Source organism: Haliotis rufescens, unplaced genomic scaffold (genome assembly GCF_023055435.1).
Source record: "Haliotis rufescens isolate VD_foot unplaced genomic scaffold, xgHalRufe1.0.p SCAF_12, whole genome shotgun sequence".
Taxonomy (NCBI): Eukaryota; Metazoa; Mollusca; class Gastropoda; order Lepetellida; family Haliotidae; genus Haliotis; species Haliotis rufescens.
In genome coordinates this window covers 2,857,684-2,929,772 of record NW_025963802.1, presented here as the reverse complement: position 1 = coordinate 2,929,772, position 72,089 = coordinate 2,857,684, and the positions used below count along the sequence as shown (strand labels likewise).

Genomic DNA, 72,089 nt, shown 5'->3' with positions numbered 1-72,089 from the left:
GCATTGATCTCCAGGACACTTCAGAACTCTTCACATGGTGCAGTAAATATTTACAGATGCTGTCGGACATCTTTCTTCATCCGATCCACATAGCAAACATGACTGAACGTCTTCTCCTCGTTGCCATGGTACCACATCGACGATGCCGACAGAGGACAGTGAACTGTATGTCAGTGTGTCAGCTACATGCTTATGTCATCTGAGATTATTGGCGTAATCCGTTAATCTTTGTTTGTTTAATCACCACCTCACATCGAATAAGCCATAAATACACTGTGAGATACTTAGTTTGTTCTCGAGGAGGATCTATTTTCGTCTTGCAAAGAACAACAGTGCCATGAAGGGGATGATGATAGTGACTGCCCTACTGTCTGAAAACGTCATGTCATTGCCTAGAAGGACATGTATACGATCGGCAGTCAAGGAATGGAAAAGTTGCTCTTGACCAGACGCAAAGACGACTTGGAAACTAACTAGGCTTTGAGTGAGTGAGTGAGTGAGTGATGGTCGCATTCATCAACAGTCCAGCTTATCACGGAGGCCTGTAAAAATAATCAAGTCTGGACGAGAAACACCAATGTTTATAGTATGTGCAACTTCGTACAGTGACACGAAATTAATAAAGTCAACGAGTCGTGCCACCAGATCCAGGTTAATCGCCTCTTACGACAAGCCTTGGTTCCTGGTAATCTGTATATCCGGTACTCACTCACTCACTCACTCAGGTTTTGAAGTTGTAACAGGACTTGTCTTCAGGAATCAAATACCAAATGAAATCGGTTCATAAGTACTACAAGTCTACGACGTGAAAACGCCGTGATATAACTGGAATACTGTTAAAAACGGCGTTAAACCCAACTCACTCACTCACTCTATGACATTTACAAGTCTACTTGTAACTACGGAACCTTCTCCCACAGTTCGCCATAACTCACACGAACCATGCATGGACATTGCTAAGGAAATATTGATCCTTCGTGATTCTTAGAACACCTGATAATTTAATATATTAAATATGTGTGCCAACCCATCCTCCGCTGTATCCAAAATACCATCTGTTTCCTTCTGTCTCTTTGCACACTCCCGAGTCCCGATACCACTTTACACAAATCTCAAAAGCATTAAGAAAATCAATTTAAATTAATGAGTGAGTGAGTGAGTACGGTTTTACGCCGCTTTTAGCAGTATTCCAGCAATATCACGGCGGGGGACACCAGAAATGGGCTTCACACATTGTACCCATGTTGGAATCGAACCCAGGTCTTAGGCGTGACGAGCGAACGCTTTAACCACTAGGCTACCCGACCGCCCCTAAATTAATGAATAAATTTGAAAAACTAAAATGCATAAAATAAATTAGTACGTAAAACCATTATAAAATGTTTTACAAGTGTGAATCTGCGTACCAAATACGATTATGTTTGGTCCCGTGCACAACACTGGTGTCCCAAATCCCGCGTTCCAAAGGGGGGTTGACAGCCTCGTAAATTATGTTCAAATGGCGTGTGTGCTTTTATTGCCGTTGCTTGCGGCTGATTGTGTAACACAAGATCGTCAGCGTGTCATACAGTGCATGAACATTGTGTAACAACTACATAGATAGAACTTTACATATTTAAGTCCGACTTGGACAGTTTAGATATACGGCAACACTACTTAATAAGAACATGCGGGACACGAAATCAACTATTTTTAGTCTTGTCTCCAAATGTAATTTGTCTGACGAGGTTAATGATTATATAATGTGTTCAAATTTCATCAAGAAACGATTTTGGTCAAAACTGGTGAAAGAAAAGATTCATCAACACGAAAAACAGTTACTGAACAATGCGCTTCTGAGCAGATTATCTCTATCTAGATATCTCACAATACGATCTGGACGAGAACATAAGTTATGGAAACTTCCTCTCGATAGACGAACATATTTTACTTCCTTAGCTAGACTATATTCGCTTTAGTTCAATGCCGACCCGTGAAGATCCGGGGTAGAATATGCTTGCCATAGAAGGCGACTATGCTTGTCGTAAAAGGCGACTAACGGGATCGGGTGGTCAGGCTCGCTGACTTGGTTGATGCATGTCATCGATCCCAATTGAGTGGATCGATGCTCATGATATTAATCACAGGTTTGTCAGGTCCAGACTCGATTATTTACAGACCGCCGTCATATAGCTGGAATATTGCTGAGTGCGGCGTTAAACAACAAACCATCCATCTAGTTCAATGCCAATAGAATCAATGGAATGTATTTGTGGATCGAAGAACAACTACACAGGTGAAAGCTACACTCAGTGTCCGTCATCTCGAATAAGAAGATAGCAGGACCATCACGAGCACGTGCAGATAGCATGGGCAGTCCGTGCACAATTGTCACGCGATACACAAAAATATGACAATGTCGCGCCCTGCTCACATGAACGGATCATTATTATTATTCCTGTTTCAATAATTGTTTTAATAGTTAATGGACTATTGACCGGCGGTAACGGATTCGCTTGATCACCGGTTCTTGTGTCAGCTGAATAGTCGAGCTAGATCGATAAAGACATATACCCGTGAAGATCCGGGGGTAGAAGTACTCTTCAGCAACGCATGCTTGCCGTAAAAGGCGACCATACTAAGAGGCGACTAACGGGATCGGGTGGTCAGGAGCGCTGACTTGGTTGATGCATGTCATTATATCCCAACTGCATGGATCGATGCTCATGATGTCAATCACTGGATTGTCAGGTCCAGAATCGACTATTTACAGACCGCGGTCACTGAAATATTGCTGAGTACGGCGTTAAACAACAAATAAACAAACAAACAAACAATAAAGACGAAAACAGGCGAAGTAAAAAAAGCCTAAACCTATACGATGGGGTTGGTGGTGATCAAAGTAGCTAAAACATAGACGCTTATGAGAACCCAGTACCATGTATCATGGTTAGTACGTGTATATAGCTCTGTAAAGGTACACAGCATCCTGGTCGGTACGTGTATATAGCTCTGTGAAGGTACACAGCATCCTGGTCAGTACGTGTATATAGCTCTGTGAAGGTACACAGTACCATGGTCAGTACGTGTATATAGCTCCGTGTAGGTACACAGTATCCATGTGAGTATGTGTATATAGCTCCGTGTAGTACCATGGTCGGTATGTGCATATAGCTCCGTGTAGGTACACAGTATCATGGTCAGTATGTGTATATAGCTCAGTGAAGGTACACAGTATCCATGTGAGTGTGTATATAGCTCCGTGTAGTACCATGGTCAGTACGTGTATATAGCTCTGTGAAGGTACATAGCATCCTGGTCGGTACGTGTATATAGGTCCGTGCAGATACACAGTATCATGGTCAGTATGTGTATATAGGTCCGTGCAGATACACAGTATCATGGTCAGTACGTGTATATAGGTCCGTGCAGATACACAGTATCATGGTCAGTATGTGTATATAGGTCCGTGCAGATACACAGTATCATGGTCAGTATGTGTATATAGGTCCGTGCAGATACACAGTATCATGGTCAGTATGTGTATATAGCTCCGTGCAGATACACAGTATCATGGTCAGTATGTGTATATAGCTCAGTGAAGGTACACAGTATCCATGTGAGTGTGTATATAGCTCCGTGTAGTACCATGGTCAGTACGTGTATATAGCTCTGTGAAGGTACATAGCATCCTGGTCGGTACGTGTATATAGGTCCGTGCAGATACACAGTATCATGGTCAGTATGTGTATATAGGTCCGTGCAGATACACAGTATCATGGTCAGTATGTGTATATAGGTCCGTGTAGGTACACAGTATCATGGTCAGTATGTGTATATAGCTCCGTGTAGGTACACAGTATCATGGTCAGTATGTGTATATAGCTCCGTGCAGATACACAGTATCATGGTCAGTATGTGTATATAGCTCCGTGTAGGTACACAGTATCATGGTCAGTATGTGTATATAGCTCAGTCTAGGTACACAGCATCCTGGTCAGTATGTGTATATAGCTCCGTGTAGTACCATGGTCAGTGTGTGTATATAGTTCAGTCTAGGTACACAGTATCATGGTCAGTATGTGTATATAGCTCCGTGTAGGTACACAGTATCATGGTCAGTATGTGTATATAGCTCCGTGTAGGTACACAGTGTCATGGTCAGTATGTGTATATAGCTCCGTGTAGGTACACAGTATCATGGTCAGTATGTGTATATAGCTCCGTGTAGGTACACAGTGTCATGGTCAGTATGTGTATATAACGCCGTGAAGGTACACAGTATCATGGTCAGTATGTGTATATAGCTCCGTGTAGGTACGAAGAGTCATGGTCAGTATGTGTATATAGCTCCGTGAAGGTACACAGTATCCTGGTCAGTATATGTATATAGCCCAGTGTAGGTACACAGTGTCATGGTCAGTATGTGTATATAGCTCCGTGAAGGTGCACAGTGTCATGGTCAGTATGTGTATATAGCTTCGTGCAGGTACACAGTATCATGGTCAGTATGTGTATATAGCTCCGTGCAGATACACAGTATCATGGTCAGTATATGTATATAGCTCCGTGCAGGTACACAGTATCATGGTCAGTATATGTGTATATAGCTCCGTGCAGATACACAGTATCATGGTCAGTATATGTATATAGCTCCGTGCAGGTACACAGTATCATGGTCAGTATATGTGTATATAGCTCCGTGCAGATACACAGTATCCATGTCAGTATATGTATATAGCTCCGTGTAGGTACACAGTATCATGGTCAGTATGTGTATATAGCTCCGTGTAGATACACAGTATCATGGTCAGTATGTGTATATAGCTCCGTGTAGGTACACAGTATCATGGTCAGTATGTGTATATAGCTCCGTGCAGATACACACTATCATGGTCAGTATGTGTATATAGCTCCGTGCAGGTACACAGTATCATGGTCAGTATATGTGTATATAGGTCCGTGTAGGTACACAGTATCATGGTCAGTATGTGTATATAGCTCCGTGTAGGTACACAGTATCATGGTCAGTATGTGTATATAGCTCCGTGCAGGTACACAGTATCATGGTCAGTATGTGTATATAGCTCCGAGCAGGTACACAGTATCATGGTCAGTACGTGTATATAGCTCCGTGTAGGTACACAGTGTCATGGTCAGTACGTGTATATAGCTCCGAGCAGGTACACAGTATCATGGTCAGTATGTGTATATAGCTCCGTGTAGGTACACAGTATCATGGTCAGTATGTGTATATAGCTTCGTGTAGGTACACAGTATTATGGTCAGTATGTGTATATAGCTCCGTGTAGGTACACAGTATCATGGTCAGTATGTGTATATAGCTTCGTGTAGGTACACAGTATTATGGTCAGTATGTGTATATAGCTCCGTGAAGGTGCACAGTGTCATGGTCAGTATGTGTATATAGCTTCGTGAAGGTACACAGTATTATGGTCAGTATGTGTATATAGCTCCGTGTAGGTACACAGTGTCATGGTCAGTATGTGTATATAGGTCCGTGCAGATACACAGTATCATGGTCAGTATGTGTATATAGCTCCGTGTAGGTACACAGTATCATGGTCAGTATGTGTATATAGCTCCGTGTAGGTACACAGTATCATGGTAAGTATGTGTATATAGCTCCTTGAAGGTACACAGTATCCTGGTCAGAATGTGTATATAGCTCCTTGAAGGTACACAGTATCATGGTCAGTATGTGTATATAGCTCCGTGTAGGTACACAGTATCATGGTCAGTATGTGTATATAGCTCCTTGAAGGTACACAGTATCATGGTCAGTATGTGTATATAGCTCCTTGAAGGTACACAGTATCATGGTCAGTATGTGTATATAGCTCCGTGTAGGTACACAGTATCATGGTCAGTACGTGTATATAGCTCCGTGTAGGTACACAGTATCATGGTCAGTATGTGTATATAGCTCCGTGCAGATACACAGTATCATGGTCAGTATGTGTATATAGCTCCGTGTAGGTACACAGTATCATGGTCAGTATGTGTATATAGCTCCGTGCAGATACACACTATCATGGTCAGTATGTGTATATAGCTCCATGTAGGTACACAGTATCATGGTCAGTATGTGTGTATAGCTCCGTGCAGATACACAGTATCATGGTCAGTATGTGTATATAGCTCCATGTAGGTACACAGTGTCATGGTCAGTATGTGTATATAGGTCCGTGCAGATACACAGTATCATGGTCAGTATGTGTATATAGGTCCGTGTAGGTACACAGTATCATGGTCAGTATGTGTATATAGCTCCGTGTAGGTACACAGTATCATGGTCAGTATGTGTATATAGCTCCGTGCAGATACACAGTATCATGGTCAGTATGTGTATATAGCTCCGTGTAGGTACACAGTATCATGGTCAGTATGTGTATATAGCTCAGTCTAGGTACACAGCATCCTGGTCAGTATGTGTATATAGCTCCGTGTAGTACCATGGTCAGTGTGTGTATATAGTTCAGTCTAGGTACACAGTATCATGGTCAGTATGTGTATATAGCTCCGTGTAGGTACACAGTATCATGGTCAGTATGTGTATATAGCTCCGTGTAGGTACACAGTGTCATGGTCAGTATGTGTATATAGCTCCGTGTAGGTACACAGTATCATGGTCAGTATGTGTATATAGCTCCGTGTAGGTACACAGTGTCATGGTCAGTATGTGTATATAACGCCGTGAAGGTACACAGTATCATGGTCAGTATGTGTATATAGCTCCGTGTAGGTACGAAGAGTCATGGTCAGTATGTGTATATAGCTCCGTGAAGGTACACAGTATCCTGGTCAGTATATGTATATAGCCCAGTGTAGGTACACAGTGTCATGGTCAGTATGTGTATATAGCTCCGTGAAGGTGCACAGTGTCATGGTCAGTATGTGTATATAGCTTCGTGCAGGTACACAGTATCATGGTCAGTATGTGTATATAGCTCCGTGCAGATACACAGTATCATGGTCAGTATATGTATATAGCTCCGTGCAGGTACACAGTATCATGGTCAGTATATGTGTATATAGCTCCGTGCAGATACACAGTATCATGGTCAGTATATGTATATAGCTCCGTGCAGGTACACAGTATCATGGTCAGTATATGTGTATATAGCTCCGTGCAGATACACAGTATCCATGTCAGTATATGTATATAGCTCCGTGTAGGTACACAGTATCATGGTCAGTATGTGTATATAGCTCCGTGTAGATACACAGTATCATGGTCAGTATGTGTATATAGCTCCGTGTAGGTACACAGTATCATGGTCAGTATGTGTATATAGCTCCGTGCAGATACACACTATCATGGTCAGTATGTGTATATAGCTCCGTGCAGGTACACAGTATCATGGTCAGTATATGTGTATATAGGTCCGTGTAGGTACACAGTATCATGGCCAGTATGTGTATATAGCTCCGTGTAGGTACACAGTATCATGGTCAGTATGTGTATATAGCTCCGTGCAGGTACACAGTATCATGGTCAGTATGTGTATATAGCTCCGAGCAGGTACACAGTATCATGGTCAGTACGTGTATATAGCTCCGTGTAGGTACACAGTGTCATGGTCAGTACGTGTATATAGCTCCGAGCAGGTACACAGTATCATGGTCAGTATGTGTATATAGCTCCGTGTAGGTACACAGTATCATGGTCAGTATGTGTATATAGCTTCGTGTAGGTACACAGTATTATGGTCAGTATGTGTATATAGCTCCGTGTAGGTACACAGTATCATGGTCAGTATGTGTATATAGCTTCGTGTAGGTACACAGTATTATGGTCAGTATGTGTATATAGCTCCGTGTAGGTGCACAGTGTCATGGTCAGTATGTGTATATAGCTTCGTGTAGGTACACAGTATTATGGTCAGTATGTGTATATAGCTCCGTGTAGGTACACAGTGTCATGGTCAGTATGTGTATATAGGTCCGTGCAGATACACAGTATCATGGTCAGTATGTGTATATAGCTCCGTGTAGGTACACAGTATCATGGTCAGTATGTGTATATAGCTCCGTGTAGGTACACAGTATCATGGTAAGTATGTGTATGTAGCTCCTTGAAGGTACACAGTATCCTGGTCAGAATGTGTATATAGCTCCTTGAAGGTACACAGTATCATGGTCAGTATGTGTATATAGCTCCGTGTAGGTACACAGTATCATGGTCAGTATGTGTATATAGCTCCTTGAAGGTACACAGTATCATGGTCAGTATGTGTATATAGCTCCTTGAAGGTACACAGTATCATGGTCAGTATGTGTATATAGCTCCGTGTAGGTACACAGTATCATGGTCAGTACGTGTATATAGCTCCGTGTAGGTACACAGTATCATGGTCAGTATGTGTATATAGCTCCGTGCAGATACACAGTATCATGGTCAGTATGTGTATATAGCTCCGTGTAGGTACACAGTATCATGGTCAGTATGTGTATATAGCTCCGTGCAGATACACACTATCATGGTCAGTATGTGTATATAGCTCCATGTAGGTACACAGTATCATGGTCAGTATGTGTGTATAGCTCCGTGCAGATACACAGTATCATGGTCAGTATGTGTATATAGCTCCATGTAGGTACACAGTGTCATGGTCAGTATGTGTATATAGGTCCGTGCAGATACACAGTATCATGGTCAGTATGTGTATATAGCTCCGTGTAGGTACACAGTGTCATGGTCAGTATGTGTATATAGCTCCGTAAAGATACACAGTATCATGGTCAGTATGTGTATATAGCTCCGTGTAGGTAGACAGTACCCTAGTCAGTATGTGTATATAGCTCCGTGTAGGTACACAGTATCATGGTCAGTATGTGTATATAGCTCCGTGTAGGTACACAGTATCATGGTCAGTATGTGTATATAGCTCCGTGCAGATACACAGTATCATGGTCAGTATGTGTATATAGCTCCATGTAGGTACACAGTATTTTGGTCAGTATGTGTATATAGCTCCGTGTAGGTACACAGTGTCATGGTCAGTATGTGTATATAGCTCCGTGTAGGTACACAGTATCATGGTCAGTATGTGTATATAGCTCCGTGTAGGTACACAGTATCATGGTCAGTATGTGTATATAGCTCCGTGTAGTACCATGGTCAGTATGTGTGTATAGCTCGGTCTAGGTACACAGTATCATGGTCAGTATGTGTATATAGCTCCGTGTAGGTACACAGTATCATGGTCAGTATGTGTATATAGCTCCGTGTAGGTACACAGTATCATGGTCAGTATGTGTATATAGCTCCGTGTAGGTACACAGTATCATGGTCAGTATGTGTATATAGCTCCGTGTAGGTACACAGTATCATGGTCAGTATGTGTATATAGCTCCGTGTAGGTACACAGTGTCATGGTCAGTATGTGTATATAGCTCCGTGTAGGTACACAGTATCATGGTCAGTATGTGTATATAGCTCCGTGTAGGTACACAGTATCATGGTCAGTATGTGTATATAGCTCCGTGAAGGTACACAGTATCCTGGTCAGAATGTGTATATAGTTCCTTGAAGGTACACAGTATCATGGTCAGTATGTGTATATAGCTCCTTGAAGGTACACAGTATCATGGTCAGTATGTGTATATAGCTCCGTGTAGGTACACAGTATCATGGTCAGTATGTGTATATAGCTCCGTGTAGGTACACAGTATCATGGTCAGTATGTGTATATAGCTCCTTGAAGGTACACAGTATCATGGTCAGTATGTGTATATAGCTCCGTGTAGGTACACAGTATCATGGTCAGTATGTGTATATAGCTCCTTGAAGGTACACAGTATCATGGTCAGTATGTGTATATAGCTCCTTGAAGGTACACAGTATCATGGTCAGTATGTGTATATAGCTCCGTGTAGGTACACAGTATCATGGTCAGTACGTGTATATAGCTCCGTGTAGGTACACAGTATCATGGTCAGTATGTGTATATAGCTCCGTGTAGGTACACAGTATCATGGTCAGTATGTGTATATAGCTCCGTGCAGATACACAGTATCATGGTCAGTATGTGTATATAGCTCCGTGTAGTACCATGGTCGGTATGTGTGTATAGCTCCGTGTAGGTACACAGTATCATGGTCAGTATGTGTATATAGCTCCGTGTAGGTACACAGTATCATGGTCAGTATGTGTATATAGCTCCGTGTATTTACAAATTATCATGGTCAGTATGTGTGAAGATCATTCATTCATTCATTCACTCATTCATTCAGACAGACATTTAGGCACAAGCACCTATTCAGACAGACAGGCTGGCAGGCAGACAGACAGATATACACAGGCTGACAGACAGACAGACAAACAGACACAGACAGACAGACAGACAGACAGACAGACAGGCACAGACACACAGGTTTATCCAGTCCTCGTATATTGAGAGATAACACAAGTGGTGCACATGCTTCTTCTACTATTTACAGGTAAATGTATTTTTAACAGAAACAGCAGCCCCTGCCAAGATGGGTATAGCACAACAACACGTCACACTGAGATATTTCGGAGAATGTGCACGTCTCCGGTTGTATGCGCGTCGAAAGGTGGGGGTGGTCTCACAGAAGAATTCCGCAGCTGTTGCTCAAATACATAAATTCCAGATAAATGAAATGATTAAAAGGAAATTAGACATTGTGTATATTGATTTGCTGAACACTATAGTCTAATATTCATTATGGATATATCAACGTTCAAGCAGTACCAAATAGTTGGCAAGTGACAAGATGATTTATATTGCAGGTCTCATGGTACATGGGCACAACCAACAGCATGTACAAAACGTTTACAGTGCGCTGATGTCCCCAAACACAAGTTTATGGACACATTTCATGTAATCATGCTTCCCTAACTAAATTAGTACATTCCTTATTAGGCAAACACGTTTAATATGATAAAATTGTGTTGATGACATAGCTTTCTCTGCTTGACTTATAATGGGGGACATACAAGATCAGAAATTGTTTTACAGAATGTTTTGATTGCCCTCTAGGACTTCGGCAAGGCTGCGTAATGAGTCCATTCTTATTTTCTATTTTTATAAACGACTTAGCTTTGTATATAGAATCAACATGCACTCCAGGTGTACAGCTACACCCTGACACTGTACAGATTTTTCTATTGTTGTTTGCTGATGATGTTGCACTTATTGCTGATACTGTGTATGGCCTTCAAAAACGCATAAAAGCTCTGGAAAGTTTTTGTAGTAACTATCATCTAACAGTCAACTTGGATAAAACTAAGGTAGTGGTATTTAAAAACGGGGGTATTTTATCAAAATATGAAAAGTGGTATTTCAAGGGTAAAAAACTTCAGTGTGTAAGTTCTTATAAATATCTCGGTACCATTCTTTCAAAAACTCTCTCCTGGTCTTTGCATGTTAATAGTGCTGCTTTACAAGCTAAAAAGGTCCTATTTGGTGTCATTAAATCTCTAAAAATGCTTCAACCTCTTCCTTATGACTTGTTTTTCAAAGTTTTTGATTCTAAAATATCTCCAATTCTTTTATACGGTGCCGAGATTTGGGGTGTAGATACCTACAAAGAATTAGAGCAAATCCAGATACTAGCATGTAAACTCTTCCTTGGGGTTAAACAATCTTCATCAAATCATGTGGTTCGGGGGGAATGCGGAAGGTATCCTATGTACATATGGGCTTATAAGCGTGTAGTTACTTATTGGTACAGAATTTTACATTTGCCTGAAAATAGATTAGTTAATAAATGTTATAGATTATTAGTACTTGATGTAAATAATGGTAAGATCAACTGTGTCTCTAAAATCAAACACATTCTCTGTTCGTTTGGTTTTGGCTACATATGGGAGATGCAATTTAGTAATAATAGTAGAAGTTTTATCTTGGAATTTGTAAACCGTTTAAAAGCCTCGTCTGAGCAAGATTGGCATGCAGCTGTTTCATCTAGCACTAAATCCCAAAGTTACTCTCTTTACAAAAGTTCATTTGGCTTAGAAAGCTATATCAAGGTAGTAAATGTTTCAAAATTCAGAGCTGCTCTTGCTCAGTTGAGATGCTCCTCCCATCGGCTGAGAATTGAGACCGGTCGATATATTAAGGAAATAAGAGAACAGAGACTGTGTTTGTTGTGTAACCAGAATTTTATTGAGGACGAATATCATTTTGTGCTTGTATGCAATGCTTATAATAATTTAAGAGCTGAATACATTCCTCCTAAATATTTTACAACCCCTTCTAAAAATAAATTTAATGCTCTTATGTCATCCACTAACTCTAAAATCATACGAAATCTAGCAGTCTACGTCTACAAAGCTTTTCGACTTCGTTCATTACATACAGTCTAAATATTTATTTGTGTATATGCATGTGTATGAATGTGTATGGATATGGATGTATATGTAAACTAGTGGTAATTCTTTTTTCTCCCTCTCTCTGTAAATACTTCTGTGTAATAGGCCTACGGCCTAACACTTTTTGTGAATAAACAATATTTTATACAAGGAATGAGTGAGTGTCGTTTTACGCCGCTGTTTGAAATAGTCCAGCAATACCACGGCGGGGGACACAGGGAGGAGGGTGATCCCTTGTCTTCAATACTGTTTCCATGACACTGTGTACATACCAACACCCCGATCAACTTGCATTTGAACGTGTTTGTTTGTATTTTCAACATATGGAATGACGAACCAAACTTAATAAAATAATTCAGTTACGTATTTTTCAACTTCAAGGACAGACCAATAACCAGTATACAAATTCAAAAAAGATCTGGAAATCTTATCATGCCGACAAATTTTGACATTGCTACAATCTTGAGCAATCCAGTCATATAGACAGGAAGCGAAGCTCTTCCATAAGTAGAACCCATGAATGACTATATTAATGGACACATATATGACTCCTCCCAACATCGTCCAGTGCGATAGTACTTGACGTGCGTTTAGAAACTCCCTCCAAGAGAAAGCCAAGATGTCTGCACCACACGCTACAATTGCTAATATCTTAGTAACAACATAAATGGTGCATGTCTACTGAAAATGTTTGTCAAAACTCAGAAAAATTGGTGGCGACGTTTGGCGAAATTTAGATCATTCAGTTTCCAACAACAGTCATATCCTGTGTCATCTATTTGTAGCAGTGTTCATATTGATACCCACTGCAAGTGCCTCGTGTGATTATCATCACGTTCATGTTTATATTCGCGAATGTATGTTATTAGCCTTGCTCCAAGGCTATACTGAAACCAAAGTCCATGGATGTTTCGTAATCATATCCTCCTAATAGGCAAGTCTAGAGATGTGAACAGGACCTGTCTCTTATAGGGATTACTTGTTCTCATTATTTACATAATCTAGAAATTATTAGAAACTAATAATTATTGCCTTGGGGACTTGTGGAAGTCTTGTATGTTATTAACAGGCCCAGTACGGCCGATGAATTCTGTCCTAAACCCTGACATCAATAATATAAATTTCAATATCAATCCAATTTCATACATCTGTTGTCCAAACTGCTTTGTTGTCCGAGTGCAGTATCTGAAACACACCAGTCACAACCCAATTGTCAGACACCTTGCACAGATGCACAATCTAGTAAACACTTGTCAATTGAAAAAAGCTGAGGTGAGAATTAACACATTTTAGTTGTTTTCTTGATCAAATGGTTCTATACGGGTAGAAAATAAAAACAATATAGTCCTATTGTATCTGGGTCTATCGATTACTTTGCCTATTAACTTCAAACGTCTTTATTTATTTGATCTTAATTATATAGATGTAAGTCTATTAGGATTCGTCCATCACCAGAATAGGTAAATCTCATGTTTTGACAAGATATCTGGACTCTACTTCTTCTGTCTAACATCTGGGGTTTCTGACAACTGGGGTATCTGGCAACTTCGGTATCTGACATCTGGGGTATCTGACAACTGGGGTATCTGACATACAGGGGTATCTGACAACTGGGGCATCTGACAACTGGGGTATCTGACAACTGGGGTATCTGACAACAGGGGTATCTGACAACAGGGGTATCTGACAACCGGGGTATCTGACAACTGGGGTATCTGAAAACTGGGGTATCTGACAACTGGGGTATCTGACAACTGGGGTATCTGACAACTGGGGTATCTGATAACTGGGGTATCTGACACCTGGGGTATCTGACAAATGGGGTATCCGACAACTGGGGTATCTGACAACTGGGGTATCTGACAACTGGGGTATCTGACAAATGGGGTATCCGACAACTGGGGTATCCGACAACTGGGGTATCTGAAAACTGGGGTATCTGACGGCTGGGGTATCTGACGGCTGGGGTATCTGACAACTGGGGCATCTGACATCTGGGGTATCTGACATCTGGGGTATCTGACAACTGGGGTATCTGACATCTGGGGTATCTGACAACTGGGGTATCTGACACCTAGGGTATCTGACGGCTGGGGTATCTGACATCTGGGGTATTTGACAACTGGGGTATCTGACAACTGGGGTATCTGACAAATGGGGCATCTGACATCTGGGGTATCTGACGGCTGGGGTATCTGACGGCTGGGGTATCTGACAACTGGGGCATCTGACATCTGGGGTATCTGACGGCTGGGGTATCTGACGGCTGGGGTATCTGACAACTGGGGTATCTGACAACTGGGATATCTGACGGCTGGGGTATCTGACATCTGGGGTATTTGACAACTGGGGTATCTGACGGCTGGGGTATCTGACAACTCGGGTCTTTTACAACTTGGGTATCTGACAACTGGGGTATCTGGCAACTGGGGTATCTGACAACTGGGGTATCTGACAACTGGGGTATCTGACACCTGGGGTATCTGGCAACTAGGGTATCTGACAAATGGGGCATCTGACAACTGGGGTATCTGACAAATGGGGTATCTGACAACTAGGGTATCTGACAAATGGGGTATATGACAACTGGGGTATCTGACAACTGGGGTATCTGACAACTGGGGTATCTGACAACTGGGGCATCTGACAAATGGGGTATATGACAACTGGGGTATCTGACAAATGGGGTATATGACAACTGGGGTATTTGACAACTGGGGTATCTGACAAATGGGGTATATGACAACTGGGGTATCTGACAAATGGGGTATATGACAACTGGGGTATCTGACAATTGGGGTATCGGGCACCTGGGGTATCTGACAACTGGGGTATCTGACAACTGGGGCATCTGACAACTGGGGTATCTGACAAATGGGGTATATGACAACTGGGGTATCTGACAAATGGGGTATATGACAACTGGGGTATCTGACAATTGGGGTATCGGGCACCTGGGGTATCTGACAACTGGGGTATCTGACAACTGGGGTATCTGACATCTGGGGTATCTGACAATCGGGGTATCGGGCACCTGGGGTATCTGACAACTGGGGTATCTGACATCTGGGGTATCTGACAAATGGGGTATCCGACAACATGGGTATCTAACAGCTGAGGTTTTTGACAACTGGGGTATCTAACAGCTGAGGTTTTTGACAACTGGGGTATCTGGCAACTGGGGTATCTGACGGCTGGGGTATCTAACAACTGGGGTATCTGACAATTGGGGTATCTGACAACTGGGGTGTCTGACAAATGGGGTATCTGACAATTGGGGTATCGGGCACCTGGGGTATCTGACAACTGGGGTATCTGACATCTGGGGTATCTGACAACTGGGGTATCTCACAGCTGAGTAATCTGACAACTGGGGTATCTGACGGCTGGGGTATCTAACAACTGGGGTATCTGACAATTGGGGTATCTGACAACTGGGGTATCTGACAAATGGGGTATCTGACAAATGGGGCATCTGACAATCGGGGTATCGGGCACCTGGGGTATCTGACAACTGGGGTATCTGACATCTAGGGTATCTGACAACTGGGGTATCTCACAGCTGAGTAATCTGACAACTGGGGTATCTGACGGCTGGGGTATCTGACAACTGGGGTATCTGACAATTGGGGTATCTGACAACTGGGGTATCTGACAAATGGGGTATCTGACAAATGGGGTATCTGACAATCGGGGTATCGGGCACCTGGGGTATCTGACAACTGGGGTATCTGACATCTGGGGTATCTGACAAATGGGGTATCCGACAACATGGGTATCTAACAGCTGAGGTTTTTGACAACTGGGATATCTGACAACTGGGGTATCTGACAACTGGGGTATCTGACAACTGGGGTATCTGGCAACTTGGATATCTGAGAGCTGGGGTATCTGACAACTTGGGTATCTGACAAATGGGGTATCCGACAACATGGGTATCTAACAGCTGAGGTTTTTGACAACTGGGGTATCTGACAACTGGGGTATCTGACAACTGGGGTATCTGGCAACTTGGATATCTGAGAGCTGGGGTATCTGACAACTGGGGTATCTGACAAATGGGGTATCCGACAACATGGGTATCTAACAGCTGAGGTTTTTGACAACTGGGATATCTGACAACTGGGGTATCTGACAACTGGGGTATCTGACAACTGGGGTATCTGACAACTAGGGTATCTGAGAGCTGGGGTATCTGACAACTGGGGTATCTGACAACTGGGATATCTGACAACTGGGGTATCTGACAACTGGGATATCTGACAACTGGGGTATCTGACAATTGGGGTATCTGACAACTGGGGTATCTGGCAACTTGGATATCTGAGAGCTGGGGTATCTGACAACTGGGGTATCTGACAACTGGGGTATCTGACAACTGGGGTATCTGACAACTGGGATATCTGACAACTGGGGTATCTGACAAATGGGGTATCTGACAACTGGGGTATCTGACAAATGGGGTATCTGACAAATGGGGTATCTGACAATCGGGGTATCGGGCACCTGGGGTATCTGACAACTGGGGTATCTGACAACTGGGGTTTCTGACAAATGGGGTATCCGACAACATGGGTATCTAACAGCTGAGGTTTTTGACAACTGGGATATCTGACAGCTGGGGTATCTGACAACTGGGGTATCTGACAACTGGGGTATCTGACAACTGGGGTATCTGACGGCTGGGGTATCTGACAACTGGGGTATCTGACAACTGGGGTATCTGACAACTGGGGTATCTGACGGCTGGGGTATCTGACAACTGGGGTATCTGACAACTGGGGTATCTGACGGCTGGGGTATCTGACAACTGGGGTATCTGACAACTGGGGTATCTGACAACTGGGGTATCTGACGGCTGGGGCATCTGACAAATGGGGTATCTGACAACTGGGGTATCTGACAACTGGGGTATCTGACGGCTGGGGTATCTGACAACTGGGGTATCTGACAACTGGGGTATCTGACAACTGGGGTATCTGACGGCTGGGGTATCTGACAACTGGGGTATCTGACAACTGGGGTATCTGACAACTGGGGTATCTGACAACTGGGGTATCTGGCAACTTGGATATCTGAGAGCTGGGGTATCTGACAACTGGGATATCTGAGAGCTGGGGTATAAAACAACGGGGATATCGGACGGCTGGGATGTCTCACAACTAGGATATGTAAAAACAGGGGTATCTGACAACTGAGGTTTCTGACAACTGGGGTATATGACAATTGGGGTATCGGACACCTGGGGTATCTGACATCTGGGGTATATGACAATTGGGGTAACTGACAACTGGGGTATCTGACAACTGGGGTATCTGACAACTGGGGTATCTGAAATCTGGGGTATATAACAACTGGGGTATCGGACAACTGGGGTATCCGACAACATGGGTATATAACAGCTGAGGTTTTTGACAACTGGGGTATCTGACAACTGGGGTATCTGACAACTAGGGTATCCGACAACTGGGGTATCTGACAACTAGGGTATCTGAAAGCTGGGGTATATAACAACTTGGGTATCGGACAACTGGGGTATCTCACAGCCGGGGTATATGAAAACAGGGGTATCTGACAACTGGGGTATCTGACAACTAGGGTATATAAGAACTGGGGTATATGACAGCTGAGGTATCTGACAATTGGGGTATCTGACAACTGGGGTATCTCACAGCCGGGGTATATGAAAACAGGGGTATCTGACAACTAGGGTATATAAGAACTGGGGTATCTGACAACTAGGGTATATAAGAACTGGGGTATCTGACAACTAGGGTATATAAGAACTGAGGTATCTGACAACTGGGGTATCTCACAACTCGGGTATCTGACAACTGGGGTATCTGACAACTGGGGTATCTGACGGCTGGGGCATCTGACAAATGGGGTATCTGACAACTGGGGTATCTGACAACTGGGGTATCTGACGGCTGGGGTATCTGACAACTGGGGTATCTGACAACTGGGGTATCTGACAACTGGGGTATCTGACGGCTGGGGTATCTGACAACTGGGGTATCTGACAACTGGGGTATCTGACAACTGGGGTATCTGACAACTGGGGTATCTGGCAACTTGGATATCTGAGAGCTGGGGTATCTGACAACTGGGATATCTGAGAGCTGGGGTATAAAACAACGGGGATATCGGACGGCTGGGATGTCTCACAACTAGGATATGTAAAAACAGGGGTATCTGACAACTGAGGTTTCTGACAACTGGGGTATATGACAATTGGGGTATCGGACACCTGGGGTATCTGACATCTGGGGTATATGACAATTGGGGTAACTGACAACTGGGGTATCTGACAACTGGGGTATCTGACAACTAGGGTATCTGAAATCTGGGGTATATAACAACTTGGGTATCGGACAACTGGGGTATCCGACAACATGGGTATATAACAGCTGAGGTTTTTGACAACTGGGGTATCTGACAACTGGGGTATCTGACAACTAGGGTATCCGACAACTGGGGTATCTGACAACTAGGGTATCTGAAAGCTGGGGTATATAACAACTTGGGTATCGGACAACTGGGGTATCTCACAGCCGGGGTATATGAAAACAGGGGTATCTGACAACTGGGGTATCTGACAACTAGGGTATATAAGAACTGGGGTATATGACAGCTGAGGTATCTGACAATTGGGGTATCTGACAACTGGGGTATCTCACAGCCGGGGTATATGAAAACAGGGGTATCTGACAACTAGGGTATATAAGAACTGGGGTATCTGACAACTAGGGTATATAAGAACTGGGGTATCTGACAACTAGGGTATATAAGAACTGAGGTATCTGACAACTGGGGTATCTCACAACTCGGGTATCTGACAATTGGGGTATCCGACAACTGGGGTATCTGACAAATGGGGTATCTGACAATCGGGTATCTAACAGCTAAGGTATGTGACTACTGGGGTATATAACAACGGGGTTATCTGACGAATGGGATATCTCACAACGGGGATATCTGAAACAGGGGTATCTGACAACTGTGGTATCTGACAAATGGGATATATGACAGCTAGGGTATCTGACAAATGGGGTATCTGACTAAAGAGGTATCTGACAAATGGGGTATCTGTAAGCCGGGGATATCTGAGAGCTGGGGCATCTGACAAACGGGGTATCTGACTAAAGGGGTATCTGACAAATGGGGGATCTGACAAATGGGGTATCTGACAAATGGGGCATCTGACTAAAGGGGTATCTGACAAATGGGGGATCTGACAAATGGGGAATCTGTAAGCCGGGGATATCTGAGAGCTTGGGTATCTGATAAATGGGGTATCTGACCAATGGGGTATCTGACAAATGGGGTATCTGACAAATGGGGCATCTGACTAAAGGGGTATCTGACAAATGGGGGATCTGACAAATGGGGGATCTGTAAGCCGGGGATATCTGAGAGCTGGGGTATCTGATAAATGGGGTATCTGACAAATGGGGTATCTGACAAATGGGGCATCTGACAAATGGGGTATCTGACAAATGGGGCATCAGACAAATGGGGTATCTGACTAAAGGGGTATCTGACAAATGGGGGATCTGACAAATGGGGGATCTGTAAGCCGAGGATATCTGAGAGCTGGGGTATCTGATAAATGGGGTATCTGACAAATGGGGTATCTGACAAATGGGGCATCTGACAAATGGGGTATCTGACAAATGGGGCATCTCACAAATGGGGTATCTGACAGCCGGGATATCTGACAAATGGGGTATCTGTAAGCCGGGGATATCTGAGAGCTGGGGTATCTGATAAATGGGGTATCTGACAAATGGGGTATCTGACAAATGGGGTACCTGACAAATGGGGCATCTGACAGCCGGAGAATGACTTTTTGTACTAGGCGAGATTAAATGAAGCGGGTGGTCAGGTTCGGGGAATCAGTTAATTGCGACGGCGTGTGCCATTTCTCATATAATCAGTCATCGATTTGTCTAGTCAAGCCTCGATTATTTGCAGGCCGTCGTCATAAAGCTGACATATTGCTTACTGCAGCCATATACAACAAACAAACCAATTCAAGAGCGCTTGACACGCCCATGTCAAGCTGCACTGGAAACAGGAACTGCCTCGATTGGCCAAGGGAGATAACCGACACTAGTTTAAGGCACTTCCTTGTACGTTAGAGAGTAAGGGCAAAGCTTCTGAATTCTAACATGTGTTTCCATACAATCGTAAACAAAAACATAGCATTTCCAAGAATTTATTCAATAAAAACATTATTTGTGGATTGGTGGTTTACATGGAACCAGGGTGTTAAAGACGTAGTTAACCCGACACAACACGTAAACAACGTGTAAACAACAGATAAACAACATGTAAACAACTCGGTACTTCGACAGAGGCTACGCGAATGTGACAACCACATCGTTCAGACTTTATACCCAATAATCAGAGAAGATGAGATAAGGATGAAGACAAACACCCGACCTCTGGTTGGATGTAGTTTTGATACAGTTCAATGGGCTATCAGTTTGTATTTAGGAAGCTACACTGTAATGAACGGTGGTCCATGCCCGCCACTGGTGAGATCATTTCCCCCTGTAAACCTCTATATTTATCCCACCCGTGGAAGTATCTGGCGGCCGCCAGATAAAATATAGAAGCATACAGTAAAAAATGATCTATCGTAGTAAAACACTCGCGCACAGATCAAATGTATGGTGTGTACCGGCTGCGCCAACCGTATCTCTGCTCCCTATGAACGATTTGATATTGACTTGTCGCGACACAGTTGGTTGGTTTGTTGTTTAACGCCGCACTCAGCAATATTCCAGCTATATGACGGCGGTGTGTAAATAATCGAGTCTGGGCCAGACAATCCAGTGATTAATATCATGAGCATCGATCCACGCAATTGGGATTGATGGCATATATCAACCAAGTCAGCGAGCCTGACCACCCGATCCCGTCAGTCATTGTCGCCTTTTACGACAAGCATGATTTGCTGAAGACCTATTCTACCCCGGATCTCCACGGGCCCCCTACACAGAGCTGCCGTATCCACAGTGATATGGTAACCGCAGCTAGATGTGCACATACAATGACGGAGCTTTCTACTTTCTATGTGGAAACATCTTCAGGTTGAAGTTAAGTATCAGCTCTAATGAAATAAACATGCGTGTTCAGAGTTGTTTGTGTTGTTGAGTATTCAATGTCGGAAACGTCTGGACACTGATGGCAAGTCTGTCTTACAGACCCTGATACAAATATATCAACTACAGCCCATGCAAGTCTGTAATGTTTGGCAAGTCTAGATTACTGCAGTATCAAAATAAGTATGAAAATGAACAGAATCACTGGGCTCCCTTTTTATTATATTTTTATTAAGATAACTGAACAACTGTTTTTTTTCTGTACGATATGTTCATTTCAGAGACTATATGTTAGTCTAACTGATGGCGTCAGTTAGAAGAAATTGAGGACGGGCTAAAGTGAAAGAACAAACATGTTCGAAGTTCTTCTGCTCAATATTGATCTAACTTAATATTTGACTAATGTAGTATCCATTTCGTCCAGAATAATGTCACGTATAATAATCATTTTCTGGATTGGGAGTAGGGACTAGCTCGGCACCGTGACCTTGGACTATATATGTAGTGTATGAAACCAAAACCAATTTAGATTTTAAAATTACACGTCTAGCCAGCTCTATTCCACCAAAGAGTATTTAAGATGAGAGAACTGTATTGTGTACCTAAGGGTTTTATAGATTACACTTTGTCTGTGACTGTACAAGCCTCAAGGAACAGGTCAATGGTAAATGGGGCATTTCAATGTCTAAACAGGGATTTTACGAGAGCTTCTTTCGTTTAGTAACACAAGAAGAAGACGGGGTATTACATTGATGAGGTCAGAACATAGATTGCTATGACATAGATAACAAGAACAATTACTGTTTCATCTATGTGATAGTGAACTGTTGTCTTCCATTAAACATACGTACGGAGAATTAATTTCACATATGCAATATTCATCCGGTTGACGAATGTTTATTTGTCAATTGTCTTCAGACTGTCAAGCGTGACACACTCGGAAAATATGCACAATAAAGTACGCATATATACTAGTACATAGATACAGATAATTCGTATGGTCTTCTTGACATTAGGTAAATATAATGATAAAATTAATATACATACATTTCGAAATTTGTATATGAAGCATTTCGTTTCAGGGGGAAACGTAAAAGAAATATCACAAACAAAATGATAATTTATAAATGAAATAGATTGAAATGAAGCCATGACTGATTACAGAATCGTTTCCCAGATACAAATGAAAAATCTTTCATTGTCCGTTATCTTCCGAAAGACGAGGTCATGTGATTCGACAGGTCAGGGGGTCTTCAATTGTGACCTGTGGCTTGACAGCTGTGAGTTGTGACCGGTGACTTGTGAACAGTGACCTGTGGCCATTGAATTATGATTTGGGAATCATTCTTCTAATTGGTGAGAGGAGTTAGCGTGGACCGTCGTGGCTGAAGATGGGTTGCTTATGTCGCAGTCGTAATTCATTGTCGTTGGTCGTTAACGAAGTCGTTGTGTGTAGTCGATGTGGTCATGGTCATCGACGTGAGTAGTAGCAGAGGACGTAGCCGAGGCTCGTCAGTGTTAAAACAGCAGTCAGGTCATCATCTGGACAACAGAGAATTTGATGATATAGAGTGAGTGAGTGAGTGAGTATGGTTTTACGCCGCTTTTAGCAATATTCCAGCAATATCACGGCGGGGGACACCAGAAATGGGCTTCACACATTGTACCCATATCGGGAATCGAACCCGGGTCTTCGGCGTGACGAGCTAACGCTTTAACCACTAGGCTACCCGACCGCCCCTGATGATATAGAAGGAACAGGTAAAATGGGGCTAAACGTGGCGTTCGATGTACTTATGACCGCCTCCGTGGTCTTGTGGTAGAGCGTCCGCCCGGAGAGCGGAAGGTCCAGGGTTCGATCCCGGGCCGCGTCATACAAAAAGACGTTAAAAGATTGTACTTGTTGTTACCCTGTCTGGCGCTCGGCATTAAGGGGCTAAAACAAGGACTGGTCGGCTCGGAGTCAGTAAACTGTGTCTGAGTGGGGTATTCATGTTAAACTGCGGCATGGTATCTCAGTGAGCTAGCACTATAAATCGGCATCAGTCCGGACTAGTACAAGCAGCCACACACACACATACACGTGCATGCACGTCGCTATATAAGTGCAATAATCTTGGACGCGACGTTAAACCCAATTTCACCTCACCTCGATGTACTTATATAACGACGCGCACGCACGTTTGTGCATGGCTGCATGTTTGCTTGTTTATTTGTTTGTTTGTTTTTTAACGCCGCACTCACCAATATTCCTGCTATGTGACGGCGGTCTGTAAATAATCGAGTCTGGACCAGACAATCCATTGATTGACATCATGAGCATCGACCCACGCAATTGGGATCAATGACATGCATCAACCAAGTCAGCGCTCCTGAGCACCCGATCCCGTTAGTCGCCTCTTTGGACAAGCAAAGTCGCCTCTTTCGGCAAGCATGGGATGCTGAAGACCTATTCCACCCCGGATCTTCGCGGATCGCATGGTTAAATGTACTAGTCCGGACTAATATCGGTTTATAGTGCTAGCCCACTGAGATACCATGCCGCAGTTTACCATGGACAGTATACTGACTCCGAGCCCCCCAGTCCATGCCGAGCGCCAGGCTGGGTAATAACAAGTACAATCTGTTAACGTATAGTATGACGGGGCTAGGAATCGAACACCGGCACTCCGTTTTCCGGCTGATCGAAAGGGCACGTGACAACACTACATTAGACGCTGTTAATGCTTCATAATACAACATACACAAACCTACAGTGTGTTACGTGGCAATGCTTTAATTTTGTTTTTCATGCACCAATATCGCGACGGACAATTACCTCAACAAAATACTTGAATATGGAATCGAACCAAGTATTCATCGTGACAAAAGCGAACACTTTAACCACTTGCCTAATACCACCCCGTTAGACGCTTTGCGTGAATCAAATATTTAATATTTATTATTCAGAATGATTCGTTTATTTTAGGTTGCGTGCCCTCACTATCTACAACACAGTGAAACAAAATCACGTGACAGTAGTCATTATCTTTAGTTACGAAAGCACTTCTCAACGTTGATCGTCCGGGGCGCTTGTCGGACTGAGGGGGTCCCGACTGAAGAGGTTTCACTATATAGGGATAATGTGAATGAGTGGTTTTACGCCGCTTTAGGAAGTATTCCAAACATATCTCGACGGGGGACACAGGGAATGGGCTTCACACATTGCAATCATGTGGGAATTGAACACTGACCGTTAGCGTGATAGGTTAACACTTTAACCACAAGACTACCCCACCGTCCCATAACCTTAACACGTGACAATAACTAATTGCCAGGCGATACAACTAATAACCTTATTTATCATACAATGGGTAGGTTTCTCGGCAGGATAAAGCCAACGGATAAAAACGATATCCGTTGGGGTCATATGCGGATAGAGATGCAAATATCAAAGGTCAAGTAGGGACTACTTTCGCTGTTTATAAACAAACATGGTGTCGCCCTCGTCATTCGGCGATCGAGTCAGAATTAACCATCCCGAACCTGGATAAACTACAGGGATAAATGCTATCATTATCAAAAGAACAGTCTAATATACTGAATATCAGTGTCTTACTGTGACGTAGCTAAGGCATTTTATAAGTTTTAGCAACTTTGGAGATATACATTTCGAACAATTTTGCGAGGGCACGAGGCCTAGCCAAGCGGGATCAGTAGCCATATCTGTGGTTGTAACCCTCTGCGGCTTGAAACCTTCTCCACAAATTAAAATAGTTGGATTTGGCCGAAATATGTTCGAATTGTTACCTTGTTTCGTTTTGTCGCTTTGTGTACATCTGACTACACTTCTTAACGTTATGACAAGACAGACCGACTGTCAACAACATCTGACCGTGGCCGTGACGTCTCATAGACTAGGGTTAGAGTAGCTTCCCTTTGACAAAGGGCAGTTACTCTAGCGGACAGACCGATGGATTGCCGCGAAAGGCAATTACAAGGCAATTGTTTTGCGTATATGTTCCTTCGCCACTGTATAAGAAACAGATTTCAGTTGGAACTATATTGGCTACCGTCACTGTCCGACTGACACATCACTTACCCTATGACGTAATATATATTAATGCGCGCATTCCAGGAAAACTCGCAATGTTTCGGTAATGATTGTGAGAGAGAGAAAGCAATTTTGAAGCACAGAATTAAAGAATGACATTATATGAGAAAGAGGTTATCACGCTTGTGTGTTTGGGGATGGTAAATATCCTGTATTAGGAATAAACACTATGTATTTAGCTTGCCAAGGCTCGCTAAATACAATGTTTATTCCTAATGCAGGATATTTACCATCCCCACACACACTCGCGTGATAACCTCTATATATACGAGCAATAGCAAACTGTACTATATAACAGATGACGAAACATAATGAGCGTATATATGTAACCCTTTACAACAAATAAATACTGTTTTGTCTATCATACGTTACTATATGTACATACGATAACCATATATCTATCAAACGAAACATCAAATAAATACAGTATATCTAAAAAACTAAAAAACGAAACGACAAAATTAATAATTACCATATATCTGTGACAGGTTACACAAAGATAATACCTTTGATTTTTCTTCTGTCCTGATATCAAACAGGAAACAATCATCCAAGAGCAAGAAGACTTGGTTCCGTAACGAGGTAAGGCCGGACCAAGCGAGTGGTCAAAGTCGCCTACCTCGAACATGAAGTTGTCCCCGGTCGGTACCTCCTTATATACAGGTACCCCACAACAGTGGGCGTGTCGCGGTTAACCGACAACTCTAGTAGAAAACGTAGTCAGATCGTCTGAATTAAGAATTGCCAGTAAGCATTCTGTTCAACAAAACACAAGTACGAAATAGCTGACTGATAACTTTATTTAGAGCTATAACATCATGATATTGTACAAAGTGACGTCACCGACTGTTCTGGAGATCGAAATATGCTGACTTGACAGAATAGAGCGAAGGATGAATAGCCACATGGACACTATTTTCTATTCTAGAACATTATGTAATTCTATGAATATTAATATCTTACCATGAAAATCATAAGTGATTATTTATATATCCTACACATATACGCAGGGATAATTCTTGGGAGGGTCCTTGTGCTTTTAGCCCCTAAATTTAAAAAAGGCCCACATTTTCAAATACAATGGGCATTTTAACATTGTGCTGTTTGGGCGTACCTCTGGGATATTTAAAATGTTCACATAAAGGCCCCATGTGAGAAAATTCCTAGAGTGAACCCTGTTTTTGTCGTAGCCATTGTTTTTGCGGTGTCTATTTAGTATAAAGGTCAAATTAAGATAACAAACAATTCAATCATCTTTGTTTCCTAAACAATACTTAGATATAAAGCTCACGAAATACTTTTGACATTTCGACAAATTTGGCTATTTTATATAAATGTCTGTATGTTTATTTTTCATTTTGGTGTACTTGATTTCTGCAGCGATACCTATCGGCCGTGTGTCCTCCACATTCTATACTCCTGGTGTTCATATAGAGATTCTGATGCACTTTAACCGCAGATGTGATGACAAAACAGTATCATGTGCCGATTTCACATATTCATTGAAGCGCCATAAAAGACGCGGTTAACCGCGGATTCAATGTCATTGCGACATCGGAGTGAAGTAGGCTTCGCTTCAATTTTAACCGAGTTACGAGCCCTGAATAAGACTGAGTGACGTGCTGCACATTATCGAATTTACCCTAAACTATCATCAGTTCATCGGTTATATTTGGACAATAATCATTCAGTCAAAAAGATTAGGCCATATAAACTAGAAAAATACATCGATGATATATTGATACAATATTATAGATATTTTATATAAATAATTAAATATATTTTGTTAATGGTACACCACATTGCGTTTAACCACAACTAGTTGTAGGTACATATAACACGGAAATAAACATTGCGAGAATAGTGTCCGTGTTGCTAAACGACGAAACGTGATTTCAATACATAAACACAAATCAGTTTGTAATAAAAGTAATAGTTTTGATTCATGTGTTGGTTATTATGGTATTAGGTGTGACTAACTTCTGCAAGCTAAGAAAATGTAGTGGGTATATTTGGCGATTAACCGCAACGTATTTATAATGTCGGCTGACGAAGAGAACGTTGAAGCTATGATTGCACAATCTGATCAAAACGGTTGGTATATAAAGTAGACTCGCCACCGTAACACTTCACAGCGAGGTGGGCATCTTAGACCAAAAGTTGTCGCACGTCTGGTCCGGCCGTACCTCATAATCTTCAGCGCCGTTTGCAGAGCAGCTGAAATTATCCAGGAAGGTGTGACACAGGGCATCGCACCTTGTTTTTGAGATCGGTATGGATATTTTATTATTAAGATCAGTGTTTAACATAATTATCTACATACTCTACCAAAACATAAATGTTGATGTTTTGTTATTATATTTGTTGCAAATTATGAGGATGAATAAGGTACCACTGTATCCTGTAATAATGTTCTGTGTCAGACTCATGTTCTGCTTGGTGGGTTTGGGTTTGGGTGGGGTGTCGTCACGCCGAAGTCCGAGTTCTATTCTCTACATAAGCACATGTTTGCAGGAATATTACTAAACTCATTCGATCACTCACTAAGGCTTCATCGGGCCAGACGATTACTTTACATATCATCGATAACTCTGCATGTGGTAAAGGTCTATATTCTGTATTGCATACTATCATGGACATATCATACACTGGAGGAGTCTTCAGCAACCCATGCTTGCCGTAAAAGGCGACCATGCTTGCCGTAAAAGGCGACCATGCTTGACGTAAGAGGCGACAAACGGGATCGGATTGTCATGCCCGCTGACTTGGTTGATGCGTAGATCGATGCTCATGATATCAGTCACTGGATTGTCTGGTCCAGACTCGATTATTTACAGACCGCCGTCATATACCAGGAGTATTGGTGAGTGCGGCGTTAAACGACAAACAAATAAAACAAACAAACACTGGAGGATAGTACATGAATGTCGATTCGGAAACTAAATCCATTCAACCTTTTCGGTTGCCCCCTGCCGGTAAGCGAACCTGTTCATTAAATCTTTAGACACAGGAGGGCGGAGACTGGGTTGTAGAATGTATACCAATCCTTAAATTCTCTGTACTCCTCAAAGACGATTAATTCCTTTATACCAATTTTATCAAAATTGAATCTCTATATGTATATATGATTAAATATATTCCTTTCATTCATAACAGGTGGGGTACTACAGACGCGAGTGGCTACAGACATCAGACACTGGAATGGACTTCCACAGCAACTCCGTGGTGTTTCACCCAGACACTGTTCCACAGAGCGCTCCCATATCTGCCGACCAGGTGAGAAACAACGCAGGGGGATTCGGATGGAAGGTGGACGACATCACCCGCCTCAAGCGCTTCCTGTGCCTGGGTACAGAAGGAGGCACGTACTACACTTCACAGAAGGCCTTGACGCAGCAGAATGTTGGGTGTATTGTGAATCTCATCAGTGAGGGAAAGGGAGTTGATGTGGTCAAAACCATCAAACAGTTTAGTCTGGAGGGACGCACAGCCAAACAGACATCCATCCTACTGGCTCTAGCTGTCTGCTGTAGAAGCACTGATTTAACCACCAAACAGCAAGCCTACAAAGCTCTGGGTGACATCTGCCGAATTCCAACATTCCTGTTCGAGTTTATTGAACGGTGTGAGAGTCAGGGGAAGACCACAGGATGGGGACGGGCGCACAGAAACGCCATTTCGGCCTGGTACAATAAGTTCAGTGACGACCCTGTCAAGCTAGCCATGCAAGTCACGAAATATCGAAAGAGGAAGGACTGGTCGCACCGGGATGTCTTGCGACTGTCACACACCAAACCCGCCAACGAGGCCATCGGTGTCGTCCTGAGATATGCCGTCAAAGGACTGGCGGATGCCAAACAAATGTATGACAAACCGGAACTGGAATCTTCAGCTGTAAGGAAGGTCCTGCAATTTCTGGCTGTTGTGGAGGAGGCCAAATCGTGTAAGGAGGAAAACAAGATGGTGGAGCTGATTCGGCAACATGGACTTGTACGGGAGCACATCCCCACATCGCTGCTGTCGTCTACTACTATTTGGAAAGAACTGCTTCAGAAAATGCCAATGACAGCCATGATTCGGAACCTTGGTAAGATGACCTCAATCGGCGTTCTAACAGCCGGTTGTTCCGAGGAAGATCTGGTGATTCAGAAACTGACAGACCGAGACTCCCTGAAACAAGCCCGGATCCACCCGTTCAATGTGTTGGTTGCACTGAAGACCTACTCAGCAGGCTGTGGAGAGAAGGGCAAACTAACTTGGACGCCAACTAAACGTATCGTGAAAGCTTTGGATGATGCGTTCTATATGTCCTTCAAATTTGCATTACCAACCAAGAAGCGTTATCTTCTAGCAGTGGATGTGAGTGGCTCGATGGGCTGCTCAGTGATGGGTACACCGTCAGTCTCGTGCAGGAGTGCTGCTGCCGCCATGATGATGGTCACGAAGCGGACTGAAGAGCCAGACAAGTCCACTGTTGTTGCTTTCTGTCATAAGTTAACCCCACTGAACATTAAGCATTCAGATGATCTAGACACAGTGACAGGCAAAATAAGTGACATGAGTTTCGGAGGGACTGACTGTGCGCTGCCGATGGTCTGGGCAAAACAGAAAAAGAAGATGTTTGATGTGTTTGTGGTGTACACGGATAGTGAGACTTGGTTCGGAAACATTCATCCGTCTGAAGCTCTGCGCCAGTACCGGAAGTGGAGTGGATTGTGGGATGCCCGTCTGATCGTCTGCGGAATGGCCAGCAATGAGTTCACAATAGCAGACCCGGATGATCCTGGGATGATGGATGTCGTGGGCTTTGATTCAGCTGCCCCAGAGGCCATGCGCTCGTTTGTCATGGGCGAAATATGACTTTCCGGGAACAATTCTTGTTAGTTCATTGTGGATACCGTGTTACAGTTCATGAAACCCAAGCAGACTTTTTGGAAGTAGTGGAAATACTGTTTGTAGAATTAACCAAAAGAATTCGCTCCGAAGCATAATTAAACATTTTTAAAGATGTTTATGTAATTTAGTGGTTCTTCTGTCGACCATTTATAGTTACACAATCTTTGGTTAATATACAGGGTGCCCAGCCTGTCTTTGTAAAATATGCAGAGTTGGTTCGATATTGTTGTGTTTGCTCGTTACATTCGTTTTTTTTAATAATTCTGGGTTTTATCACAGTGATCAAACTGTTCTACACTTACAATGTGTTATGTAAAGCAAGTGGTAGGGATATCTTTGTGATAGCTCACCTTATGTCCCTCCGTGTTTGACAAGCGTTATAAGTGTTTGAACTGTAAACTGTAACATGTTTAACCTACATTTAAATTTGTCCTAGCTATACTCCTTTGCCTGAACTATTTCTGCTGTTGTTTGTGGGGGCTTTCTATCCTCACCTGGCTCACTACTTCACAAGGGAATATTTAGACCACAAAAATTAATCAGTCGATTTTCACATAACATTTTCAATCTTGTGGGAGGGAAGTATTTTTTTGTTCTGTTTTTCACATTTAATGGGGGCGGTCGGGTAGCCTAGTGGTTAAAGCGTTCGCTTGTCACGCCGAAGACCCGGGTGCGATTCCCGACATGGGTACATTGTGTGAAGCCCATTTCTGGTGTCCCCCGCCGTGATATTGCTGGAATATTGCTAAAAGCGGCGTAAAACCATACTCACTCACGCAATCACATTTAATGTTCTTAAAATGGTTAAAGGCATATCCGTGCGGCCAGCGTTGACGATGTCATTCACATGAACTATGAGTGTTTTGTAGTGTATTTCATCAATGAGAGAAAGAAGGGGACACATATGTCGATTTTCTCCAGCTTCTTAGGGGCAATCGAATGATGTGAGAATGATGAGGATGAAACCGAATAATTATGGTATGATAGCCGGACACATGATCATCTTATGTCGTTTTTTCGGCAACAAAAACACTTGTAATGCTTTAAAACACATAGGGAATTATTATTAAAGTAGAACAGTGTACATAAAGTGTGCTGATTTAGGAGTAACTTCTTACTACTCGGACACTTAGACTTCCACACTGAACAGCAACAGCAGTATTGATCACGGAGGCTCAAAATGTTCTCGATAACAATCGTCAGATTTGTACAATATACTACTCAAAAGAAGTTCAAGAACAGCCCCAATTAGAAGACAGTGTGCTACAATACTCACCGGCCATGACAGATTAACTATGGTCATTTGAAGACATTTGGTGTTTCTTAACTTCTTTTGAGTAGTATATGTTTTAATTCTTAGTTCAAATATGTCTATCTCACAGAAGGCTCCCCTTCCTAATATGGGGCCCGAAGTGTGTTGTTTTTATAATGATGAGTGTTGACATTTTATAACTTTTCATCACATTTCGCCAAACTTGCACTGTGGATTATTTGTTTGTTTATCATCACATCTCGCCGTCACTTAAACTGTAGAATATTTGTTTGTTTATCACATCTCGCCGTCACTCATGTGAGAAATGTACAAAAGGCCAGGCGTTTTATATTTTACGGATTACGGACCCACCAACTATAATTTTTGAGAAAATGTAAAAATAAATAAATCAGATTTCCATTTTTTTTCCCGCCTATAGCTGCGTAGTCAGTTATTTTATTTGTTATCGTCACCTTTTACGAAAAAAAACCAGATGAATTTACCGTTGTAAACTAGTAAAAAGATACATAATCGATCTTTGTTGATCTCGAAGCCGAACATGAATAGCCTCCCTTGACAATTGTCCGTGTTGTAAGTGGTAGAATTTTTATCGTCACAAATGGCGGTCTTTTGAGCACAGAACATGTTCACAAAGTATGCCAGAGGCATTCTGCATTTAAAGAAACGCATCAGGCTTTATTTCCCCCTCCTCCAACCCAGGACTTTGGGCTGAAAAATCCGTAATCCTCAAAATAAAAAAAAAGCCTGGCCTAACAATGGCGTCTAGTCTTTATCGCCCAATCATGACCATACTGAGAAGAAGTCGACGAGCTAAAGTAATGTCCTCCCATGTATATTAATGTATTCATTACTTCGATACTAAATCGGTTTATGTTGTTTAATTGTATTTGAGAGTTATTTACTGCAGGAAGGAAGTTAAATAAAAATATGTCTCCTTACCACTATCAACTTGTTTGTTTTTGTCTTCTCCAACTGACCAGGGAAAGGTTGAGTTCACTTAGTGCATGGGTATACACCCTCCAATTGTCTTGTGTGTGACGGGTGAGGTAACATGGGGTTAACGTCGCGTTCAAGATTATTGCAGTTATATAGCAACATGCATGCAAAAGAGTGTGGCTTCTTGTACGAGTCTGGACTTATGCCCGACAGAGATACCATGCCACAGGTTAATATAGACATCCCCCATCGTGTTCCTTGAAGAACGGATTTACGCAAAGTGTGCACACCGGTTTTAATTTTAATACGTTGATACGCAATATGCTTTTGTTTATTTGTTGTTTAACGCCGCACTCAACAATATTCCAGCTATATGAAGGCTGTCTGTAAATAATCGAGTTTGGACCAGACAATCCAGGGATTAAGGAAGAGAATTTATGGATGAGAACTTCTTTACTATGTTGACATCCATAAATACTCTTCCTTATGTGTATCACTTCTAAATGCCTTTCAAAGACCTAATCCAGTGATTGACATCATGAGCATCGATCTACACATTTGGGATACGATGACATGCATCAACCAAGTCGGCGAGCCTGCCCACCCGATCCCGTTAGTCACCTCTTACGACAAGCATAGTCGACGCAATATGCAGTCACCTCAGGACCTATATATTTTAGTTTGCTCTCTTTTCATCGATGCAATGCCTTCTTGTTAAAATAACTATTGTACATTGTTCCCAAAAGGCTTAGAAAAAGGTTTTCCAATGCGTTAGTAATTATGCAAACACATATGTGTACTAATCATTTGGCACGCCAAAAACCTATGATCGCGGGTTCGAATCCCGGTTCGCCCTGGTTATGTTTCTAGGTTTGTCAGCGCCGTACTCGTGCTCGTGGGTTTCACTAAAGTTGTAAACGTCGGAGACCTGCATCACTTCGGGCTTTCCTTCCACATTAAGCTGACACGCCGTCATATAACTGGAACAGTGTTCAAAGCAGCATTAAAACCAACTCACTCCTGCGGGACTATATTATAAATGCGGCGGTCCACTCAGGCATTGTATCACTTCGCGTTTTTTAAATATACATTAGTGAATTTTTTTTATCCAAAACCTCGATTATTAACGAATTTCGTGATTCTTTTTCGACTGGCGACGACTATAATGCAATTGAGCGAAGCCCACGCTAAAAATCGCCTCCGAGACAGTATCTAAATGAACAGTGAGTTAGTGAGTGAGTTGGGTTTAACGCCGCTTTTAACAGTATTCCAGTCATATCGCGGCGTGCCCCCCTAAATGAACAGACACAATGTCGAATTGTGGGTGCGTTAGAGGGGTGGGGTTGGGGGGCGTCAACAATATCCGAAGTTTCTCAAATGTTTGGCAAATAATAAAGTGTCATTTCTCGACTGTGTGACAAGTACCATCAAACGGTTGGGCATGGCCGTGGCAGGCTGACAACCAGACAAGTCCGTCTCATTACATTAATTGAACTATAGATTCAAATCAGCTCCTGTTATCAATCGAAACATTCGTACACAACCAGGAAGGCGAATTTCAACATCTACCGTTAAAAACCCGACCAATACAGCCAGCCTGAAAGCAAGGCGTCCTTTGAAGGGTGTGACCCTAACAGCTTACCACAGGTGGCAAAGATGGGGGTAGGCTACCCGACACCAGGGACGGGACCTAGCACCCGCCAACTTGGGATAGCTCTTCGTAGACAAAAACATCAGACACAATTTAAATTTGTTTAGTTACCTCTAACATTTGATAGATATTGCAGCTGATGCTGATTATTATATATTATTTATCATATATATCATTGGAATATGACTGTGGAATAGTATCTTCTTTTTTTTCTTTTCTTTTTGACATCATTTATTCATGTTAATTGTCAGCGTCCGCCCGGAGAGCGGAAGGTCCAGGGTTCGATCCCGGGACGCGTCATACAAAAAGACGTTAAAAGATTGTACTTGTTGTTACCCTGTCTGGCGCTCGGCATTAAGGGGCTAAAACAAGGACTGGTCGGCTCGGAGTCAGTATACTGTGTCTGAGTGGGGTATTCATGTTAAACTGCGGCATGGTATCTCAGTGAGCTAGCACTATAAATCGGCATCAGTCCGGACTAGTACAAGCAGCCACACACACACATACACGTGCATGCACGTCGCTATATAAGTGCAATAATCTTGGACGCGACGTTAAACCCAATTTCACCTCACCTCACCTCATGTTAATTGTCCACGAATTTACATGGCCCTGTTCATTGCCACGTGGACTTGCATACCAGGGTTTATATTTTTATATTTGGGTTTGAGTTGCTTAAAGCAATAATACTCATCTAATTATTCAGTACACATTTAATTTTTTCTGCAAGATTAACATTGTTATACTGTAGTACTTTGTAGGAATAGTAGCTAGTTATGATTGTGTTGGCCAGAAAAGACAACGGCAAGGACCTTCAAAACTACAAAACGTTTCGATTCAAATGGAGAGGATCATAAAGAACTCATAGAAAGAGTTCGGTGGTATCGTTTTATTACAAAATACTAGTAGACATCATCGCAATTCAAGTTAGATACCATGCCGCAGTTTAACATGAATACCCCACTCAGACACAGTATACTGACTCCGAGAAGACCAGTCCTTGTTTTAGCCCCTTAATGCCGAGCGCCAGACAGGGTAACAACAAGTACCATCCTTGAACGTCTTTTGGTATGACGCGGCCGGGGATCGAACCCTGGACCTTCCGCTCTCTGGTATGTGTATAAAAACCTTCGTATTGTAGGCCATGAAGAACTATTGTATTGTACGGTACAGATGTCACTATTGATACAGAATGCAACAAGTTTGATGCGAATGAAGCCACGGAATGAAGCATGAATATAATTATACTCTTAAAAAAAAGTAGGGGAAACTCGGACATAACTTGAAATTCCAAATTAGTAAGAAACAGAAGTTTCTGGTAATAGTTGTATGAATTCGAAACACGTTACAACCGATAGTGAAGTATGACAGCAGATGATCTGTAGATTACCCCAGTTTCGACGTTGTGTGTACACTATTGACGCCTCTTGGCAATGTGACGATTTGGTAGGGGCTGCACAACACGTGGCAGTCGAGCATGGAGATGAGCTACATGTAGACGATTTCTACTCGTCTGACCCGTAACTCGTACTCCAGGAGCCTGGTGAAAGTTTGCAGCAAATGGATTTGCCGTTTTACCTCGATTTTTTAGTGCCTGGTTACGGATAAATCGTTTACCTGTGACGCCCTGGGCGGGGTCGAACGACAATATTTTGGGTTTGTTGGTACCTGTTCCAGTATCTGCTAATCACAGACTGTGTAAAATGGAACATTTGGGCCACTGCACGCTGACCTCTGCCAGTTTAAAGCATGTCAAAAGCGTGGAGACACTGCAGGCGTCGCATCGCTAGTTCATACACAAACAATGCATGAAATCAAGTAAATCACAAGTGTATGATAAGCAGATTCAATAAGATTCACAGAAATAATGGTCCACAGAGATAAATCTACCTTTCTTGAAAGTGTCAAAATCAGGAATGCCAACCTACGCACATGCATTGTGCTACTGCGTGAGGCACGTGCAAGCCATAGGATGTGTTTTGGTGTTCAGTTTTACAGACATAAACATTCGTGCGTGGGAGTGAGTGAGTGAGTTGGGTTTAACGCCGCTTTTAACATTATTCCAGTTATATCACGGCGTGTCAGCTTAATGTGGGAGGAAAGCCGAAAGTGATGCAGGTCTCAGAGGTTTACAACTTCGGTGAAACGCACGAGCACGGGTATTTCTCATCTTTCCTTTCTGTATTTATTTCATCAATTGTAAATAAGCATATACGTACATGTAAATCTATGGGAGAGGGCGTTCTAAGCTGTGATAACTTGTGCCCAATCCTTGTCATGAGAATAAAATACATTTGTTTAAACAAAACCAAATTCCGGATGTATGGAGTATGAAGAAATAGCACTGTGTAAATGTAAAGTTCTTCACAGTTGTCCGGGATAAAGCAATCTCATTAAAATCAAACCCAAGTTCTCCCTGCCGCTTAACAAAGATCTGAGGACATCCCATTACGGATCACATCAGAACGACCTTTCCCGAAATTTGACCGACCAGTGAAACGACAAACAAGAAGTCGACATCAGCCAATTAGAATGCAGCTTTCTCGAGCTTTACGGGAACCTGGAGGCTTCCATTTCAGACTACGCTTGAAAAAAACGGTTGACCCAGTTCTCGATTAAAATTTTGAAAACTGAAGAAAATGAACATTCCGGAATGTCTAATATACTGATGGCTTAATTTGACATACTGACTTCAGAAAATGCGTGATTTCATAAAATAAACATGAACATGCCAAAATGTCAATTTACAAATCAATAGAGTGTGTGTCCACCTCTGGTTGCGATGCAAGCAACACATCTTCATCTCATGGAATGGACCAGGCGTCGCACAAAGTCCTGTGGGATATCTGTCCATATCTGCTGGAGCATGTTTCGAAGTTCCTGGAGTGTCTGTGGAACACGTGGTTGACGTCGAAGGCGCCGATCCATCTCATACCACATGTGCTCGATTGGTGAGAGATCAGGGGAGCGAGCCGGCCAGGGGATGACATTCACGTTGTTTTGTTGAGGGGAATCCAGAACAAGTCGAGCAATATGAGGCCGGGCGTTGTCATGTTGAACGGTAATGCCTGGGCCATGACGACGCAAAAACGGTAGAACAACAGGGCCGATGATCTCGTCGCGGTTGCGCTGTCCATTGAGATTTCCCTCTACCACTATCAAACGGGTCCTCTGTCTTGCTGTAATCCCACCCCATACCATAACGCTGCCGCCCCCGAACCGATCTTCTTCACCTCGACGTCGGTAGACTCGAATCCGTCCATCGCTGTGGCTGAGGTGAAAACGAGACTCGTCAGTGAATAGAACTTGTCCCCACTGCATGGCCGTCCAGCGGGGCCGTTGTCTGCACCACTGTAGACGTGCTTGACGGTGGTTTCCTGTCAATTCTTGCAGTCGCTGTTGCTGGCTGGAATCGATTTTGTAGGTGTGTTGTTCGAATCCAGTTGTCTTGCCGATTATTGGTTACGCGTGGCTTGTCACCCCGAGGATGGTCTCTGACTGCATTCGTCTGTTGCCAACGTTGCCATAAACACCAAATGGTGTTTCTGTGGACGTTAAATTGTCTTGCAGCATCACGTTGACTCGATCCTGCTTCAAGCATACCAATGGCTCGCAGACGCTCATTTTCGGACAGGCGTGGTATTTCGTAATGTTGAATAATTGCGTAATTTTGTTGTTTTTCTGAGTGGTTGTTGTCAGCACGATGCTAAACAATGCATATGGAATCCCTTGGGGAGGGAAATGCATGGGGCTTGCATAAAAGTCAAATTCTTTGTTTAGCGACAAGAACTAAGATCTTATTTTAATGAGATTGTGGAGAATGCTGCATCAGTGCACAGCTAGCCCCCAAAGTTTGAAAGGGCTCATGCTCGCTGAATGCGACACAATCGGCAGGCCAACACAGTCAAGATGCCAACCAAATGATAGAAAGCACAGACGTCAAGACTTTTTTACAAAGTACAAATAAGCGGCCGACATTTCACAACAAAGAGGTGAATGAAAAAATGAAAAATAATACACTCTTCAAAAAAAAGAAACCTCCGAAATAGGTGTTTTGAGAATTCTAATTAGATTTTTTCCCCCAGCAATCGTCATAAAGACAATTCTTATGTTGGATTCCCGTTAATCATGTCATGTTTGTTGTGCATTGCGCACAAACACATTTCAAAATGCTCTTTATAAACGTTTATCAGCAAAAATGCAAAGGATGCACGGAAATTGCTTTCAGAAGAAGTTTTCAGCACAATGCACGTGCAAAGTGTTGGAAACAAGAACAGAGACACTGACTATAAAAGACCGTACAAAATTCATCAGTTCATTACGAATTTTCTGACGTGAACGGAGATCGAAAAATGCCAAGATCAACTGCAGCTGACCGAAATATCGCCATTGGAAGTTTGGAAGCAGGGGAGTCCCAGTCTGCCGTTGCAAGACACTTCAACGTTCACCAAAGCACCATATCTCGACTATGGGATCGATATACCCGCACTAATTCGACTCAAGATCATCCCAGAAGTGGAAGACAAAGAGTGACCACCCCTGCTCATGATCGGTACATCCGCTTGCATCCCCTTTGGAATCGATGTGCTACAGCAACGGACACTGCAGAACAAGTGCCTGGTATGCGAAGAATTTCCGACCAAACCATCAGAAATCGTCTGAGGGAAGTGGGAATTCGAGCGAGACGACCAATAGTTGGACCTGTCTTGCGACGTCTACACCGTCAACAACGTGTACGGTGGTGCAGCAGAGTTCAGGCATGGGATCTCAGGAAATGGCGACGCGTTTGGTTCAGCGATGAGTCACGTTTTCTTCTTCAACGACGGGATGGAACACAACGCGCATACCGACGTCGACATGAACGTTTTGCGCCGAACTGCGTTCGACAGGTGGACCGATTTGGTGGAGTGAATGTCATGGTGTGGGGAGCCATATCCTACACGGGTAGATCACAGTTAGTGGTTGTCCAGGGCAATCTTACAGCAAACCGATACATAGACCACATTCTGCGTCCTCACAACTTTGGACCGCCAGAGGGAGCTGTTCCAACATGACAACGCTCGGCCCCCCACAGCACGTGTAACAGTTAATTTCCTTGTTAATGAGAACATCAATGTCTTTCCATGGCCGTCCAACCCGATTGAACATTTGTGGGACGAACTTGATCGACGCGTCCGTCAACGTCTCCAGCGTCTCCACACACTGGCACAACTCGCCAACGCCTTACAGGGGGAATGGCGAAGAATTCCCCACAAAAAACAATCCGACGACTTGTGCAATCTGTGCCAAGGAGGTGTCGAGCAGTGACGGCTGCAAGAGGTGGTGTGACCAGGTACTGACCATAACGCCCCCTTGTGGCTACACATGTGCAATGACTGAACTGAATTAATGTTGCCAATGATGACAATGCTTTTGTCGATCACTGTGTCTAATTTCATTTGATTGTGTTCACGCATATTCTGTGTAGATAATTTTACATCCGCTTAATAAATATCCTTATTTTTTAACTATACGTTTCTTTTTTTGAAGAGTGTAATATCCACATTCTTGCACACTCTGATACAAATAAAAGAAATAATAGCTTAATTGTCAGTATGCCTGACTATTTCCGCTCTGGTAAGGCACATTTAACTGATAAATGACTGGTCATTTAATTATATTATTATATAAATGACCAGTCTCTAAAGCACGTTTAAGCTGAAAATGGCAATTTCTTTTACTGAAGATAACCATCACTGCGAATTTAAATTTCGCCCATGACAAACGAGCGCATGGCCTCTGGGGCAGCTGAATCAAAGCCCACGACATCCATCATCCCAGGATCATCCGGGTCTGCTATTGTGAACTCATTGCTGGCCATTCCGCAGACGATCAGACGAGCATCCCACAATCCACTCCACTTCCGGTACTGGCGTAGAGCTTCAGACGGATGAACGTTTCTGATCCAAGTCTCACTATCCGTGTACACCACAAACACATCAAACATCTTCTTTTCTTTTTTGGCCCAGACCATCGGCAGCGCACAGTCAGTCCCTCCGAAATTCACGTCATTTATTCTGCCTGTCACTGTGTCTAAATCATCTGTATGTCCAATGTCAAGGGGGGTTAACTTATCACAGAAAGCAACAACAGTGGACTTGTCTGGCTCTTCAGTCCGCTTCGTGACCATCATCATGGCGGCAGCAGCACTCCTGCACGAGACTGACGGTGTACCAATCACTGAGCTGTCCATCGAGCCACTCACATCCACTGCTAGAAGATAACGCTTGTTCGTTGGCAATACATGTTTGAAGGACATGTAGAAAGCATCATCCAAAGCTTTTACGATACGATCAGATTTTGTCCAAGTTAGTTTGCCCTTCTCTCCACAGCCTGCTGAGTAGGTCTTCAGCGCCACCAACACATTGAACGGGTGGATCCGGGCTTGTTTCAGGGAGTCTCGGTCTGTCAGTTTCTGAACCACCAGATCTTCCTCGGAACATCCGGCTGTTAGAACGTCGATTGAGGTCATCTTACCAAGGTTCCGAATCATGGCTGTCATTGGCATTTTCTGAAGCAGTTCTTTCCAAATAGTAGTAGACGACAGCAGCGATGTGGGGATGTGCTCCCGTACAAGTCCATGTTGCCGAATCAGCTCCACCATCTTGTTTTCCTCCTTACACGATTTGGCCTCCTCCACAACAGCCAGAAACTGCAGGACCTTCCTTACAGCTGAAGATTCCAGTTCCGGTTTGTCGTACATTTGTTTGGCATCCGCCAGTCCTTTGACGGCATACCTCAGGACGACACCGATGGCCTCGTTGGCGGGTTTGGTGTGTGATAGTCGCAAGACATCCCGGTGCGACCAGTCCTTCCTCTGTCGATATTTCGTGACTTGCATGGCTAGCTTGACAGGGTCGTCACTGAACTTGTTGTACCAGGCCGAAATGGCGTTTCTGTGCGCCCGTCCCCATCCTGTGGTCTTCCCCTGACTCTCACACCGTTCAATAAACTCGAACAGGAATGTCGGAATTCGGCAGATGTCACCCAGAGCTTTGTAGGCTTCCTGTTTGGTGGTTAAATCAGTGCTTCTACAGCAGACAGCAAGAGCACGTAGGATGGATGTCTGTTTGGCTGTGCGTCCCTCCAGACTAAACTGTTTGATGGTTTTGACCACATCCACTCCCTTTCCCTCACTGATGAGATTCACAATACACCCCACATAGTATTGTGTCAACGCCTTCTGTGAGATGTAGTACGTGCCTCCTTCTGAACCCAGGCACAGGAAGCGCTTGAGGCGGGTGATGTCGTCCACCTTCCACCCGAATCCCCCTGCGTTGTTTCTCACCTGGTCGGCAGATATAGGAGCGCTCTGTGGAACAGTGTCAGGTAATGTGGTATGGATATCCATGATGATGTTACCACATCTACTTACAGTGTCTCACCTGTAAATGAAGAAATTCACTATTATATCTCTGTCTCTACTTAGCCTACCCAAAGTTCATCAGTCTGATCAAGGATCGAATTTCATGTCAGGGTTGTTTTAGGTCATGTATGAGTTGGCGATTAGACAAATCAAATCTAGTGCTTATCACCCAAACTCACAAGGTGCCTGAGAGAGATTTCATCGGACACTTAAAACTATCATCAGGATTTACTGCTTTAGAACTGAGGAGTGGGATGATTCGTTGTTTGCAGCTAGGGAGTCAGTTCAGGAAGTAGGGTTCAGTCCCTTTGCGTTAGTCTTTGGTCTCATGGTTAGAGAATCACTAAGCTATTTAAAAGAACAGCGGCTTAAATGTCAATCAGATTAAATTTACAAGACTATGTGTATACTTTATGACTTCTGAAGGCTAGAGCATTTGCCAGAATGCATTTTGGAAATTGAGGCCAACCATCATAAAACTTCCAAAGGTTGACATTTCAGTCCTAGCAATGTCCTTTTGTGTTATTGCCCATCCCCGGTCAACCTTTGAGTGAGTGAGTTGGGTTTAACGCCGCTTTTAACATTATTCCAGTTATATCACGACGTGTCAGTTTAATGTGACAGGAAAGCCCGAAATGATGCAGGTCTAAGACGTTTACCACTTCGGTGAAACCCACGAGCACGGGTATGGTGCTGACAAAACTAGAAACATAATTGGGGCGAACCGGGATTCGAACCCACAATCATAGGTTTCTGGAGTGTCCAAGGGACGCAACTCTGCATACCGAATCGCGGCGCCTTAGACGACTGGGCCACCGGTGCCCCCGTCAACCTTTGAGAGCTAGATACCTTTATATGTAATGGTTGCTAAGAAAGTCCGTGAAACTGACTTCACTGTCCAAACTCAAGGCTTGGGAAAACAAAAACGGTTGTGTCGTTTGAATATGATAAAGGAATATTATGACAGGTCTGAACATGAGCCACCAAACGTCATTGCTACTGTCTCATCTATTGAATCTGTATCGATAAGTGCAATTCAGAGTTTACCAGAGAGCATGTGATGATTTGGCTGAGAAGGCTGGCCCTAGGCTTAACCATTCTCAGGTGTTCAGCAATCCTGATGTAAAATCAGATCCCCTTACTTCAGAACAACAGAGTGAGTGAGTGAGTTAAAATTTAACGTCACATCGGCAATATTTCAACTGAGACAGTTGTCAGATTAAATTCACGATTTTGGGCGTTCATGCTATTTATCTAAAGGGATAAATTGTACCAGAAAATGCTTGAAAAAACTAATCATGCTTCAGACTGTTTTAAAAACGGCATTGTCTGCTAAAAAAATACATTGTTGCTAGGTGTTTTATTAAAAAGATTATTTAAGCTTACAGTTCTAAGTAAACAAGCTCTTGGTTTTGCAGCCATTAGTGAAATAATATGTCGTCACAAAATCCCAAAATTTGCTTCTCCTGCACTAAATAAACTTCATCAGTACAAGGTTATGCCATAATGGTTAAAAGAATGCACAGACTAGCTTTCAACGCCTCATTAAAGGTCACAGGTCTCTGCTTAGTTTTCCGACAGTTGACTCAACTGATGTTTTTTTGTGTTAATCAGTTAATAAGAAAATATTTCACTTTCACCCAATTCCTTCCCTGTAAGGCTTAGAACTTACAAATCAACCCCCTTACTAGTCAGTCAAGGTCAGGTACAACTCGTCAATGCAAAAGTAGTGGCCCCTCTCACGACTAATTTGTTGGCCAAGGACAAAATTTCGTTGGGATAACCACTGCCATGCAGCTTTTGTAAGAGTAAATTCTGTACTCAGGAATTCTCCTGTCTTGAAAAGCCCCAATCTTGAGAAAAATTTGAATCTGGCAATTGATCACACATTTCAAAGAAACTTGCCAAGCACAAGACAAAAAGTAATACATGACAGAATAAGAAACGCATCCATTGATTTTGTCGTTGCAACATTTTGAGGTGCATTTGGAAAGAACAGGGTATCCTGTTGGAAGCGGTCACTGACCACAAACAGCTGAGATTGAAGAGGTGGAGTTTATCTTTGCAAGAGTCCAGTCTTGAACCCCAGCACTTCAATACAAGGACAAAGAGTGAGTGAGTGAGTATGGTTAAACGCCACTTTTAGCAAATTTCCAGCGATATCACGGCGGGGGACACCTTAAATGGGCTTCACACATTGTACCCATGTCGGGAATCGAACCCCGGTCTTCGGCGTGACGAGCGAACGCTTTAACCACTAGGCTACCTGACCGCCCCTACAAGGACAATGCCAATGTAAGAGTGGTATGTGGAAGAAATATCTGTGGCAGTAGAAACTGTAGTGAGTATGGTTTTACGCCATTTTCGGCAATATTCCAGCAACAATACGACATTGGGACACCGGAAGTTGGATTTGCACGTCGTACCCATGTGGGGATGCAAACCAGCGCCTTCAGCCTGAATGGTTTGTTTGTTGTTTAACGCCGCACTCAGCAATATTCCAGCTATATGACGGCGGTCTGTAAATAATCGAGTCTGGACCAGACAATCCTGTGATTAATATCATGAGCATCGATCCACGCAATTGGGATCGATGACATGCATCAACCAAGTCAGCGAGCATGACCACCCGATCCCGTTAGTCGCCTTTTACGACAAGCATAGTCACCTTTTACGGCAAGCATGGGTTGCTGAAGACCTATTCTACATCCGATATTCACGGGTCTGAATGGTGAAAACTTTAATCACGACGCTACTAGGGCTCGGACGGGTAACTCGGGTACCCGGATCGGGTGGTTCCTGCGTAGGACCCGGATACCCACAGGACTACCCGGACCCGTGGTTAGTCACGTGATATATTGTTCAATGGCAAAAATTATCTAGAACTTCCAAGGTTACACTATCAGTGACTAATGTTCGCATTTCCTTCTGACTATGCACGCAAACCCTCTGACTTTATATGTTTGAACAGAGATAAAACTTCAGTCAACTTCAGTGAATGCATGACCAGATCGTTTTATGCAGTATCTAAATACATTTTGCCACGACTACGGTCAAACTATTCCCAATCGGACATTTGTACCTATTTCTTGAGACCCACAGCGGGTAACCGGGAAGGGTCGGGTAATAGGGGGGTGGGTACCTGGGTAGTAAATTTGGACTCGTTCCAGCCATATAGGCTACCCACACCGCACACGAAACGGAAGTACATGTATTGGTAGTGATTGTGATCAGTGGCAGCAAACGATTGAAGGGCCAGTTAAATGTAGGGTACTGGTGGCGGCAGGAAGTGATTAGAGTTACCTGCCCCTTGTTGTTGGAACCAGACATTGCAAGCTTGGTCGTTCAAGAAGATTCGGAATGAGAGAGTTTCCAGAAGGCTGTCTGTACCTATTTAAGAGCGACGTTTTCGGCCTGACTTGTGTATTAAATACTTGCCAAGTGAAGACCGGATACCTACCTCAAAACACCTCTCATTCGCGACGGCACGGTCGTTAGATATAGGACCTGCGACGACACGGTCGTTAGATATAGGGCCTGCGACGACACGGTCGTTAGTTATAGGGCCTGCGACGACACGGTCGTTAGTTATAGGGCCTGCGACGACACGGTCGTTAGTAATAGGGCCTGCGACGGCACGGTCGTTAGATATAGGGCCTGCGACAACACGGTCGTTAGTTATAGGCACGGTCGTTAGTTATAGGGCCTGCGACGACACGGTCGTTAGATATAGGGCCTGCGACAACACGGTCGTTAGAAATAGGGCCTGCGACGACACGGTCGTTAGATATAGGGCCTGCGACAACACGGTCGTTAGTTATAGGGCCTGCGACGACACGGTCGTTAGTAATAGGGCCTGCGACGGCACGGTCGTTAGATATAGGGCCTGCGACGGCACGGTCGTTAGATATAGGGCCTGCGACGACACGGTCGTTAGTAATAGGGCCTGGGACGACACGGTCGTTAGTTATAGGGCCTGCGACGGCACGGGCGTTAGTTATAGGCACGGTCGTTAGTTATAGGGCCTGCAACGGCACGGTCGTTAGTTATAGGCACGGTCGTTAGTTATAGGGCCTGCGACGGCACGGTCGTTAGTTATAGGGCCTGCGACGGCACGGTCGTTAGTTACAGGGCCTGCGACGGCACGGTCGTTAGTTATAGGGCCTGCCACTTGTTGCTCCTGAACGTATTTGACTTGCACTTTTTCGTGTATTTTCTTTTTATTGTAACCTAAAACTGTGTTCCAAAATAATTGATGAACTATTCATTGATTTATGTGGCCATTTACTGATTTCACAATTACATTTTCTTCGAAGCGGTTTCTGAGTTAACCTCTACGTTTCAATACCTGTTTCATTACATTGTACAGACGTATGTAAATATAGTCGGCAGAGCTCCAGATAAGCTTTTGGTGTTGTGGGTATTTTACCCATGCATTTTAAAATCATTGGGTATCAGTAATTCTATCTGGGTATTCAAATTTCTGTTACCCACTTGTTTTTACACATGTGGGTATTTAAGTTAAATATTTAAAAACACTATTCATCTAGTCCCTGCAAACTGGTGTCCTGTGGGTTCTAGAGCTTTATGGGACTCAAAAATACCACGATACTTCCACAAGAAAGTGTGATTGCAAATAATCATGATGTAACTGTCATCGTGGAGTTTGGCAAGGTTGACGGAATGCCCGTTTATAATTTCAAAATAAGTTGCTGATTTGCTAATCGAATACGCAGGGTAACTTAACACTATTTTGATGAAACGCACAAGTTTTATTTTTGTAGCGTATCTATAATATTCCTTGCGTATTTGATACGCTTGGATTTTATTTTACTGCGTATTTCTGTAGTTTTTATGCGTATTTCACGCAGATACGCAGCTTATCTGGAGCTCTGTAGTTGTCACAGCTAAGATCTCTTTTCCCGACATTTTCTAGTTGGGATCCAGGTATGCATTTGTGTTACATTTTATACACGCTTCTTTTCATTCAGAAGCGTGAGTGAGTATGGTTTAAGCCACTTTTTGCAATATTCCAGCAAAATCACAGCGGGGACACCAGAAATGGGCTTCCCACAATTGGCGTGACGAGAACCTGGTTACCCCACAGCCCCCATTAAGAACAAATGATGCATCTGTTGTGGCGTTTTCAACAGATCCATACTCACAATTCACATCAAAGGAATATTTAAAATGGGACCATTTCCGGCACTGCTGCAATGATACAGGAATAACCAACGTCGAGCTTGGCAGTGCTGCTCTAACACTATGACGTCTTAAGGTTGGCATGCCCGTTATGATAATGTGAATGTGCACTTATTTGCATTGTCGATCATATTACCTGACGATATCAACATTCGCTGTACATTCACGAACAAGGTCAACGTTACTGATAATAAATCCCAACAGGCTAGTACGTATCACACTTAGCTTGAAGCCAACTCAGTGTATGCCCGTTAACTGTGTCGGACAGATACCTGCGTGAATGTGTTTCTCCAAGTAAACAAGGATATTGATTCAAGGCCGTTTATAGAAATGAGCATACATTAATCAAATACACGAGTCCAATCATGTTTTCAAGACACGCATCAGTGAACAAAGAATACATTAACACATATTATCATATATTATAGGTTAATGGAACGATGTGATATACATGGTTGATTAACATTATGCAGGAACAATGCGGTCAGAGTGACCTGTACGAGCGTCTCGCCTGTTTGAAGTGTCGTGTGTCTCAGTGTAGGGCTTCACGTACAGTGTCCGGACAAGCTGCTGTCTTGGTCCAAAAGGCAAATCTCGAAGTACAGTTCGACCCAAGCGAAGATCTCCCAAGTTCAACACTAGACGCCACGTTACGTATCTCTCAAGTGCAACCTATTATCACACTGCCCTTTGTTCCGCTATCGATATCGTTAACAGAGAACGATATGCTCGGCTCCAATACCGATACCTACTTCTCCGTCGTTATGGCATATTTATGACAACAATATCATTGTGGGAAGCAATATATTATATTTTACAACCAAAGCAAACGTTAAGATTTTCCACTGTTATTTGCATATTTTGAAGTAAAGTTAAACTACATTGTTCCAGTATAATGATTTCAGTTGTTTTTCCCCTACTTCCGTGTTGTGTTCCCCAAGAACTTGTTATAATCGAGGCAATAAAGATATTCATTCACGAAAATATTTCAGTAATACTCTGAGCTAATATAATGAATTCTTTATTGTTATTATATAGCCAAGTGTAATGTAATATAAAAAAACGGCCCGACGCAGTAGAATATCAACCTAGCAAACAAATATTTATTTCGGTATAGCTAGGTAACTGCAAGCACAATCCAGAGAACGCTCCTCGTAAACTGGTTTCACTGTTAGTACGCTTCGCAATCTTTTGCGCTTTTAATTGTTTAGGTAGACAGACGCCGCGTCAAAGCTCCTCGCAGAGACAGTTTAAAACAAACTGGTTCTCGTTCGTTACTGCGATGGACTGGCATTAGACTCCTGTCTACCCAAAATAAATGTGTGCGTGTGTGTGTGTGTGTGTGTGTGTGTGTGTGTGTGTGTGTGTGTTCATTGCAATTCCTGCAATCTGGCTGAATGGCGGATTATTTTCACTATCATGGATCCGGAATGTCGGAAAATCCCAATGAAAGTTGAGGGAATTATGCCTTCGCCCTGCTTCCACTTCCACTTCCACTGTCCTATCGCTACAATTACTGTAATCCCTAAGATCGCGATCTTTGGCTTCCGCAACAATCGCCAACCACGTGCACAAACCAATTGTAGACACAGATCATTGACAAAATGGCGTGCAAGAAAGGATCTGTTTCCAATATATAATCAGGTAAAGAAAGTGACCGTTACAGGAGTCGTTACATGTTGTAGTTCGCTTTCCCACGCCTCGCCTTCAATAACCTGTCTCAAATGGTAAGTATATAATTCACATGACCTTTTCTAAGGTGTTATCTTTAATACAAACGTGCACAGTAGACTTTAAACTTAGTCATCGGTTTAGTTAATAAACCATGGAATAAGTTTCACATTCTAACTGCAACTTTACTGAATACCTAATAAGGATCAATGTTAACTCTGTTAATTTCTGCTTTAGTTTACTGTAAGAGTTCAAAGAATGACTTAAGTAAGGGACCTACCATTTGGTATTCTGGGGTGGGGTGCTGGGATTGTAGCGTAAATAATTAATTGTGCTAAAACATTCTTGACAAAAATTATTATGCTTCAGAGTGTTGAAAATACAGAACTTGTCTGCCACAAATAATACATTGTTGCAAAGTGTATTCCTTTAAGGAATATCCATACCTTAAAACAATATGTGGTTTTACAGCTGAAACATCAAATCACCACTCCCTATAATTTTTTTATTCGGTACATATAACAGTATTTTTACTATTACTATTACATTTGCAGTAATGTCGGCAGCTGAGACGCATTAGTATATGAATGCTTTTGAAAACGGATCACAGAACAAACCTTTCCAGTCTTCAACAATCTAGAAAATAAATTCTGACAATTATTGCCTTGCCGTTTGAAAGCACGTAGGTTTTGCGGCGCAGTGTTTTTCGATCAAATGTACGAAGTTGCCAAGTGTGCTTCGTGTCTTGCATTGACCGGCAGAACTTGCTATTGATGTTTGTTTATACTAGGATTGAGCAGGTTGAACTTCCTGTGTATCCTAGCAGTGTGTATGCCCCATGAAATGGAAACAATTTTAGGTCAAAGTTTGACCACCCAGCACTAGAACATTTCTCTTATATTTCGGCGGCCATTCTGAACACGACCGGCCATTTCTGCTGAAAAGAGACTCTTCTTTGCGGTCACGGACAACTTTCCAGGATCAAAACTATAAACATTTATAGTAAATTTATGCAGTATCCTCTGGCCTCAGCTCTGATGCGCACGTAAAATCACTGCATCTCTGGTCATGTTTTAAATTTCTTCCCGTGTTGTACGCGGCACTGATGACTTGTTCTTTGGTATTTTCTATCGAATCGCTATACGGGCGGTGAAGTTATCATTACGATTTCTGGTCTTTCAGAGATTGTTCCCCGCTGTTTCTACCTACATTTCTGGTAATTTAAGTATGACACTTACGTTATTAGGGAGTATACTGTAGCGATATCAACTTTCCATTCACAAACCCACGATAAATAGTTTTTACAAATCTTAAGAAAATACGAGGGTAATCGGCCCCCACAACCTGCATAGTACTTACCAGAGCTACAGATAAGCAGCGTATTTGCGTAAAATCCCCCCCCCCCCCCCCCCCCCCCGAAAATATTAAAAACCAAATTACTTTCAACGTAAAGGAGCTAATTTCCGAGACACAATAACGAGCTAATTTACTTTCCGAGTCAAGCCTATATATTTAGAACAGTTATATACATCGAAAATATTATTTCATTATTTTTTTTAAATCTTAAAATGTTCACTAATTTGGGGGAAAACCCCAGTAGAGTGCTGAATGGATGAGTGAAAAAATATTGGTTACCCAATGAAAAATGTAATAACCCATTTAACTTAGGCGCGTATTTATGAATGAAATGTTTCTCTTTTTGAAACAATGTAGGTTCATGATCAAAATTTAGCTTATATAGCGGGAAAACTAAAAAGTTTCCGTTTCCACATGCTTCTAAATGTTCACTGAGTGGAATCGTGCGGTCGTGTGGCTGCTTTATTTGTAAACGGTGAAGATTCATTCTTCTTTTTAATTTAAGTTTCTGAATCCTAGCAATCATTCACCTGATGAAGGAGTAAGCATATATTCCAAAACTTTGTGTTCCTCATAATAAGAAAGTTGACATCCATAAATTCTCTCCAATGTGTTTCAGTTCAAAATGCCTTTTAAAGACTAGATATTAGAGTTATCTGCCTTGGCTTAAACCAGGGGGCGTTGTACCCGGAAGCAGCTGAGAGAAACCCACGTTGACATCAACATATGGAAACAGCAGTGTTTCTCAACTGACTTGAAAGCTGATTATGGGGTCTGCTTTCATTATTCTTGGTAAGTTGACTGATTATCAAGGTCAGATTGAAAATGAGTGTTAGAGTTCACTGATCAGCCAGAGAAAGAGACGGCTAAGACTTCACGAGAGTCGAGTGATCGAGCCGGCTCCACGGAGGTTCGCACGCTTCGACCAATTTGACATTTTATATAAAATAGACATATGTTTGTAATGACACGAAAATGGCATTATTTCCTTGGCTGACTTCTTGTCTCATTCATACCAGAAGTAAATTGTGCTTGCAGATAAATGTCTTGTCTGGGATTGTTTTTGTTTGTTTTGTTTGTTTGTTGTTTAACGCCGCACTCAGCAATATTCCAGCTATATGGCGGCGGTCTGTAAATAATCGAGTCTGGACCAGACAATCCAGCGATGGACATCATGAGCATCGATCCACGCAATTGGGATACGATGACATGCATCAACCAAGTCAGCGAGCCTGACCACCCGATCCCATAAGCATAGTCGCCTTTTATGGCAAGCATGGGTTGCTGAAGACCTATCCTACCCCAGATCTTCACAGGTCTCTCTGGGATTGATGACAAAGTGATGACTTATGAGCGCTCAAGAAATTACACCTTTTCTTTTCTTTTTTTTTCTCACACAGGAACGTCGGTATTAGCCGTGTTATTGGCAGGCTACTGGGCTCAGAGATACTTACCACCACCAAAACCAAAAATAGTTGGAATTGATCTAGGTAAGATTTAGTGATCTCATGAACTGGAATTGATCAGATTATCTGATATTGATAATGTTGGACCTTGTATACATCTGCCTGTCTTTGTGGACATTCAGATCAATGTTTATATCAATGGGCTTCTTATGGACATAAATTCAAGATATTTTGAACCTGTTGAATGGCAAGTTAATGTCTTAAAGGGAAACAACACTCCAATTGTCAGTCCTCTTGTCGGCACTGTTTTAATTATCCCACATATTTGCCAGAATTAGCATGAGTGACCCTACAAACTTGGCTTTGGACCACGAGGGGGCAATTGGGGGACTTCATTGACAGAAAAGGGGAAATCCCCTTGAATCCTCGCATTTGATTAGATATGATGCTTTAAATAACCTTTCACTTTGCAAAATCTGTCTGCTTGTGCAAATGTGTATGTACAATTATGTAGTCAAGTATAAACACCTGTGTATTTGTCATCATTTACTCGATGCTTAGTCAGTGACTTCATCACAGGTATAATTAGTGGTAGAACCACTCAGATTACCTGACAAAGAATATGCAAAATAACTCAATAACGTTCACCCCTGCCTCCAACATTGTCAAGAATAGCTAGCAATCGGTGTGTTGCATTTGGCATTTCTTGTGTCTGGGGTAATTATTCAATCAAAGATTGGGTTATAAATCCAGTTCTGATGTGGTGAGTGTATTACATGTTATGTAATATGGTCTGTAGAGTTGCTAAGAAATCATTTATCAATAGATTAACCGATAACACATTGTTTTTTTAATCACTGTTATCATGCACAGTGGATTTGTCAAAAGTAAGTTTTGATATGTGTAGGTTTACTAAAGCAGACGGAATACACATAGGCAAGTCACTGGACCGTACAAGTTAATCTCCCCAGCCTGCTGGCAAAGTGAGAGTAAACCACCCATATCTGGGTGTAAAGTGCCTCTGTAAAAGCAACATTCTTTGTTCAAAGGATTAGCTGATAGAACATTGATTGATTGCTCATTATTGTCTAACTCAATGGATTTTTTAATGAACCATGGTGATAATGGACATTGTTGTCACATGTGTTATCTTAGCTGACCAATGAGACATATGACAGACAGGCAGACAGACAGATAATTTATTTAAGTCTCACCTCACAAGTACAGGGTAAAAATATGCTATACAAAATACAATAAAAAGTGAGCCACCCTTTAAGGGTTACGAAAGACTATATATGAACTAAAAATATACACAAAACATAAAACTATATACACTTAAAAGGTTATCACTAAAAAAACAAGAAAGTATACCATTGAAATATCATAAAATATACACAAAATAAAACCATTACCGAATACAATATAAAACTTGTTTCCGCTTCTGTATTAAAAGTTTGCAGGTTTTGGCGGAATGAAAAACAACATCCAGATGGGCTAAGATGAAACTAACTTTCTGTACATCTGTAAAATCATTAAAAGTACAACATTATCCACACATTTACTTAAGAGAGTAAAACGTATATCATTATAAAGGGGACAGTGTAGTAAAATATGGATTTCTTTCTTACAGTAAAAACACGTTTTCTCCTCCACCGGTGTATTTGTGTATCGTCCAGTCTCTATGTGACACCTATGTGAAGCACCTGAAACAAACTTACGTGATCAGTTGAGAGATGAAGATTGGTTATGATATCTTGAAACAGTATATATACCTTAAAATATTACATTGTTACAAAGACACAAGACATTGAACAAGTTCCTTTATACAGCTGCAGATGTATGGAATATTGTTCCCTTATGTCAAACAAGGTAACGGCCTAATATTATACATAGAACGTTTGTCGGTTGTAATTTCGATACTTGCAGTTCGTGTTCATTCATTTGCTGTAGCAAGTACACAGGAGGCCTCAACAGCAACTGACCACATTGTTCCATATGTAACAAATATCCAGAAATAGAATAAGTTGTTCCAAACTGCTATGCTTGTGGTTATTATTATTTTATGTACATATAGTAACAGTTGCAACTAAAATAACTTGATATTGGAATATATTATTTCTGACAATATAATAGTTTCAGATACAATTCATCCAATCACAGCATGAAAATTCTTTGAAGTTATTTTATTTGGTATTTTGTAACTGAATCACCGTGAGATTGGTAGAAATGTGAGACAGTGTGTGCAGCCGATTGCTATTCCCGGCTTAGTTTACAAGAAACTGCACACTGGAATCTTTATTTCTGCATATATAACACATTGCCTTGCAGTAAAGAAAATATAATTAAAATGGTAAATCATTATGTCTAGTGATAATATTTTTATTCATAAGTTTGTTTTCACCTGTTTGTTTATTGGAAGTCTCTGAAGGGATACTGCTGTAGTACTTATTGTACATTATATTTTGTCAACCAATCTCAAGGGACCGTTTGACAACGAATATATCTCTCAAACATTCCTTCATACAGACCTGGAACATATATCCGAGGTTTGACCTTGTAAAATGCTTTGATTCAGCCAATTTGACAGTTAGCAGATGACGCAAACCGAATTGCTTCCTTTCGGTTCATTTCAGGTCTACAATACTTATGCGAGATAAGCATGTTACCTAAGGTATCTTCCAATTGATTTCTCAGCGGGGTATATAAGAAGGCTACATGGAAAATTATTGCCCGCTCCTTAGCCAAACAGAAGCTAGTATTTTAATGTAAGGTGAGATAAGATATGATGTTGACTGATAGCTTCATGCTTTCAAGTTGTGTATGCACGAACCAACAACAAAAACATACATCAGCTTGGCTGCAGCTCTTTATTGTATACCTTTGTTATGATATATCGCTCCTCGTTCTTTGATCCTTCGATAGATGTTACCTTGCCCAGCGCAGCAAGAATAGCGCCGAACAAAAGTCATTCTAGTCAAAAGTGTAGTCCATAATAAGCAAAATTTGAATCTGCGAAGAAAAAGCTCATCCATATTTCAATACTTTCAAACTTGGAGTGTTGTTTCCTTTTAAACGACAGTTTGTCGACGGTTCTGTGTATTTATATCTTTCATCAGATAATTCCTGAGTGTGATGTCACACGTTTAGTTCATGCACAACTCAATTTTCAATTGTCTCGCTTCGGTCATGTTTTCATTAACGGCAAATTGAAGAGAAAGTCGTGATTGTTAGAAAAGTTAAAAAATACCAATTGCCAGCTTTACTGGATTAGAAGCCAGTGCTTATTATGGCCAAGATAACAATGTAAATACCTTGTAAAGCCATGGCATCAATCACCTGCCCACAGTGCCTTGCGACCATCGAGTACCCCTGCCACATCTTACACGATATTGCATGTTTTTCATCTACACATTTAAATAAACATATGTCATTAAATGTTTGACTTTCAATGAGAAAATATCCTGAAACATGAAAAACTATTTCCATTTGCGTAGTTATCCTTTGTTTATATTGGTTGTACAGCTCCCTGAGCTGTCATCGAAGCCCTACAGAGAGCAAGCTATACGGTCACTTTGACAGACAAGCTGTATCATCATGCACCTCACTGTCGCAGTTGTAGTATATTATGCAACACAGTATATTAAGGACACCGAAAGAATTGCATGGGTCCGTCTGTTCTTATTTCAGAATAAGAGCGTTTGTTTACAAACAAGAGAAAAGTTTGTCACATGATAAGCCTACACTTATGCGGTGTGGTCACTGGAGCAGTAACTCCTGTCGCGGAATAAGACGAGCAGAGCCGAGTAAGCTCGGCGGTTATCGTCTTATGTTTACACACACATAATACAAAGCTTGAGAACGGTCTACATACTGGCCCTTTAAAAGCCTATACAAATTGCTAAACATTCCTGTCACTATGGCATCATAGTAGATAAAAGATGTATATCCAGTGAGCTTTGCTGGAAAAGAAAACTTTGAAACCTCTAACTCATCGATAAGTTTTTTAATGTGATAACAGGATTGTGCAAGCAGTCCATTGATACAGCTGGTAGATCCCACATCGAGCTACCATGTCGGTAACACTGTGTCCAAGGTGTCTGGGGAGGGTGTATCAAAGAGTGAGGAAATGTACTCACCGCCAAAAGTAATGCGAACCGTAGAAACATTAGAAAAGTATGTACGTAAAGAAGAGATGTTTCCAATGTGTACCACTTAATGACAAATCTAACAATCAGTCAAGTCTTACCACAGAGTGTCTTTATTCTTAGCACGATATGCTGCACGTGATTTCCAAACTTAAGACGCTAACTCTGCACTAGACAAATAGTGCATGTCAAGTCATGGATCTATGACATCATAAATTATGCTTTCATGAGTGTCGGTTCACACAACAGAACAGTATGTTCGTTTGTGTATCAGACAAATCTAATATCTCTTGAATATGAGTAATTCTTCATATATTGACCAACTTGTATGATATGCGTGTTTCTATTGTCGGTGAGGATAGAAATGGCTACCATGTTAAGAGATGTACTCCACAAGATTCAGGTACAATGGTCGTGAAATAAGTAAGCCGGCCATGTGATTATTGATAACGTCTGCCACCTGTGATTTCCAGGCACGACGTACTCCTGTATCGGGGTGTATCATGCAGTGTCGGGCGCGGTGGACATCCTGCAGGTGCAGAGTGGGAAGAAGTGCATTCCCAGCGTCGTCGCCTTCAGGTATGTCATCACACAACATCTGACGTAAACCGCTTGTCAGTACAGTAAACTACGGTCATAACAAATGCAAAGGGACCACAAGTTTTAGTTTGTTATAACCGTAGTTCGTTAGACTGTCAGACATCTCTGATGAACTCACGTCACCACATCATGTTAGTCGGTAAATAAGAAAAAGTGTGCCTTGGATGTGTATTGTGTTTAGTCCCCTAAATAACATAAAATATATAACATTAGTAAATACATAACATATGTAAAGGCATGTTGTAAACATATTATTAATACAGTTTCATTGACATTTAGACACAAGAGTCACTCGCCATCAGTCTTGAAATCTGGGATTTTATTTGACACATTGGTTGAAAGATGAATCTATTTGAGCGTTGTCACAATGTCATAAATGTTTTCAAACAGTTTTGATGATACACCAGGGTGACTTTAGTCTAGTTACTGTTTTACTATTGTTAATTGAGGGTGTCAATTGAGGACAAGGCATCAGTGCTTAATCCAATTAATTACTTGCCTTCAGTTGTTTATTGCCACTTTGAACATGTTGGACAGCCGCATGTGGCTGCGGATGGTTTGATAGGCTGATTGGTGAGGTGTGGACAGCTCAGAGAGTAACAGTTTGTGATAAACATAAACATTGTCGTTGACAGAGTACACACGGGACCACAAAGTGAGTTGCCTATATCCGTAATTTCGTTATATATGAGTGCGTTGGGTGGAGTCATACCATGCTTATTGAGTGGAGTGTTCAACAAACAAAAAAACACCCAAAAGGAGGAAATGTACATTGACACATTGACAATATCAGCACATGTTTGTTTCAGTGAGGAGGGTGTGGTCGTGGGGTTCAAGGCGGTGGCCCAGGCGGAACACAACCCACAGAACACTCTGTATGATGCCAAGAGGTTCATAGGGAAAGTGTATCGCAAGGAGGAGCTAGAGCAGGCTCAGAAACAATACCCCTTCAAGGTGAGAATGTCACCTCCCTCTTCATCTTCCCGAGGCAAGAGAGTTAACTGACATTAAAAGTCCAGTTTCCACCCTTGCCGAACTAGGCTGGAATTCCTGGGCTCGATCGTAGCGCCAACAGTGGCTATTACGAGTTATATCCTTTCTATGCCTCTCCTATTGACCAATCAGATTCAACCTCTCGTATCACTTGCATTTGCTTCAAACAAAACAGTGTCACCCAGTCAAGACAATCTGATCGATAATCAAGATCTATATTGTGATAAAAAGAGTCTTACATCGCGATGTGCATCAAATCACGTGAGCACCTTGATTAAAAACATGAAAAGATTTAGAAAATATCTGTTGACAACGAGTTAGCGGTGCACATGCTTTGCAAATCCTGCAGTCGACCGAAATCTGCACGACAGTTTACGAACCGGATTTCGATTTTCGGTGCGCGATTTTGATTGGACTATGCATAGACTCGTTAGTCCAGCCAAAATGTAACTCCATAATACCAGCCTAGTTCGGCAAGTGTGGAAACTGGACTTTTATAGTCAGTTAACTCACTTGCCTCGGGAAGATGCTCCCTCTTGTGTTGGGTGGCTAGTGCTTTGTCAACCATCGTCACTACTCCATGGGCTGCTGGTGTCCACTATGTTCCTCCTCAACAGTGAATACACTTAACAGCTCGTGTGTCTATTTTTTGGTCAACTTGAAATGAGGTTGCTTTTACAGGGTTTTACCTTGACTTACAATACTACAAGTTGAGAACCCCCAATAATTATTTTCAAGGGTCCCCACAGGAAATATGACGGTTTTCTGAAGTATTGCAATAGTGTAGTGTACTGTAAGATTTGATAATTACTTAAATTATTTATTGTCAATGGGTGTAATGAATGTTATTGTGCAACCCTTGTGATGTAATACTGTTTTTGTCTGTGTCTGTATACATTTGGGCATACTGCATCATGTAGAACACTGTCTCAAACTTATGGAAGTCAAATGAACCCAATTGTGTGCATGATCTTTGTGTGAACCCAATCACTGCCGATATTGAGGCAGTGTGTAGCGAAGATGGTTGTAAGATTCTTGTAATGGCTGTGCCCACACTGGTGGCAGCGATGTTACCGAGAGTGTAACAAAGGTGTAACATGCTTGGACCTCTGTTATGCAAGGGAGATAATCTGATCGTGACCTCAGTTATACACTCTAGATAACATAGCTGCCACCAGTGTGGGCACGCCAATTACAAGAATCTTGATATTTGCCCTCTAACCCCAAATGTAGAAATGTTATACTTTTCTACTGGTCTACGAATGACCATATTTCCCGGATGAATTTACGTTTTTGTTTGTTTGATCAGATTGGTTCGAGATTGCAGACAAACGTAAAATCAACTTCCCCCTTACATTCTTACTATACCAATTAAATGATAGATGTAATGAAGCAGAAATTCAAATTGACAAACAACGAAAATAATTTAGCAGGGGTAAGAGTATTCAGCGTCACAGCAGTCATCACTTTTTTGTAAACATAACAGTTAGTCAGCTGCGAGTTCAACTCCAAGCGTGGTTGTAGCCACCTATCACAGTAGGGAGCTTTAACTGGTGACAGCGATGGTATTGAGAGCTCAGCGATCAGGATATCGCTGTGAGGTGCTTGGGTGACCTCTTATGCGAGGGAGATAATCTGATGGCGACCTCTGTTATACAAGGGAGTTAATCTGATGGTGACCTCTTTTGCAGCTGGAGGCTGATGAGCTGGGGATGGTGCATTATGTTGTCACGGTGAACGGCACCGAGAAGAAGATCACCCCTCATGACGTGGGCTCTATTATCCTGGATACTCTGCGGCTTGCTGCAGAGGCTAATCTCAGCGCTCCAGTCTCCAAGGCGATACTGTCAGTCCCCGCAGAGTTTGACGCCATGCAGAGAAACTACACCATCAAAGCTGCAGCACTAGCAGGTGAGGCCGGTTCTAGAACAGCACCACATTCCAATTCTCAGTTGCAGGATGGTTGTCCAGTCTTAGAAATTCATTTTTTCAATACTAGTCCAGAGTTTGTAGCTAGTCCTGCTTGAACAAGACGAAAATGTTTCATTTATTTACAACTTCTGTCAGGAATTTTGGCACTTTTCTCTATACGATTGTGACGTGGTATCTTTTGCGTCACAATGAGCGATATGACGTCATAATGGTGACGTGCGATGTAGAGCGAAATGTAGAGCCTTGCAAAACTTGCTTTGTTTTCTTTAGGGATGCCCACCTCATGTTAGCTTACCAAGTTGCCGTGTTTATATGCTTTCAATGCCTGTCATATGTTCGAGTGAAGTATTACGGTGTAAACAAACTGCTTGAGTATATACAACGCCATATTTTGTTAGGTGATTCCGCAATTCAGATCAATAACCCACTCAAAACACTAGACTCAACCCATGCCGCTTCACTCAGTATATTTGCTAACACCAAAGAGTTCACCTTTTATTTAGTCATGGAGATAATGGAATGGAGATAAACAAACTGTCTTTTCAGTGTAGAGCAAGGTTAGCTGTAGGTTTATCTATTAATTGAAGTAGTGTTCAGTCAGCAAGGCTGTTACAGATTTTGTCCCTGGTTGCCAGGTCTGGAGGTGTTCCGTGTGATCAATGAGCCGACGGCAGCAGCTCTCGCCTACGGTCTTCACAAGAAGTCCACCTTGCAGACCATACTGGTGGTGGATCTTGGGGGAGGAACACTGGACGTCTCCCTTCTCAACGTGCAGGGAGGGATGTTCCTCACACAGGCTATGGCAGGTGAGTCCAAGTCTGCAGTAGGGGTGTCAGGGTGGGATGTTCCTCACACAGGCTATGGCAGGTGAGTCCAAGTCTGCAGTAGGGGTGTCAGGGTGTGATGTTCCTCACACATTTTTTGTGGTGGTTAAGTCCAAGTCTGCAGTAGGGGGGCCAGTGTGTGATGTTCCTCACACATTTTTTGTGGTGGTTAAGTCCAAGTCTGCAGTAGGGGGGCCAAGGTGTGATGTTCCTCACACATTTTTTGTGGTGGTTAAGTCCAAGTCTGCAGTAGGGGGGCCAGTGTGTGATGTTTTTCACACATGTTTTAAGTTGTCAATGAGGAAGGAAATTCATCAGGAAAGATGTGCCTAGGATACAATATGTGATTTTAAGCTTTGCAAACCGGTATTAATTCCAGAAATACGTCAGAAATATTGCATTCCCAAGGCCAGAAATAAATGCCAATCAATGACAATAGAGTTGTGGAAATGCTGAACTGGAGACACGGCAGACGTTTTTATTGACTGACGATACACACAATGCTAGTTTCAGTTTCAAAACTTGTCATGCTGGTATCTCAACTTGTTTACTTTACTTTTCATTGTACTACTGACATGTGACAAAAGCTATTCAAATCCTACAGTTCAGATCTTTATCTACGCTTACAAGATTTCTTTCTTGGCATGTCATGGTATGGGATTGTTTTAGGGAATAACCGACTCGGTGGGCAGGACTTCAATCAGCGCCTGCTGCTGTTCCTGAAGGACGCGATCGAGAAGATGTACGGCCAGAAGCTGACCAACAAGGAGGATCTCCAAGCCCTGAGGCTGCAGGTAGAACAGGCCAAGCTGGACCTCACCTACAAACAGACGGTCGACATCGTCATCACGCTACACTCCCTGGGAAACAAAGTGTTCAAGGAAGCTATCCCACGGACGTTGTTTGAAAAATTGAATGATGATTTATTCAACAAAGTTTTAGAACCTATTGACAGGGTGTTACAAGCTGTCCAGCTTACCCGGGATGAAGTGGATGAGATTGTGTTGGTTGGCGGGTCGACACGGATACCAAAAGTTAGAGAATTGATACGGGATTATTTTAGAAAACAGCCGAACACGGCAATTGACCCTGAACTGGCTGTGGCTACTGGAGTGTCCATCCAGGCGGGCATCATAGGAGGAATGTGGCCACTGACGGTCAGCGCCGTGGAATTGCCTACGAGGGTCAGGAAGATACAGATTCACTGATGACGGGAGTGTCTAGGAGAGTATAGGATAAATGCAGCCCATGCTGTTATTTTGTGGATAATTTATGGTACCTTAAGTAATAAAACAATTTTAGATTTTTAAAAAACCTCGGCTGATGAGTTTTCAAATTCCTAATTCTGACATACTGTGTGATATGGATGTGTATGTGATAACTTCAAATATAAATATAATTTATGTTTTTAGATAGAATAGGGTCATGAGTTTTCATGAGCTGTGAAAGTGGTGGGGTGATGTTTGTTCAATCAAAATGTCAATCTTTAACTGTCATTGATATATGTATATGATGAAGAACCGTTGCTCAATAGCAGAATTCAACATAAGTTTGTCAATAGTGTTGAAACTTAATTGTTATTTGGATATTAGTGATGCATATTTCCTAATAATAGGGGGGGTTAAAGCTTTCGCTCGTCAAGCCGAAGACCCGGGTTTTATTCCCCACATGGGTACAATGTATGAAGCCCATTTCTGGTGTCCCCCGCTGTGATGTTGCTGGATTATTGCTAAAAGCAGAGTAAAACCATACTCACTCACTCTTAATTATAATATTTGAGTACAATGTTAGTCTTTGAATTCAGGAAGTATAATTCACATATGCGAGTGTAAACCTGGACTAGTTTGAACCAAACTGACAAGGGGCTTTTGTGTACTTTGAAGTATACTGCTCTGCTTTTGACAGGGATATTGAGATATTGTAAACTATTTTCATATTATATTTATTAATAATTTGTTGGTGCATCATACAGTGTCATAGTAAAATAGGAATATCCCTATCTAAAGTTGAGCTGTATGGTTTACACTCGTGTCAATCTTGTTCTGCTTGTACAGTATTGTTATGGGAAAAATTAATTACCATGGTAACCAATCAGCATTGTTTCAAGCCCTGATGGACCAGTGTGATGACGATGTGCCTCACATGAAGGTGTTTTATTGCTCTTCTTGACAAAAATGAAACTTGACAACAACTAATGTTCCAATGTTCTAGAATTATGAGAGCCAATTGTATTCTGGGCGTCCTAACAGTTTGTACAATAGTTGATGTTTGTTAAAGTGTATGATAACTGGCGTAGAATGCGTTCTCAGCACCCGTTGCCTGCAAAAGGTAACTAAATGGGGAATTCATGGAGAATTCATGGGAGTTCAAGGGGATTCTGGGGTAGAATTGGCCCCTTGCAGCACATGTTGGTCGTAACAGACGACTTAGTCTGTCTTACAGACCCTGATACAAATATATATCAAATACAGCCCATGCAAGTCTATAATGTTTGGCAAGTCTAGATCACTCTGAAATGAAGAGAGTCACTGGGCTCCTTTTTATTATATTTTTATTAAGATAACTGAACAACTGTTTTTTTATGTACGATATGTTCATTTCAGAGACTAGATTTTTAGTCTACAGACGACTTAATGTATCAGATAGTCAGGCCTGGTGACCTGGTTGATGACGTGTCATCGTACCCCAACATCGTGCATCATTGCTCGCAATATCAGTGGATTGTGTGGTCCTGATTTGATTATTTACAAGCTGCCCTCATATAGCTGAAATATTGCGGCATTAAACAATTTGACTTCAGCAGATCTAGTCAGTTATATATAGTCTGGTAATCCCGAGTTTGAATATCCAGACAAGTTTCTGTACCGGTAGTGAATCGCCATGATCGCTAACGTATGACCACTGTGTGATATTTATAACTTAGATATGTAAATAATGACAAGATAGTATGGATGATCAAAGTTTTTGTTACAGCTGTAGAAACTAACAATGTTATCAAGCAGCATCATTGACTTGATAACACTGTTAGACATGTTGGAATCTGACCTTGAAAGGACTTGATCATCCATCCGTCCTGTTCGTCACTTCCTACTAGTCATAAGACACCTGGGTATAGGATGCATGTTCTGTTCAGTTAACCTTCAGCATTGGGCTTGTTGGGGAGCATAGGTGGTCGTCGTGCAGAGTTGCATCCCTTAGACGCCAGGATCTGCTTATCATTGGTTTGATTCCTGGCTATGACTCGGTCATGTTAGCTCCTTTCTTGTGCTTGTGGGTTTTACTGAAGGGCATTTGTTATTCCAGGGTTGATAAAAATAAGATGTTTTGTTGTTTTTTACTTAAAAATATACACTTTTGCTATTTTTCCAGTATTTAAAAAAAATAATATCTATGACATGTACCATTTTCACTTTGGCCTTTATCCTATATGAGTCACAACACAGTGATTGGCCTTACCTGCTCACTCTATCAGCTTTGTGCTTCTAAGATGTTTAGGCTAAAAAAAATAATAGTTTTGGTTCTCAGGCACCACCCACATCATCATAAATTCTGACGCACGTTTTGTTTTCATTTCCATTTTTTTTTAAATTATAAAGATCCTAATACTTCAACACAATGCACAAAATAATTGAAAATGGAAACAAAAACGAAACGTGCAATGAACTTTATGATGACGTGGGCAGTGCCTGAGAACCAAGACTATTATTTTTTTTTAGCCTTACATTAACATGACAATTATCATGACTATTGCTGGGAAGCTGACTTTCTCACTTTACAAACAGATTTATATATAGTAAGAATTCTGTGTTATGTTATGGAAGTAGATATGATTTTAGAATTATGTTTAAAACACGACAGCTGATGCAGTGTATGTGTGAAATTATTAGTTATGTATGGTATGTTTTTTTGTAAGGCTTTGGGAGTTTCATCTCTGCTTGCCTCACTGCCACACCCCTCCTCACATCATGTGTTGCCCCACCCATGTCAGAACATTTGCTATGATGTTCTTTTCTCTGCTTGATTCAGATACGTGATATCAAGGTCCTACAAAATTTCATGCTTCATGTGAACCACATCTGTCAACAATTGTGTACATAGATGATTGCGAATAGTTGGTTTTGTTTATATTAAATAAATAGATGACTTTTGAATCACATTATTTAAAAAAATGAATGAAAATCTAATAATTTCATTGTGTGTATCATACAGAGGGAGAGCCATGATTATCAGATGTCCCGCCTGTGGTAGATCGTTCTGCGTGGCCAATCTTTGTGCGTTGCCAATCGTTCTGTGTGGCCAATCATTGTGCGTGGCCACATACGAAATAGATAATGAAGGTAGAAGATTTTTATTAACCCGGTTAATAATTCTGACCCTAGTAATGGCTGACAAAGGACCACCATGACACAGGACAAACCACAAGAATACAAAGGTAGCATCTCTCGATGTCAGCACATGAACATGACATCGTGGCGGGAGTCTTTGTGTTCGACATGACGTCACATGACAGTAGATATGTACATTCCGGCCACGAATCTGAAAATTTGCAAATGTATGTTGGAACATTATGTCACATGACAGTGGATATGTACATTCCGGCCACGAATCGGACAATTTGCAAATGTATGTTGGACATTACGTCACGTGACTGTGGATATGTACATTCTGAATCAGACAATTTGTATCTTAGAGACCTGTAGTTTAGGGCCCTGACAATGCATCTGTGTTTTGGGGCTGGAATGAGGAATGGGGACAAGCGGCACCTGGTGGCGATGTCCTGATAGGCTCCCCTCGTGTATTGATGTATAGCTGCTATACTGATGTACGAAGTGTTTGTGTGAAATTCTCCACGTTCCCTGAGGTCTGGCTGAGTGCTTGTTGCTAGCGACCAGTTTGTGTTTTCATTTGCTTGACCAGGTTATTGCAAATTGTAATTTATTTTTGTTAAACAATATAGAAAAAGATCATGAATAGATACTGATTGATATTGTCAGTATCCCCTAACTCTTCAACCTTGTTTCCCACCAAGCCATTGACAACATAACAGAGAAACTTCTCTTAAATTTTTTGAAATGCAATGAAACGATTTGAAATGCTATGAAACGATTTGAAATGCTATGAAATTACATTCACATAACCATGATAACACCACCCCAGGTATATGTTGTTAATTATTTTCAGACGACTGTGCTTGTCGTAAGAGACAACTAACGGGATCGGGTGGTCAGACTCGCTGACTTGGTTGATGTATGTCATCATATTCCAATTGGGTGGATCGATGCTCATGATGTCAATCACTGGATTGTATGGTCCAGACTTGATTATTTACAGACCGCCATCATATAGCTGGAATATTGCTGTGTGCAGCATTAAACAACAAAACAACAACAACAAAATCAAACCACATTTGGATTGACTTATGAGGTGGTGTAGAGATATTGCATTTATTTTATAACTGACTGTATTCCAAGCAGTGTAGATAGTGTTGAGCTGTCACTTTGTGGACATGCAGAAGAAACTATATTTGGTGAAGGAGTTCAAATCTTTATCCTATGTAAGCGTTCATTTTGAAAAGCTATGAATCATCATGTACAATCATTTGTCCTTTGCATAGCCAATTATGTATTCAATTAATGTATGTTGTGTCTGTTGTATCTGACCAAGAGGTAATCAATGATGTATTTGTATCAGTCTTGTTGAATTTTCTTATGTATGCTTGTATGGATGTCGTGTGTTTGTCAGTTTTCTATGTTTTTATTCGCAGCTGTTGACTGGACGTCAGATATTCAGTGTATTCTTGTTTGTTATGATCCAAAAAAACTTATTTTTGAATAAGTGTACATACATTGTTTCATTGCTGATGTTTATATTTGGAGAATGTTTATTTATTGTTGAGCATTGCATGTACAGTTCTGATATTTTGCTGATGATTGATGGAACATGTCAAATCAATATGAAACCTACTCCTCTGTTGTGATATGTTTAATCAAAGGGTTACCGGTATGTTAGTATGGACATAGATTAATATCAGTATGTTTGTTTCTGTCTATGAGTGACTTTGGGGTAACTCTGTGGTTAAATTGTTCGAGGTTGACTCATCACAAGATCTGAGTTGGGTCTCCACAAAGACCCAGGGTGTAAAGCCTTACTGTTCTGTAGTGTGCTGAGATTATTTAGTTGGACTTTCTTTGTTCCCGTAGAAACAATGTTAAATATATCCCATGTTGAATCATTCTCTCAATTGTAAATCAAAAATAGTTTTACTGTTTTGTACTCCTGTTTTATTTATCATCACTCTGGAAATCTATGTTTTATACGTTTTGAAGATATTGTAAAGTGAATGCGTGTCATCATGCATTGAATGTGTGTCATCATGCATTGAATGTGTGTCATCATGCATTGAATGTGTGTCATCATGCATTGAATGTGTGTCATCATGCATTGAATGTATGTCTAATGCATTGAATGTGTGTCATCATGCATTGAATGTGTGTCATCATGCATTGAATGTGTGTCATCATGCATTGAATGTGTGTCATCATGCATTGAATGTGTGTCATCATGCAGTGAGAGTAGGGAATCACATCAACTGTAGCTGTGGCTGTAACAGTGCTTACTGAGGCCTTAACATGCTTACTTCATTCCCCCACTCACTACCGGTATGTATTGACCTCCGCACCCAGTCAGGACATGTTTGTTTCATGAGATCCATTATTCAGGTTCCTTGAGTGGCCTATCTCAGCTTACGTAAAACATGAAGGAATATAAAACATGAAGAAAATGTTCTCAAATAGCATTTATCTCACCTCGTGGCTACCTGTATTGATTAACTACTTATTTTTACTTGTCTGGGCACCCAGTTCAGGCACCCAGTCATGAGACCCAATCGGGGTATATGGTCCAGGCACCCAGGGCACCTAGTTCACTTAAGTCACTGGAAGATTGTTTACAGGATGTAACAGTGACTGTATTTGTTCTTTCTGTTTGCTTATGTTTCTAGGTTTTGTCAGCACCATACCCGTGCTCGTGGGTTTCACCGAACTGGTAAACGTCTAAGACCTGCGTCACTTCGGGCTTTCCTCCCACATTAAGCTGACACGCCGCGATATAACTGGAATACTGTTAAAAGCGGCGTTAAACCCAACTCACTCACTCACTCACTCTTTCTGTTTGCAGTAGCATGTGCCTCATCATTGCCTTCATCCTCGTGAACGGGTGGCCCAGTCATCTAAGGCACCTCGATTCGCTGTGCAGAGTTGCGTCCCTTGGGCACGCCAGAAACCTATGATTGTGGGTTCGAATCCCGGTTCGCCCCGATTATGTTTCTAGGTTTGTCAGCACCATACCCGTGCTCGTGGGTTTCACCGAAGTGGTAAACGTCTGAGACCTGCATCACTTTGGGCTTTCCTCCCACATTAAGCTGACACGTCGTGATATAACTGGAATACTGTTAAAAGCGGTGTTAAACCCAACTCACTCACTCACTCATCCTCGTGAGTGAGTGAGTGAATATTGCTAAGGCTGCCCCAACAATATTTCCGCTGCTTGCAGGTATTCTTGTGGAAGTTCCATAGAGATTCCTACTGACCAGATTGTGTTTCACTTCCTTTTGAACATACTGTAGAAGTCCAAATTTATATCTATGAAACATGCATGTGTTTTACATTCAGTTGTTTGGGTTTTATAAAGAAAAACTTACTTAGAATAGTTACATTTGCATAAAGTATAGATGAATATTCAGAGCACAGTTCAGAGCTGCTGTATGGTTTTAACCAAACAAAAGATATTTTTGTGGACAATTGTGCAAGCTCATCTGTGATATAACACTATAAAGTCTGAAAATAAAACTGAAAATCAACATTACAAAAACTACTTGTGTTGTCCTTTCAAGTTCATCTGGATTTATGGGATTTGTTTAATGTTTATGCTACAAGTTCTTGACTCAAAGAAATTCTTGTTCCAAATAAGAACTATAGCCCAGTACTAAAAAGACACCATGCTTGTTGCAAGCAGTCCTTGAGGTGACAATACACTTCTTGCAAACAGTCCTTGAGAAGAGAGTATGCTTGTTGCAAACAGTCCTTGAGAGAGTATGCTTGTTGCAAACAGTCCTTAAGGAGAGAGTATGCTTGTTGCAAACAGTCCTTGAGAAGAGAGTATGCTTCTTTCAAACAGTCCTTGAGAGAGTATGCTTGTTGCAAACAGTCCCTTGAGTGAGTATGTTTGTTGCAAACAGTCCTTGAGAGAGTATGCTTGTCAACAGTTCTTGGGGAGAGAGTATATTTGTTGCAAACAGTCCTTGAGAGAGTATGCTTGTTAACAGCCCTTGAGAGAGTATGCTTGTTAACAGTCCTTGAGAGAGAGAGTATGCTTGTTTCAAAATGTCCTTGAGAGAGTATGCTTGTTGTCAACAGTTCTTGTGGAGAGAGTATGTTTGTGGCAAACAATCCTTGAGAAGAGAGTATGCCTGTTGCAAACAGTCCTTGAGAGAGTATGCTTGTTAACAGTCCTTGAGAGAGTATGCTTGTTAACAGTCCTTGAGAGAGAGAGTGTGCTTGTTTCAAACAGTCCTAGAGAGAATATGCTTGTCGCAATCAGTACTTGAGAGAGTATGCTTGTTGCTATCAGTACTTGAGAGAGTATGCTTGTTGCAAATAGTTCTTGAGGAGAGAGTATGCTTGTTGCAAACTGTCCTTGAGAGGAGAGTACGCTTGTCGCAAACAGTCCTTGAGGAGAGAGTATGCTTGTTGCAAAGACTCCTTCAGAAGAGAGTATGCTTGTTGCAAACAGTCCTTGAGAGAGTATGCTTGTTGCAAACAGTCCTTGAGGAGAGAGTATGCTTGTTGTAAAGACTCCATCAGAAGAGAGTATGCTTGTTGCAAACAGTCCTAGAGAGAGTATGCTTTTCGCAAACAGTCCTTGAGGAGAGAGTATGCTTGTTGTAAAGACTCCTTTAGAAGAGAGTATGCTTATTGCAGACAGTCCTTGAGAGAGTATGCTTGTTAACAGTCCTTGAGGAGAGAGAGTGTGCTTGTTTCAAACAGTCCTAGAAAGAGTATGCTTGTCGCAAACAGTACTTGAAAGAGTATGCTTGTTGCAACAGTCCTTGAGAGAGTATGCTTGTCGCAAACAGTACTTGAGAGAGTATGCTTGTTGCAACAGTCCTTGAGAAGAGAGTGTGCTTATTGCAAACTGTCCTAGAGAGAGTATGCTTGTTGCAAACAATCCTTGAAAAGAGAGTATGCTTGTTGCAAACAATCCTTGAGAAGAATGTATGCTTGTTGCAAACAATCCTTGAGAGAGTATGCTTGTTGCAAACAATCCTTGAGAGAGTATGCTTGTTGCAAACAATCCTTGAAAAGAGAGTATGCTTGTTGCAAACAGTCCTTGAGAGCGTATGCTTGTTAACAGTCCTTGAGAGAGAGAGTATGCTTGTTTCAAACAGTCCTAGAGAGAGTATGCTTGTCGCAAACTGTCCTTGAGAGAGTATGCTTGTTGTCAACAGTTCTTGGGGAGAGAGTATGTTTGTTGCAAACAGTCCTTGTGAAGAGGGTATGCTTGTCGCAACAGTCCTAGAGAGAGTATGCTTGTTGCAAACAGTCCTTGAGAAGAGAGTATGCTTGTTAACAGTCCTTGAGAGAGAGAGTATGCTTGTTTCAAACAGTCCTAGAGAGAGTATGCTTGTTGCAAACAGTCCTTGAGAAGAGAGTATGCTTGTTGCAAACAATCCTTGAGGAGAGAGTATGCTTGTTGCAAACAATCCTTGAAAAGAGAGTATGCTTGTTGCAAACAGTCCTTGAGAAGAGAGTATGCTTATTGCAAACTGTTCTAGAGAGAGTATGCTTGTTGCAAACAATCCTTGATGAGAGAGTATGCTTGTTTTTAAACAATCCTTGAGAAGAGAGTATGCTTGTTGCAAACAATCCTTGAGAGAGTATGCTTGTTGCAAACAGTCCTTGAGAGAGTATGCTTGTTGCAAACAATCCTTGAGAAGAGAGTATGCTTATTGCAGACAGTCCTTGAGAGAGTATGCTTGTTAACAGTCCTTGAGGAGAGAGAGTGTGCTTGTTTCAAACAGTCCTAGAGAGAGTATGGTTGTTGCAAACAATCCTTGAGAAGAGAGTATGCTTGTTGCAAACAATCCTTGAGGAGAGAGTATGCTTGTTGCAAACAATCCTTGAGAAGAGAGTATGCTTGTTGCAAACAGTCCTTGAGAAGAGAGTATGCTTATTGCAAACTGTCCTAGAGAGAGTATGCTTGTTGCAAAACAATCCTTGAAAAGAGAGTATGCTTGTTGCAAACAATCCTTGAGAAGAGAGTATGCTTGTTGCAAACAATCCTTGAGAGAGTATGCTTGTTGCAAACAGTCCTTGAGAGCGTATGCTTGTTAACAGTCCTTGAGAGAGAGAGTATGCTTGTTTCAAACAGTCCTAGAGAGAGTATGCTTGTCGCAAACTGTCCTTGAGAGAGTATGCTTGTTGTCAACAGTTCTTGGGGAGAGAGTATGTTTGTTGCAAACAGTCCTTGTGAAGAGGGTATGCTTGTCGCAACAGTCCTAGAGAGAGTATGCTTGTTGCAAACAGTCCTTGAGAAGAGAGTATGCTTGTTAACAGTCCTTGAGAGAGAGAGTATGCTTGTTTCAAACAGTCCTAGAGAGAGTATGCTTGTTGCAAACAATCCTTGAGAAGAGAGTATGCTTGTTGCAAACAATCCTTGAGGAGAGAGTATGCTTGTTGCAAACAATCCTTGAAAAGAGAGTATGCTTGTTGCAAACAGTCCTTGAGAAGAGAGTATGCTTATTGCAAACGGTCCTAGAGAGAGTATGCTTGTTGCAAACAATCCTTGATGAGAGAGTATGCTTGTTTTTAAACAATCCTTGAGAAGAGAGTATGCTTGTTGCAAACAATCCTTGAGAGAGTATGCTTGTTGCAAACAGTCCTTGAGAGAGTATGCTTGTTGCAAACAATCCTTGAGAAGAGAGTATGCTTATTGCAGACAGTCCTTGAGAGAGTATGCTTGTTAACAGTCCTTGAGGAGAGAGAGTGTGCTTGTTTCAAACAGTCCTAGAGAGAGTATGGTTGTTGCAAACAATCCTTGAGAAGAGAGTATGCTTGTTGCAAACAATCCTTGAGGAGAGAGTATGCTTGTTGCAAACAATCCTTGAGAAGAGAGTATGCTTATTGCAAACTGTCCTAGAGAGAGTATGCTTGTTGCAAAACAATCCTTGAAAAGAGAGTATGCTTGTTGCAAACAATCCTTGAGAAGAGAGTATGCTTGTTGCAAACAATCCTTGAGAGAGTATGCTTGTTGCAAACAGTCCTTGAGAGCGTATGCTTGTTAACAGTCCTTGAGAGAGAGAGTATGCTTGTTTCAAACAGTCTTAGAGAGAGTATGCTTGTCGCAAACTGTCCTTGAGAGAGTATGCTTGTTGTCAACAGTTCTTGGGGAGAGAGTATGTTTGTTGCAAACAGTCCTTGTGAAGAGGGTATGCTTGTCGCAACAGTCCTAGAGAGAGTATGCTTGTTGCAAACAGTCCTTGAGAAGAGAGTATGCTTGTTAACAGTCCTTGAGAGAGAGAGTATGCTTGTTTCAAACAGTCCTAGAGAGAGTATGCTTGTTGCAAACAATCCTTGAGAAGAGAGTATGCTTGTTGCAAACAATCCTTGAAAAGAGAGTATGCTTGTTGCAAACAGTCCTTGAGAAGAGAGTATGCTTATTGCAAACTGTCCTAGAGAGAGTATGCTTGTTGCAAACAATCCTTGATGAGAGAGTATGCTTGTTTTTAAACAATCCTTGAGAAGAGAGTATGCTTGTTGCAAACAATCCTTGAGAGAGTATGCTTGTTGCAAACAGTCCTAGAGAGAGTATGGTTGTTGCAAACAATCCTTGAGAAGAGAGTATGCTTGTTGCAAACAATCCTTGAGGAGAGAGTATGCTTGTTGCAAACAATCCTTGAGAAGAGAGTATGCTTGTTGCAAACAGTCCTTGAGAAGAGAGTATGCTTATTGCAAACTGTCCTAGAGAGAGTATGCTTGTTGCAAAACAATCCTTGAAAAGAGAGTATGCTTGTTGCAAACAATCCTTGAGAAGAGAGTATGCTTGTTGCAAACAATCCTTGAGAGAGTATGCTTGTTGCAAACAATCCTTGAAAAGAGAGTATGCTTGTTGCAAACAGTCCTTGAGAGCGTATGCTTGTTAACAGTCCTTGAGAGAGAGAGTATGCTTGTTTCAAACAGTCCTAGAGAGAGTA

The 72,089-nt window shown here is 42.0% G+C and overlaps 3 protein-coding genes and 1 long non-coding RNA gene across 5 annotated transcripts; 2 read left to right on the top strand and 2 right to left on the bottom strand.

Moving 5' to 3' along the window:
- Nucleotides 1-20,550: 20,550 nt before the first annotated feature.
- Nucleotides 20,551-26,344, bottom strand: LOC124138099. Its single transcript, XR_006861595.2, has 2 exons — nucleotides 26,056-26,344; nucleotides 20,551-22,998 (listed from the first exon to the last, which is right to left on the bottom strand). It is a non-coding gene; the product is annotated as an uncharacterized LOC124138099 (long non-coding RNA).
- A 1,203-nt stretch (nucleotides 26,345-27,547) lies between these two features.
- LOC124138100 (RNA-binding protein RO60-like) lies at nucleotides 27,548-32,662 on the top strand. The gene is made up of 2 exons (XM_046504634.2): nucleotides 27,548-27,821; nucleotides 28,706-32,662. Exon 2 carries the CDS (start codon nucleotides 28,751-28,753, stop codon nucleotides 30,407-30,409), a length of 1,659 nt encoding a protein of 552 aa, XP_046360590.2. The 5' UTR covers nucleotides 27,548-27,821; nucleotides 28,706-28,750; the 3' UTR covers nucleotides 30,410-32,662.
- Nucleotides 32,663-38,646: 5,984 nt separating this feature from the next.
- On the bottom strand, nucleotides 38,647-47,781 carry LOC124138101 (RNA-binding protein RO60-like). Of its 2 annotated transcripts, none has more exons than XM_046504636.2 (2): nucleotides 47,466-47,781; nucleotides 38,647-41,729 (listed from the first exon to the last, which is right to left on the bottom strand). In XM_046504636.2, the coding sequence occupies exon 2, from the start codon at nucleotides 41,693-41,695 to the stop codon at nucleotides 40,049-40,051; it is 1,647 nt and encodes a 548-aa protein (XP_046360592.2). In that variant the 5' UTR covers nucleotides 41,696-41,729; nucleotides 47,466-47,781; the 3' UTR covers nucleotides 38,647-40,048. The 2 variants fall into 2 exon arrangements, with proteins under 2 accessions (XP_046360592.2, XP_046360591.2); XM_046504635.2 differs by having other exon boundaries at nucleotides 47,424-47,779.
- A 2,815-nt stretch (nucleotides 47,782-50,596) lies between these two features.
- Nucleotides 50,597-62,269, top strand: LOC124138102 (heat shock 70 kDa protein 13-like). The gene is made up of 7 exons (XM_046504637.2): nucleotides 50,597-50,731; nucleotides 51,340-51,429; nucleotides 55,964-56,069; nucleotides 56,900-57,044; nucleotides 58,775-58,994; nucleotides 59,651-59,821; nucleotides 60,509-62,269. The coding sequence occupies exons 1-7, from the start codon at nucleotides 50,707-50,709 to the stop codon at nucleotides 61,045-61,047; spliced, it is 1,296 nt and encodes a 431-aa protein (XP_046360593.2). The 5' UTR covers nucleotides 50,597-50,706; the 3' UTR covers nucleotides 61,048-62,269.
- The last annotated feature ends 9,820 nt before the right edge of the window (nucleotides 62,270-72,089 follow it).

Coding starts and splice junctions, on each gene's coding strand:
- LOC124138100 (XM_046504634.2), top strand. CDS start 28,751: ATGGACTTCCACAGCAACTCCGTGGTGTTTCACCCAGACACTGTTCCA.
- LOC124138102 (XM_046504637.2), top strand. CDS start 50,707: ATGGGGTCTGCTTTCATTATTCTTG. Junction 56,070..56,899: donor CCCAGCGTCGTCGCCTTCAG/GTATGTCATCAC, acceptor TGTTTGTTTCAG/TGAGGAGGGTGTGGTCGTGG. Junction 59,822..60,508: donor CCTCACACAGGCTATGGCAG/GTGAGTCCAAGT, acceptor GGATTGTTTTAG/GGAATAACCGACTCGGTGGG.
- LOC124138101 (XM_046504636.2), bottom strand. CDS start 41,695: ATGGATATCCATACCACATTACCTGACACTGTTCCACAGAGCGCTCCT.